Below are 72,089 nucleotides of genomic sequence, written 5' to 3'. Positions count from 1 at the left end.
AGCAGAAGGGGGAGCATTGAACTGTTATTGTTTGAAAAGCGTGTAAGCGGCCTTCACAACGGCACAGCCACATCCACGAAACGGGCAAGAAAAAATAGAGAAAACCCTCTTGACAGACGGCTTAACAGGCAAAACCGAATTTTGTCTTTTGCCGGCTAGACGTCAGATGCCTTGCCAACGAGAGAGAGCGAAAGCCCACCACAGAATCTCTCTCCTGCGTCTTTCTCACTCTCTCTTTTCTCCTCCGCTTGAAGTCGGTTTGGTGAATGCAAACATCAAAGGACGAAACGCTCCGAATGTACATTGTTGTTCCAGTAACCACATGAAAAAGGAGAGAGGAGTGAGGAGACTGGGATTTTTTCCCTTCCTTATACAGAAATAGGCAGCAACGGAGGATTGGGTTGAAAATGGGGAAAGATTGACTCTTTTATCTCTTCATTTCAAATGGCTTCCTCTTCTTTCTAACCACCTTTCTGATCTTAACGCCTGACCAGCTCTGCTACAAAGCAGAGGCCTCCTGTATGTTGTGTGCTAATCTTCCACAAACAGAGGAGCTGATGTGAGCAGAAAAAGCTTCAACTAGTCATGCTCCTGACTCATTGTCATTAAACAAGCTCTGTGATGGGAGTTAAACTTCGAGGAACTCTTCTAGCTCTCTACGGCTCGACAGGCCGCAGACATTCCACACATGTTGTAAAGAGGTCTCCGCTGCTAACCTGACAAAACGGCCCCAACTTGTGCTTCTACTTAACAGAGGGCTTTAGCAGAGCTCGCCTTATCTTTACACAAGGACCACCCAGGAGTGACAAATCACTTCTCACCTTCAGTCGTTGTGTGTGTACGCGCGTGTGGCCTAGGGTATGTACAAGCTCGTGTGTGTGCGTGCCTAAACAACTGCAAGTGAGTATGAGTGTGTGTCCCTAAGTAGCTGCAAGCTTATGGAGTACGTGTGTGTCTGCATGTGTTTTATTTGTGTCACTGTCTACCTCCCACCATCTGGGACCTGTTTGGAGAGATTCTCTGTAAAACCCACAGTCACGCTGAGGAAGGATTACCACGGTGAAAGCAGCACCTGGAAGAAACTCTGCTCTCCTCTCTTCTCCTTGGCTCCTTCAGATGCTCAAAGAGGTTCTGGGTTCTCTGCTGGAGGCACAGGATTTGTGCCTGACCTACATGGGAGTCCTGGAGCGCTGTATCCTTCCATAAAAGCAACAAGCCAACATCTACCTAGCCATCTTTTTTTCCTCGACCACCAAGATAGATTCAAGTGTGGAATATACTATTGTTGTGGTGTACTGTAAATTTCTTGAACATTGAGTGACTTTTGAGATTGCTAGTGTTGTAATCCTATACAAGGCCCAGTTTTTTCTTGATCACCTGACCTGACCAGGAAAAACACTGGGCCCTACAGATGTAGGATCTTAATTTGAGCCAGTTTGCTACAGCAGGACAATAATCCTGCAGCAACAGGACATTTGAATTATTATGTGGATTCTAATTAATGGACATTTTTTGTAAGGGAAAATCAAGTCTGAAATGTTTGTGGAAATTACAAACTTCAGAAGCCTTTTTCAACCTCAAATGAGCTACACGTTTTAAATGCAACAGGGTGATCAAATTAAGATCCTACATCTGTAGTTATAGGTCATATCTCCGTACCCTGAGCTTTTTCCTGTTCAGGTCATTTAACCAGGAAAAACTCCAGGCCCTAATCATAGAGTATTTCCAACTGTGATTGTCCCAAGAAATCCTGCTCTACTGGATGGAGGAACCATGGTTGGGGAGCTGTGTTCGTATTGCCTGGCCTGGGGTGTTGCCTCTGGGGCTGTGGCCTCTCCATGGTGGGTGGTGGATAGGGTGAACGCAGTGTGGCCTGGCATCCAGCGCTGTGTGCTGTAAGAATGTGCTGAGTTATGCAGAGTTCCTGACCCACCCACACGGCTGGCTTATCGGACATCACCATGCTACGGTTCAAAGGCAGGAGCCGGGACTCTTTCTGATCCATGTCTGAAACATGTCTGTGTGTGTGCATGCATGCATGTGTATCTTTATGTGTCGTCTTTGGACACACTGTCTCCACACTGTCTACACTGTCTCCACACTGTCTCCACTATCATGTACCACTGTCTCCACACTGCCTCCACTATCCTGTACCATTGTCTCCACTATCCTGTACCACTGTCTCCACACTGCCTCCACTATCCTGTACCACTGTCTCCACTATCCTGTACCACTGTCTTCACACTGTCTCCAAAATCCTGTACCACTGTCTCCACACTGTCTCCACTATCACGTACCACTGTCTCCACTATCCTGTACCACTGTCTCCTCACTGTATCCACTATCATGTACCACTGTCTCCACACTGTTTCCACTATCCTGTACCACTGCCTCCACTATCCTGTACCACTGTCTCCACACTGTCTCCACTATCATGTACCACTGTCTCCACACTGTTTCCACTATCCTGTACCACTGCCTCCACTATACTGTACCACTGTCTCCACACTGTATCCACTATCATGTACCACTGTCTCCTCACTGTTTCCACTATCATGTACCACTGTCTCAACACTGTCTCCAAAATCCTGTACCACTGTCTCCTCACTGTTTCCACTATCATGTACCACTGTCTCAACACTGTCTCCAAAATCCTGTACCACTGTCTCCTCACTGTTTCCACTATCATGTACCACTGTCTCAACACTGTCTCCAAAATCCTGTACCATTGTCTCCACGCTGTTTCCACTATCATGTACCACTGTCTCCACACTGTCTCCACTATCCTGTACCACTGTCTCCACACTGTCTCCACTATCCTGTACCACTGTCTCCACACTGTTTCCACTATCATGTACCACTGTCTCCACACTGTTTCCACTATCCTGTACCACTGCCTCCACTATCCTGTACCACTGTCTCCACACTGTCTCCACTATCCTGTACCACTGTCTCCTCACTGTTTCCACTATCATGTACCACTGTCTCAACACTGTCTCCACTATCCTGTACCACTGTCTCCTCACTGTTTCCACTATCATGTACCACTGTCTCCACACTGTCTCCACTATCCTGTACCACTGTCTCCACACTGTCTCCACTATCCTATACCACTGTCTCCTCACTGTTTCCACTATCATGTACCACTGTCTCCACACTGTTTCCACTATCATGTACCACTGTCTCCACACTGTTTCCACTATCCTGTACCACTGCCTCCACTATACTGTACCACTGTCTCCACACTGTCTCCACTATCATTTACCACTGTCTCCGCACTGTCTCCACTATCATGTACCACTGTCTCCACACTGTCTCCACTATAATTTACCAAGGCCCTTGACCCTTCCACCCCTACCCCCCTCCAATACCCCTACCCCTCTGCCATCTTCCTCTCAACTGTTCCCCTCCTCCCCCAGCCCTGCCCTGCTCCTAATGACCTCTGTGGTGCCTGGTGTTGTCAGGGGGGGGGGGGGGGGGGGGGGGGGTGACATCATCTGTTACAACGAGTCCACTGCCTCCTCCAGTTCTACTGTGTACTGCTAGAGTCAATGTCACTGTGTACTGTTAGAGTCAATGGGCCGTGTTGTTCTCTGCTCCCTGACATTGGTATGGCACGCTCCTACTGTCACAATGAAAGAGAGAGGAGCATTGTGTGGCTGAAGTCCTTATAGTCCCAGTTCTTCTGAAGGGAAGCCTGACTGCTGTTACTGTTAGCTCTCTGGATACTGTGTAGGAGGAAGGTGTGTGTTTCAGGCTTATATTAGATAGAATGTACAGAGTTCTAACTTCAAATGTACTGTTTTAATTGCACAATGTCTCTGCATTACAGAACAAATGTGTGTGTGTGTGTATTTTTTGTTTTACTGTCCTTGGGGGACCAGAAGTCCCCCAAGGACTAGTTAAACTAGGACAAGTGGGGACATTTTGCCAGTCCCCACAAGGAAAAAGGCTAGTTTAGGTTTAGGGTTAGAATTAGGGTTAGGGGTTACGTTTAAGGTTAGGGTTAGGGTTAGGGTTAGGGTTAGATTAAGGGTTATGGTTAGGAAAATAGTTTTTGAATGGGAATCAATTGTTTAGTCCCCACATGGATAGTAAGACAAATGTGTGTGTGTGTGTGTGTGTGTGTGTGTGTGTGTGTGTGTGTGTGTGTGTGTGTGTGTGTGTGTGTGTGTGTGTGTGTGTGTGTGTGTGTGTGTGTGTGTGCGTGCGTGCAGGTGACTGCCCTTGTGTGTGGAGGCAGAGAGTTAAAAGTCAGTGTGTTTATGGAATTCAGTCTTTCCTGCGGGCCTATTTTTATGGCGCTACCTTGTTTGTGCTGTCTTAATTAGTACGGGCCATGATTAGATCTTCACAGTAGCTAGAACAACCTCATGTAATTAAGGCTTTACTCGTAGAGCAAAATAACCTTTGAAGATGGTAGACAAAACAGATGAATCCTTGAAAAAGGCAGTTACACTTAAATCTATGTAATCTAGGTCTATGGCCTCTGCTGTTATTCTTCAGGCTGATTCAGTTGAAGGAGGCATCCTAATCTGTTTGTTTTTGACACATAAAAGACATTAGTAATCAATCCAGCGGGTGAACTGGGCATAGCAGATAGTAAAACAACGTTGTGAAACTTTTGTCCCTGACCTTTGCATTGTCTCTAGTTCACTCATCTCCACTGCAGACAAAAAAAGTGTTGTGGACAGATTTTAACCTTTATTTAACTAGGCAAGTCAGTTAACCCTACTGTTGTGTTGGTTTCATGTTAATTAATTCTGTGTTCCCGGTCCAAAATGACCGCCCCATTATAGCTGATTATAAATCCATAATAATACATATATTATCACCTAATGTTGTGTTAGATCTTTTTATCAACTTAAGTTCTTGTGAACATTACTGTCACGCCCTGACCTTAGAGAGCCCTGACCGTAGAGAGCTTTTTATGTCTCTATTTTGGTTTGGTCAGGATGTGATTTGGGTGGGCATTCTATGTTCCTTTTTCTATGTTTTTGTATTTCTTTGTTTTGGCCGGGTATGGTTCTCAATCAGGGACAGCTGTCTATCATTATCTTTGATTGGGAATCATACTTAGGCAGCCTTTTTTTCCCCTTTTGTGTTTGTGGGAAGTTGACTTTTGTTAGTGGCACTTATACCCTGTAAGCTTCACGGTTGTTCTTTCGTTTCTTGTTTTGTTGGCGACATTTTAAATAAAAAGGAAAATGTACGCTCACCATGCTGCACTTTGGTCTTCTTCCAGCATTTGCCGTGACAGAACTTCCCACCACCAAAGGACCAAGCAGCGTGGCCAGGAGACGGCACACGGGACGGTCGGATGGAACCAGAGCCAGTCGTGGTGAACTTGCAGGGGAGCGAAGGTAGTGAAGCAGAGACAGTGAAGGAGTTGATGGGGAGATTGGAGGAGAGAGCTATGAGAGAGCTGCTGTGTTGGTGCATGAGGCACGACATTCGCCCTACGGAGCGTGTCCTCGGTTTGATGTCACCTGAGTCAGCTCTCCATTCTCGTCCTGAGGTGCGTGCTAGCCGTCTGGTGAAGACTGTGCCAGCCCCACGCACCAGGCCTCCTGTGCGCCTCGCCAGCCCTGCACGTCTTGTGCCAGCTTGGCGCTCCAGACCTCCAGTGCGCCTCCACAGCCCGGTGAGTCCTGCGCCGGCTCTATGCACGGTTTCCCCAGTTCGCCAGGAGAACCCAGTGCGGCCTGTTCCAGCTCCCCGCACGTGCCGGGCTAAAGTGGGCATGCAGACAAGAGGAGCGGTGCAAGTGCTAAGCACCAGAGCTCCAGTACTCCCCCACAGCCCGGTTCGACCTGTGCCCGCGCTCTGGAGGTGCCGGGCTAGAGTGGGCATTCAGCCTGGAAGAGTGGTGCCAAGGCTACGCACCAGATATCCAGTGCTCCCCACAGCCCGGTTCATCCTGTGCCTCCTCCAAGAACCAGGCCTCCTGTACGTCTCACCAGCCTGGTGGGCCCTGTGGCAGCCCCACGCACCAGGCTGTCTATACGTCTCCTCCCATCAGTGAGGATCCACAGTCCGGGGTCCGCAACGAGGGTGCCCAGTCCGGGGCCCGCAGCGAGAGTGCCCAGTCCGGGGCCCGCAGCGAGGGTGCCCAGTCCGGGGCCCGCAGTGAGGGTGCCCAGTCCGGGGCCCGCTACGAGGGTCCCCAGTCCGGGGCCCGCAGCGAGGGTGCCCAGTCCGGGGCCAGCAACGAGGGTGCCCAGTCCGGGGCCCGCAAGAGGGTGCCCAGTCCGGGCCCTGCAACAAGGGTCCCCAGTCCGGGGCCCGCTACGAGGGTCCCCAGTCCGGGGCCCGCAGCGAGGGTCCCCAGTCCGGGGCCCGCAGCGAGGGTGCCCAGTCCGGGGCCCGCAGCGAGGGTGCCCAGTCCGGGGCCAGCAACGAGGGTGCCCAGTCCGGGCCCCGCAACGAGGGTCCCCAGTCCGGGGTCGGTGACGGGGGTCCCCGCACCAGAGGCACCACCAAAGTGGGGTGAGCCAGAGGTGGAGCGGGGTCTACGTCCCACACCAGAGCCGCCACCGCGGATAGATGCCCACCCAGACCCTCCCCTATAGGTTCAGGTTTTGCGGCCGGAGTGCTTTTTATGTTTCTATTTTGGTTTGGTCACGGTGTGATTTGGGTGGGCATTCTATGTTCTATTTTTTATGTTTTTGTATTTCTTTGTTTTGGCCGGGTATGGTTCTCAATCAGGGACAGCTGTCTATCGTTGTCTCTGATTGGGAATCATACTTAGGCAGCCTTTTTCCGTTTGTGGGACGTTGACTTTTGTTATGCCCTGTAAGCTTCACGGTTGTTCTTTCGTTTCTTGTTTTGTTGGCGACATTTGAAATAAAAAGAAAATCTACGCTCACCACGCTGCACTTTGGTCTTCTTCCAGCATCGGCCGTGACAATTACAATTACAATTTATGGCCTGTAGGCCTCATTGACCTGAGCTCATACAACTCGTTTTTGAGTAAAAAAAGCATAATGTATGGATTATTTTGACTATAACAAATACTCATATGAAACATATTGTGCTATTTATCACAGACTACTTTGTGTCAAAGTTTAACAAGGACTCTCTCCTCCTCACCAGTGTCATGATCAAAGATATGATCAAGAGCCTCACATACAGTATATCGTTTGGTCATTGTGCTGCCACAAAATGAATTGTGAGCAAGGCCTCAAAAAAGCCTTATATACCAGAGCTGCAAGAAAAGTTCTATATATTATTGAAACAATGTTGCGATTGTTTGTGAGAATGCCAACAGGTGTGGTTCCCGTGGGGGAAAGATTCTATTGGGGAAAGGTTCCCGTGGGGGTTGCCATGGAAGCCAAGAAGGGGAGTGAGGTGTGTGTGTGTGTGTGCTCAAACACACATGCATGTGGGGGTCTGGGAGAGGAAGTTACTATCCATGTTTCTGAACTCAATTTTATACACTAATTGTAGTCTCACCCATTCATGTCTAATGACAGGTCATTTTTGACCGGGAACACCACAGGTGTACAAAAGTTAAATGAAACACCCAAAATTGAATGAAAATCATCAAAATGTATTTTGTGTGTTCAGATGCCCTGTGTGGACAAAGTCATGGAACCTTATGACAATCAGATTCAATTAACTACATTTTTCAGAGAGAAAACCCAGACGACGCTGGGCCAATTGTGCGCCACCCTATGGGACGCCCAATCACGACCGGATGTGATGCAACCTGGATTCGAACCAGGTACTGCAGTGACGCCTCTTGCACTTAGACTGCTGCGCAACTCAGGAGCCCACATACTTGGAGACAATTCCTCAGGAATTTACCATAGGTGTCGCACACACTTATTGAAGAGAAAATATTTCCCCCTCCCTTGTCAGGAAAGATTCCCACTTACTTTCATTCCATATGGAGAATTGTCCTAATTTCCCTTCCTTTACCTCAAATCGAACACTTTAGAAGTCAAACCCGCCTTTTTTCGTTGCGTTTACCTCATGTGTTTTGAGCTCTTTTGTGCTCTTCTGCGGCGACGCAAACTTTGTGAGCGATGTGACTTCTTCTTGGTGTCTGACGAGGTTTTGTTACGTTCTCTTGTTTCTGAGAGTGAGCACATTCTTCCCTGCGGGTTCATTAGCATACATCAAGCCCCATGTCGTCAAACCGCAAAGTTAATTTGAATCTTCGTTCGGGAACGGTGTCTTTCAACAGGCAGCTGTCAGACACATCAACCACACGACACACGGTAGAGAAGGAGGAGAAGTTAAATCGAAGTACACTCTCAAAGGCTATATTTAGATGACATGTCACTTTTTTTATCAAGAGAAGAAGCTCTTTCGAAGTAGTCAATACGGAGTGCTTTATCAGGAACCAAAAAAACTTTGAACAATTGGAAAAGATGAAGTGATTTTCAGTTTTTTTGCTTGAAAGACAGCAAAGTGAGATTGTTCCCAAGTAGACAGGAGCGTTTAAGGGCCTCGCGTTTTGAGCCGCCCATCAGTCAAGGAGAAACGAGCAGCACCTCCCGTTGGCGTCTGATCGTTAGGTGTCCTCAAAGTGTCTCAAAGTCTCTTTGTTATCGCCGAGCGCGTCGATTAAAGAGACGAATATCATTTATTCATCCTCGCCATTGAGGGAAAGAAAAGGATTCAAGAGTTTGTGTTTCATTTCCGTCAAATTCAGAGGTACCTTGATGAAGTCAGCTTTCTTTGTCAAGCTGTGTGGTGAGACGAGGCTGAGAGCTGTGGCCCATTTGAAAATGTATATTTTGGGGGGAGGGGGCACTTTGAACAGTTTTTGGTAAGATAAGCGGTATTTAAACTTTTTTGTGGAACTTTGAATTGTAGGGCAGCAATACTGAGGAGAAAATACTACTAAAACGCTGCTCCACTGTTTGTAGAGCAGATGAAGCACGCTAATACAGAACAATAGAACAAAAAAATGACCTTGTAAGACTCTTCTATGTAAGTGTGTATAGATGAATGTAAAATGGATTTCAGTGACGTGGACATTGTGGAAGAGTCAGCATACACTGGATGGGTCTGGTTATCCTTTCAGTGTGGGACAAAAACCTATTCATTTAAACCCCCTTTCCATGTGTGAAGTCTGATTCTTTAGTATCCTTGACAGTCTCAGTCCCATATGTTCCGACCGTTTACATTTCAAGATTACAATCCTGTTGTAAGGTTTCTTTTGGTGGTTGAAAAGTTATTTTCAAGCTGGGAAGTTTTGCCGTCTTCACTTTTCAACTGGCAAGATGAATATCGGTGGGACAAAGCAGAGAAGGGAAGGCTTTTGACTAGACTTCTAAGAGCCAGGAGCGAGTCCTGTCTTTCTTTTGCAGTTCCCTATAACTGGCTGCCTCGCCTAGCTGCTGAAGAGACACTATATCAAATGCAAAGTGAGAAGTCAAAGTCTTTCAAGTTACATCAGTAGATCCTTGTGGAAATGCTCCTCTGCTATGCTTAGGTTTTTCAGAACTTTTTTCCATTTAAAAAGAGGAGATTGGTTCATTTTCTCCATGTTTTTGGATGGTTGCTTATGAGCAGTTGAGCAGGAAGTGTTATAATAAGCAGTTATGATCAGTTATAAGCCGAAAGAAAGTAAGTTATAAGCAGGAAGTGTTATAGTTAGCAGTTATGACCAGTTATAAGCAGAAAGAAAGTAAGTTATGAACAGAAAGTGTTATAATAACCAGTTATGACAAGTTATGAACAGGAAGTGTATGTTGTTTTTACTGTACTGCCATTAATGGACAGCACTCTTGGTTTAAAGAGGGATAAAGGCCTCTGTATCGTATTCACTAAAGTATAACCACGGGACATTCACCTTAAAGACTCCTTTGAATTAAGTGCAGAGGCTGTCATCGGATAGCTAGGTGTCAACAGAGAAATGGCAGATGTTGTAATAAGGAGATAACACGATTTAGCAACAAACAAAACAACTTCAAGAGAAAACCATGATTAAGTGGATCTTTCTTGGGTGTTGTCACATTTTTGTTTTAAGTATTTTGGTCAATGATAAGAAGTAAACAGTTCTTGCATAGAGACGCTAACTCGATTTGCCCCTGACACTTTCAAGTATCTCAGATCAGTTTAAAGACCGTCCAACCACATCAAGACTGCATTTATTTTCTCTCAAATGCAGTATGGTTTCTGTTGAGAACTTGCTGTCTGAACATTCTGTGTTAGATATTTTAAGTCTAAACAGTCAGTGTTTTGTGTTCACCAAGGTTGGGTGGCCAGTGGTTAACACTCTCAATAGCACTTTCTAGGGTTAGAAACTGGAAACAGAATGTAACTAGACCTCATTGCAAATAATCACCCTGGGCTCTTTAAATGTTCTTAGCCCGTTTGTTTACACATTGTAAATCGTGAACAGAAATGCTTGGACATTGTGCGGCATGTATATTTCAAGGTTTGAACATTATATGGCATCTGAATTTCTGCCACATGACCGCAGGCTTTTGGTGCTTTTTCCTCTGAAGTCTTACTCAGATTCCTGAGGACAAAAAAAAGAGTGATGTGTTCCGAGGTTTTGCAAAGAATGCATCTCCGACTGTTTCCAAAGGGGAATTTCCTCAGAGCACAATATATCGGCTCAGACATGGGCTTCTACACAAACTGTTGCGTCCACATAACTTCCTGACCCTTTTGAGAAAGTTTAGGAATCAGTTTTGGCACTGTGCAGCAGCCAAGCAGGCACACCGGTTCCCAACACTGGTATTCACCCCGTAATTCTCTCCCTTTGATCTGATAGGTTCTAGTTTTGTAAAGTCTTCCTCTACTCCCTGTTTACCGTCCCATAGACTAAGCCTCTTCAATAAGCGAAGCCCCGGTGATGTCATTATAGGTGACACCACCACCACCGCACCTGAGAGTATACTTGGCCATTACATCATCTCCGGGCTTCACTGAGCGCACCCCTGTGTGTGTGTGTGTGGTGTGTGTGTGTGTGTGTGTGTGTGTGTGTGTGTGTGTGTGTGTGTGTGTGTGTGTGTGTGTGTGTGTGTGTGTGTGTGTGTGTGTGTGTGTGTGTGTGTGTGTGTGTGTGTGTGTGTGTGTGTGTGTGCATGCGTGCGTGCGTGCATGCGTGCATATGTGTCCCTCGGGTCTGCAGTAGCACAGGGGGGGAACAAAAGAATCAAAAGCGTCCCATCACTCCATGCCCCCGGATAGAGTTACATGGTGTGTCGTGCCGAAACACAAGGGCATAGAACAGGAAGGCTATGAGAATCAAAGGACACCGAGGAGGGTAACAAACAAGGGGACTACCTTTGTATCCTCCGACAGGAAGGTAGTGTGTAAGACAGGGGAGATTTGGGACTGGAAATATTCTAACCTAAAAAGAAAAGGGGAAAAAAGGCAAATCCCCCCAAAATCTTGGCATTTCGTCAATGACCTTCTTCCACTCCACATCAACACACACAAAACAAGTGACATCCTCTCTGTCGAGAGGCCAGGGAGATTTATATTGGGGAGAAAAGCAAGTAGGGTGACATTTTGAACCTTGGAGGATGATGGAGGCATTGAAAGGAAATATGATAAGGTATGCCTGTGGAATGTCTTTGAGAGTTGGCGCCTGGATCTGTAACTCATTTTGCATCCCAAACAGCACCCTATTCCCTATATAGTGCACTACTTTTCACCAGGGCCCACAGGGTTCTGGTCAAAAGTAGTGCACAATGTAGTGAATAGGGTGCCATTTGGGACACGGCCCCTCAGGGTTCCTAAATGTAGTTGTTGAACTCTGACTGCACTGGGCTGTGCATCCCTGATAATTAAGTGTTTGGTTGAAGCATTTAAACAAAATACTTTTGCAAACCTCAAAGTATGTCACACGTTATCATGTTTTTGTGACACTGACACACGACTAATTGGATCAAAGAGTGGCTAGTAGAGCCAATTCACAGTAAAAGTCCAGTTCACAGTAAAAACAACTTCTCTTTCCCTGTCTATGTCTTCAATCTTTAGATCATGTCAACATCTAAGAGATTTTAGGCACTCAATACTGACCTTTACATTTTTGGAGTTAGTGAAGATATTTTGTTGCTGTAAACATAGTATAGTAATATCTAAGTAGTACGATATACTCTATGTACATATTGTGTAATACAATTACTAACTTCTGCATTTGGTTGCAGGTGGACTGTATCTAGAGGAGACTTTTGGAGAAGAGACTGCGGACCAACATGCTGCCAGTGGTGAGTACCTGTTTACAAGTGATGCATCAAATCCTCACAAATACAATTGGTTATACTGGCTAAAAAAGGCCAGTGACAAAGTCCCTATAGGACATCAATCCTGACATCACACACACATTTTCAAACACTGGCTCTTGCACTGGATTACATGGACACATGCACACACACGCACTAGAGTCCGAAGCCAGGCCAATCACTTCCCAGAAAGACACAATACAAAGAGAGGGGTGACCTTGCATGACCACACACACACACACACACACACACACACACACACACACACACACACACACACACACACACACACACACACACACACACACACACACACACACACACACACACACACACAGTCTTGTATAACTAACCTTGTGGGGACACACAATTCAGTCCCATGCAAAATCCTATTTTCCCTAACCATTAACCCTAAACCTAACCCATACCCATTCCCTTACCCTAACCTTAACCCTTAACCTAACCCTAGCTCCTAACCCTAACCAGAAACCTAACCCTAGCTCCTAACCCTAACCCTAAAAGTAACACTAGCTCCTAACCATAAGCCTAATTCTAACCCTAACACTAATTCTAACATGCTGACCACACCGCTCATGTCGTGTGTGCTCGCGTTGCAAAATAAATGTACACATACATGTTATTCAATCATTGCACCCACACTGCTCGTGTGCGTCAATGAGTGTCCGAGTAGCCAGGGACTAAAATAGAACTTGGTTCTATTTGTGATGCTTGACACGCTGCAAGTCCTGCCTCTCCCATCTCCTCATTGGTTTTTAGGAGCATATACCCACGTGGGTGATTGAAAGATGAACTGAGGTACACACTCCAGTCCAGTTGGTGGTGGTAATGCTCCTTAAAGTTGGCTGCCAACCGCCATATGAAGTCCAAAGAACAAGAAGAAGCCTGAAGGAGGTGTTACGTCCGTCGTTAGAATGAGGAGACCAAGGTGCAGCGTGGTAGGCGTACATCTTACTTTATTTTAAAATGAACACCAAAACCCAACAAAATGCAAAACAAACGTAAAGTTCTGCAGGCTATACAGCAACTAACAAAATCAAGATCCCACAAACTCAGGTGGAAAACAGGCTGCCTAAGTATGATCCCCAATCAGAGACAACGATAGACAGCTGCCTCTGATTGGGAACCATACCCGGCCAACAAAGAAATAGAACACATAGATTTGCCCACCCAAGTCACACCCTGACCTAACCAAATAGGGAATTAAAAAGGTTCTCTAAGGTCAGGGCGTGACAGGAGGAGAGATTACCCTTTTAATGCGTGGATTAATTGTCGGAGTAGAGGACCTTGTGCATTTCAGGTAAAATAACAACCCAACGTTTATATCCCAGGACAAATTAGCTAGGAACAGCAAGCTAACTAGCTAAATTGGCATACAGTTGAAGTCGGAAGTTTACATACACTTAGGTTGGAGTCATTAAAACTAGTTTTTCAACCACTCCACAAATTTATTGTTAAGTAGGTTAGGACATCTACTTTGTGTATGACACAAGTAATTTTTCCAATAATTGTTTATAGACAAACTCTTTCACTGTATCACAATTCCAGTGGGTCAGAAGTTTACATACACTAAGTTGACTGTGCCTTTAAACAGCTTGGAAAATTCCAGAAAATTATGTCCTTGGGAGCAATTTCCAAACGCCTGAAGGTACCACGTTCATCTGTACAAACAATAGTATGCAAGTATTAACACTATGGGACCACGCAGCCTTCATACCGCTCAGGAAGGAGACGTGTTCCGTCTCCTAGAGATGAACGTACTTTGGTATGAAAATTGCAAATCAATCCCAGAACAACAGCAAAGAACCTTGTGAAGATGCTGGAGGAAACAGATACAAAAGTTGAAGCAACATCTCAAGACATCAGTCAGGAAGTTAAAGCTTGGTCGCAAATGGGTCTTCCAAATGGACAATGACCCAAGCATATTTCCAAAGTTGTGTCAAAATGACTTAAGGACAACACAGTCAAGGTATTGGAGTGGCCATCACAAAGCCCTGACCTCAATCCTATAGAAAATCTGTGGGAAGAACTGAAAAATAGTGCGCGAGCAAGGAGGCCTACAAACCTGACTCAGTTACACCAGCTCTGTCAGGAGGAATGGGCCAAAATTCACCCAACTTATTGTGGGAAGCTTGTGGAAGGCTACCCGAAACATTTGACCCAAGTTAAACAATTTAAAGGCAGTGCTACCAAATACTAATTGAGTGTATGTAAACTTCTGACCCACTGGGAATGTGATGAAATAAATAAAAGCTGAAATACATCATTCTCTCTACTATTATTCTGACATTTCACATTCTAAAATAAAGTGGTGATTCTAACTGACCTAAGACAGGGGATTTTTACTAGGATTACATGTCAGAAATTGTGAAAAACTGAGTTTAAATGTATTTGTCTATGGTGTATGTAAACTTCCGACTTCAACTGTAAATGTTTAATGCTTTTATACCTGTTCCAAAATTAATATAGTTGGTTCAGAGTTCGTTTTGATATTTCAACCTGCGTATCCTGATTGCGTCTGGTGTGGGTGGACAAAATCAACATGCGCTAGATCGCACACGTGGACGCACGAGCATGAGCTCGTGTAAACCCCCTACATAGTATAAAGGGGGTGAAAAAATTACAGTATTGACTTATTTGAACCCAGAGTGAGTATTTTCAACATTATGAGTCAATGAGCTCTAGTGCCTGAATTAAATCGGAGTGTAAAATTATGCAGTCATTGCAGTGTAAGTTCAACTAAATTCAGTGGAATTTTAACACCATTTTGAGTCAAATTAACTCTGAAAATGTGACACTACCTGTATAGTAACTTTAACACTATGTAGACTGGGACCAAATGTTATCTGAAAGTGTTGAATTCAACTCTATAGGAGTTAAATTAACACTTTTGTTTTTACGGTGTAGAAATAGCATATGACCTTGTGGGTACTAACAAAATGTCCCCAGTTGGTCAGATTTATGTTTGTTTACTATTCTTAAGTCCCCACTAGTATAGTTAAACGTCAGCAGTCTTCACGCACACACACACACACGCACACACACACACACACACACACACACACACACACACACACACACACACACACACACACACACACACACACACACACACACACACACACACACACACACACACACACACACACACACACACACACACACTGGCTCCACAACACTACAGCTGCCGTGGGGCGCTAAAGTGAGTTGGCCCAGTGTGATTGAAGGTCCAGCTGGTGGCCACCCTTTTGATCCTCTCCCTTTCATGAGAAAGACAAACAGCACCGCGTCGTCACTCACGCTGGCTGATTGATACATACACACACACACACACACTAATGGACGTCCTTTCTCACTGTAATCACTCAGCTAATGACCCGATTGAACTCTGAATGGAGCCTGACGAGGATGGTGAGAACAGAAGGCGGAGTCAGAGGGAGAGAGGGCCCAGCGAAGGATCAGAAGGGAGAATTTAGGGGGGGACGGGATAGGGGGAGGGAGATCAGGGGGAGTGACCATGAACGTGGTTGCAAAAATGTTAGCCTGGATTTAAAACATAGGATTCCGTTTCACATTTTCTTTTTGTTTCACTGTGTGAAAAAAGTCTTTATCTTGCCATGGTTGCACAGGGTCGAGGTTAGCCTGAGTCTTCGGCCCAAATCAGTGTATCCTCGTGGTCCGTTTCATCAACAAAGTGTTTCTCTTTATCACAACAGAAGAGCAGTTCTACCGACTGGCCAATAGCTCTACCTATAGCTCGTCATGATTTATGAGGTAATCGCCACCCTGGTGTTTGAAATAGAGACTCAAAACTATTGGCTTTTTAAAAGTAATTGTGGGTGTTTTTCCCCTTTAGGCAAACAAGATAGTAAGACTGACAACAATGCTAGTGGAACAAAAGGGAGAGGAATGCTCAGCCGGATCCTAGCTTCCTGGGTATCCGCCTCCCTGGAGGCCATTGTGGGGCCTCTTGTTCCCTTGTGCCTCGTGCATTTCCAATGCATTTGTTTTCGACTGGGTTTTGATGGAAGTCACTTCCCACTGCCAGTGCCCATACTTGATTATTGACCTAAAAATCACAAATGTTCTTATCAGCTTCTCAGCAGATGTTTTTTGTTCTCATTGGAAGTCGGTCTTTATGAAACATTTAGTTTGAAGTGTGAGGATTGTCCCAGTGTAAAAAGTTCACAGACAAGAAGGACAAGAGGGAAGGCCCTTTTAGAGTGGCTGGTGTCATATTCCTTGTGCCACAGGGGTCAAAGGGCTTGAGTTTGTCCAGGATGTTAGAAATAAGGTCTCTAAAAGGGTTATCCCGCTGTCCCCATAGGACAACCCTTTTTGGTTCCAGGTAGAACTCCTTTTGGCTCCAGGTAGAACTCTTTTAGGTTCCATGTAGAACCCTCTGTGGAAAAGGTTCTATATGGAACCCAAACTTGTTCTACCTGGAACCAAAAGGGTTCTACCTGGAACCAAAAAAGGGTTCTTCAAAGGGTTCTCCTATGTGGACAGCCAAAGAGCCCTTTTAGGTTCTAGATAGCACCCTTTTTTAAAAGAGTGTATGTATTTTTTAACCTTATATTACTGTCGTGTAAAATTGTGGTGTGTGTGCGTGCGTGCGTGCGTGTGCTTGCGTGCGTGCGTGTATGCGTGTGTGTGTGTTTATCTGTATGAGTGTGTGCGCGAGCGTGTTTCAGAGAAAGATTCGTAGAAAGAGGGGTTGAGGTCTCTGTTACCCGCCAGTAGCAGTGAGCTGTTAGCCCCATAAACCACAACGTTTGTATGAAATACCAGCGGGAGCAGAAAGGTCAGAGGAGGAAATTAGCAGCTGTCTTTTCCTCTCCTTTCATGTTAGCCGCGGGGCTAATCGCCACCGAGCCATCAGCTCATTTCCACTTGAAAACAAACTCAGCAATGATACCGGGGAGGAGCTGTTTGCTCACATTTAATGGCACCGGATTTGATTCTGAAGGGAGGGGAGGGAACGATCCCCGTGTTCTCACTCTCTCTTTCTGTCTCTCTCCTCGTTCTCTCTCTCTCTCTTTCTGTCTCTCTCCTTGTTCTCTCTCTCTCTCTTTCTGTCTCTCTCTCTCTTTCTGTCTCTCTCCTTGTTCTCTCTCCTCGTTCTTTCTCTCTCTTTCTGTCTCTCTCCTTGTTCTCTCTCTCCTTCTTTCTATCTTTTCCTTTGTTCTCTCTCTATCACCCCATCGCAGGTGCGGGAGGGTAAACATGGGAGCATGCTCCTTTCAAACTGCTCTGTTGACACATCTCAATTCCGTTGGGGACTAACGGTGATTAGTTGTGCTTTGCCTTGGAGGTCTACCAAGTTGAAAGAGGCCACTAGAATGAGTACGGCTTGAGTGTTATTGCAACACGGCCTTTTGAACGCTGTTGACCTCAACATCAGGAAACATAATGGACATTTTTTTCTCTATTTTATTCTCTGTTCCTCTGCCACCACATAGATGGTGTACAATCATTAGACTTCTGTCCCCAAAAAATCCTTATTTGCCAAGAGATATACGGTAGCCACAGTAGAGCATGGATCTAATCATCATGATGTTTATAGTCCTCATCAAAAGCGAAATGTGTTTTTTTCCCCCCCACATTTAATAGCACGATACGAAAGGAATTTGGATGTTTTCCCAGCATGCTTTCCTTTACCCACTCTCTCTCTCTCCGTGGGAATGTTTTCCCTATCTCCTGTCCTACAGCGCAAGAGAAGCACCGCACCATTGCCTTTGTTGATGTTCCTTGCCTATCTGTGCGCACTGTTTTTGAAACTCACCCCCCTATTCACACCTGTGGAAAAGGCTGACACAAAGCAGGGAAGGCAGCAACATCCCACAACACTGGTCACAGAAGCAAAGCAGAGCTCCCATATTCTCTCTTGTCTTGGACTTTTACCTCAGGAAGAAGAGAAACTGACGAGATAATAAATAATTTGCAGCTGGCCCTGGTCGAGGTCAGAGAAGCCTGGCCTGGCCCTCTCTTCTTTATCTGTAGCTCCCACAATTCCACTGGATCCACCGAACGTGTATCTACTGTTTAGAAAACACAATAACCTTGTGGGACAGAATTATTTATATACAATATACAGTATAGCAGATGTTTAAATGGAAATAAACTGTTTTTAAACTAAATTAAACCTAAGGATTAGGGCAATAGGGTAAGTTATGGGTATGATTTAAGTTTGGAGTAAGTTCAAGTTTAGGCTAAGTATATCCTATTGCCAAGTTAAGAACAGAATAGGGCGTATGTGTATAAAAACCGGTCACTGAGATATTTAATAGGTTTACGATTAATACACAGTGGTCTATTTGACTTTGTCGGTGGAGTCACCAACCCAGTGTAGACATTTGATAGCTGTATGATTATTACACATTGGTGTACTTGACTTTAATTACTTTTCTGGGGCATTCGACACTGCGTATAGACACTGTAAATATGATAAACATCTCCTCCTATTCAGTGGTTTGGTTAAGGTTTGATGTGGTTACTTCCCGGTAACTTCCCAGCGCAGGATAGCCAACTGTAAATATTGTACTTCTACAGGTGTTGAGGTGTGAATTTGATTCCATCACCTCATTGTTTTTGCTCCCTCTGTTTTCACTCCTGGACCCAAAACCTGGGTCTAAATACAATTTGAAATCTTTCAAATACATTGTGTGTTTGCTCGTCCGCCTGGAGTGGCAGATGGGTTGGGTTTTCACTTTTGAGAATATTCCATTGGTTACTTTGTACCAGGCAAGCTCAATCAAGCACAGATAAAGTATCTGAAATGATTTCCAATAGTATTTGAACCCAGGTCTGTTGAGAACCAACTAATCTTTTTGTATAGCTCAAAATTTGGTACATTGTCACGGGAGGGCGGTCACGTGTGTTGCGAAGAAGAGGGTAACTAGTTCGAGCCCAGTATGGGGACAGGGACAGTGGAGGAAGCTAAACTGTTAGCAGCACACTGAAGTCCGTTTCACTTGTCACGGCGCCAACCATCATTGGACACTCATTTGATCAATAGGGACAATTTATTTGCCTTATCGCCTCATTGACTTCCTGTCAGGACTTAGCCTCAGAAGCACAAGACGTGGGTAAACATGGTACTTTGTCACTTTAGCAGAGCGGAGAACCCAAATGCTGTTTCTGCTCTTTATGTCCAATCCACTTTAGTTTCCTTTCAAGCGGGTCACTTTTCCGTCTCATTTGTCCGATTGTTATACAAAATTAGTCATTGATTGGTTTGTTTGCGCATAAGTTATTAACCATGTAGCACCTTTCCACGCTACGTGACCAGCAACCTAACAGGTACTGTTCTAGTGCTGAGGCCTGTGGGTAGCAGCATCCATGCAGGGACTGCATGCTTATTAATATAGCAGGGGTCATATTGCTGTAATAGATGGACAGTGGATTTGCAGATACCCTTTTTTTACACAATATGCCCTCTTTAGTATATCAGGATTAAAGGACACACTGTTTTTAGTTCCTGCTCTAAAAGACACCTCTATATTTTCAAAAGGACACATGAATGACACACAGGTGAAACTGCCATGGACAGAGGGAAGAAAGAGAACGAGAGAGATAGAGAGATAAAGAGCTAGAGGAGAGAGGGAGAGGAAAGAGACCGTGAAAGAAACGAATGCCTATGATGACCCCATCCAGACCAGTCTGCCTCCCTTGGCGGTCCCGCTCCGCCACATCAGAGAGTTTTGGGCTATTCAAAGTAGATCAGCATCGGGCCAATAATCTCAGTGATCTTTCCAGGGGCATCTGCTGAATACTGAAAAGGATAGACCTTTTTTCCAGTTCAATTCCATCACCCCCACCAGGAGCGGGAAGGAGGATAAAACGGATGCCATATTGTAGGCACACACAAAGGTTTCTTTGGCCAAACGGATTAGGCTGAACATCAGACATTGTTTCTATACATTATTAAACTTTTAAGCCACTGAAAAACAGGATTAAAACCCCAAAAAAGAGAGTGGGAGAGAAAGCAATTATTTATCTTTGGTGCCAAAACCCACCCACATGTCCTCCCCACGCATGTACCTGCACAAGGACAACAAGTTTTAATACAACCATCATCAGGTTTCTTTCTGTCACGCCAGATATTTTTACTCCTCCAACATGTCGCCCACTCTCAACTTATTTGGAAATGTAAGTTTATTTTCTCAAATTGGCACTTTAAAGAGGATCCTCTTAACAAACCGTAAGGAGGGTATGAATGGCGGGCTGCTCTAAAGTTAAGGGTGTTATGCACCATGTCCAACTTCAAAGACCGTCTTAACTCCACACTCTAATTGTATCCTGCCTGAACGCCATCTGATTCCGCTGACAACTTCTCTCCTTCTCTCTTCTATCTCTTCCCCCTCCCTCCTTCTCTCTTTTCATTTATCTGTCATTATGGATGGAAACTCGTGTCTGTTTTTTTTTCTTCCTTTCACTCTCCCTCACTTTACCCCAAAAGACTGCCACCAAGAGTCCGTATCTCTCTATTCTTCCTCCTTCAGTCTCTCCCTCCTTCTGTTTGTGTCATTATGGATAACCCCCCTCTTCTTTTTATCTCTTTCACTGTCCTTCATCTTTACTTCTTCCTTCCATCTATTCCTCTTTCTCACTTTCCATCTGTTCATCATTATGGATATCTATCTATCTATCTATCTATCTATCTATCTATCTATCTATCTATCTATCTATCTATCTATCTATCTATCTATCTATCTATCTATCTATCTATCTATCTATCTATCTATCTTTCTATTCTATTCTATTCTATTCTATTCAATTCAAGGGGCTTTATTGGCATGGGAAACATGTGTTAACATTGCCAAAGCAAGTGAGGTAGATAGTGTACAAAAGTGAAATAAACAATAAAAATGAACAGTAAACATTACACATACAGAAGTTTCAAAACAATAAAGACATTCCAAATGCCATATTATATATATACAGTGGTGTAACAATGTACAAATGGTTAAAGTACACAAGGGAAAATAAATAAGCATAAATATGGGTTGTATTTACAATGGTGTTTGTTCTTCACTGGTTGCCCTTTTCTTGTGGCAACAGGTCACAAATATTGCTGCTGTGATGGCACACTGTGGAATTTCACCCAGTAGATATGGGAGTTTATCAAAATTGGATTTGTTTTCGAATTCTTTGTCGATCTGTGTAATCTGAGGGAAATATGTCTCTCTAATATGGTCATACATTGGGCAGGAGGTTAGGAAGTGCAGCTCAGTTTCCACCTATCTATCCCTACTTGCTTTTCCTCCATTACAGATAGATAACCCTCTCTTTCTTTTTTTTCTCACTTTCCTTCAATTTTCACCCTCAAAACTCTGTCACAAGTGTCAACTCGGGCACGAGCCTTAACATATTTATTTTCCATAGGTGTTGACATCACCCCTCCCCCCCAAACTCTTTTTCACTCTTGTGGCCCTATATATAAACAGACGTTCACGCTCTTCTACATATGGGCTTTAATTTTCCATTGTCCTCCAGATATTTCTCCTCGGTCAGGCTTGAGATAAAGGGATAATCACTTCAAAGGGAGCCAGCAGAGAGTGTAACCCCCCAGCTGAAGTGGACAATGAGCTAATTGAGAGGGGAACCGATCACAGAGCCTGTTCAAAGGGAAGCCTGGGCCACGCCCCCTTCTGATACACTTCATTTTATTAGTGTTTATGGGGAGGCTTCAGCCAGAGTTATCACTCCTCCAACTGCCACACTCTTTAAACTAGCAATATTGGGTTATTTATAATGATCCCCCCCATCTCTCTCTGTTTTCGTCTGTTCTTTTGGGGCAAGGGTGTATGGGGTGTAGGAATAAGAAGGATGAAATCAATTTATTGTTGTGACTGTTCATGAACATGCAATGTCGGTTAACATGTGGTAAGACGTTTTCACATTTTATTGCAGCTAGAAGGAACATATACAGCTTGACTTTCACCACTTGTGACCTTAGAGTATGCCCGAATAGTAAACAGTGGTGGAAAAAGTGTTCAATTGTCATACTTGATTAAAAGTAAAGATACCTTAATAGAAAATTACTCATGTAAAAGTGAGTCACCCAGTAAAATACTACTTGAGGAAAAGTCTAAAAGTATTTGGTTTTAAATTTACTTAAGTTTCGAAGTAAATGTAATTGCTAAAATATACTTAACTATCAAAAGTACAAGTAAAAGTGTAAATAATTTCTTATTCCTAATATTAAGCCAACCAGACAGCACAATTCTCTTATTTTTATTTATTTATGGATAGCCAGAGGCACACTCCAACACTCAGACATAATTTACAAATAAAGAATGAGTGTTTAGTCTGCCAGATCAGAGGCAGTAGGGATGAGCAGGGATGTTCTCTTGATAAGTGTGTGAATTGAACCATTTTCCTGTGCTGCCAATCATTGAAAATGTAACTAGTACTTTTGGGTGTCAGGGAAAATGTATGGAGTAAAAGTTGTCAAAAATATGAATAGTAAAGTAAAGTACAGACACTCAAAAAAAATACTTAAGTAGTACTTTAAAGTATTTTTACTTAACCTCTTAGTTAAGTACTTTCACCTGTGCTAGTAAACCTCTGTTGGTTGTTAGCTACTGTTTTACATACAGACAGTAAGAGCTCTTTCTGTAGGCCTAAATACTAATTTCCTATTTTGAGTACCAGCTGTACTTACACCGGTGAAGAACTTTCCTTATGTTGTTCAATTCAACTCCTAATTAGAGGCATTATTTCCAGTCTGTGGTGGTGCAGCAGTTGCCTTTAATTTGACTCCGTAGCACGAGGCCTCAATTAGCCCCTGGGTCACCCCGTTTTATTGGGGCTTAATAGCAAGACGGTGGTAGTCTCATCCTGTATTGTGCTTTTAAAGCATTGGGGTCTTCCTGTGAAATGGTTAGGGCCCCTACAAAGGGGTCAGGGTAGGGTCAACATAAAAAAAGGGCCACTGCCCCTTTCACAGCACCCTCCTTGGCTGCCACAGCTAGATAGTAGTGTGGGGCTGTGGGCACTGAGTGGTCAACTGGTGCGGTCACATGGTCCTACAATGCAGTATGTCGAGTCCCATTTCTGTTCAATCATTCCAATATTTTGGTTCACACATACTTAAGTTAATAAATTGATATTTTTGAAACAATGCCCCCACTGAGAAGTATTGAGAGAAGGAACAGACTAAAGAATGATACTCTCAAAATGTGCTTGAGCATCTTGGTTTTTCAGTTCTAGCAAGTTCTGTCTGTAGTGCCAACTACAGTCAGGTCCAACATTATTGGCACCCTTCATGAAGATGAGAAAAAAGATTGTATAAAATAAAGAGTACAAATACTGAGCTACGTTGCATTTCGCTACACCCGCAATAACATCTGCTAAGTATATGTTTGTGACCAACAAAATTTGATTTGATTTGATATTGTATGCAAAAAACAATGGGAAAATCATTTTATTTTATACTAATACAATTACGTAGAGAAATAGATCTGAAAAAGATACAGTGCATTCGGAAAGATTTCAGACCCCTTGACTTTTTCCACATTTTGTTAAGTTACAGCCTTATTCTAAAATTGATAAAATTATTATTTTCCCTCATCAATCTACACACAATACCCCATAATGACAAATCGAAAAACTGCTTTTTAGACATTTTTGCAAATGTATTAAAATTAAAAAACAGAAATACCTTATTTACATAAGTATTCAGACCCTTTGCTATGAGACTCGAAATTGAGCTCAGGTTCATCCTGTTTCCATGGATCATCCTTGAGATGTTTCTACAACTTGATTGAAGTCCACCTGTGGTAAATTCAATTGGACATCATTTGGAAAGGCACACACCTGTCTATATAAGCTCCCACAGTTGACAGGATTGTGTCGAGGCACAGATCTGGGAAAGGGTAAAAAGAAATGTCTGCAGCATTGAAGGTCCCCAAGAACAGTGGCCTCCATCATTCTTAAATGGAAGAAGTTTGGAACCACCAGACTCTTCCTAGAGCTGGTCGCCAAAACAAACTGAGCAGTCAAGGGAGAAGGGCCTTGGTCAGGGAGGTGACCAAGAGCCCGATAGTCACTCTGTCAGAGCTTCAGAGTTCCGCTGTGGAGATGGGAGAACCTTCCAGAAGGACAACCATCTCTGCAGCACTCCACTAATCAGGCCTTTGTAGTAGAGCGGCCAGACGGAAGCCACTCCTCGGTAAAAGGCACATGAAAGCGCGCTTGCAGTTTACCAAAAGGCACCTAAAGGACTCCCAGACCATGAGAAACAAGATTCTCTGGTCTGATGAAACCAAGATTGAACTATTTGGCCTGAATGCCAAGCGTCACATCTGGAGGAAACCTGGCACCGTCCCTACGGTGAAGCATGGTGGTGGCAACATCATGCTATGGGGATGTTTTTCAGCAGCAGGGACTGGGAGACTAGTCAGGATCGAGGGAAAGATGAACGGAGCAAAGTAAAGAGATCCTTCATGAAAACCTGCTCCAGAGCGCTCAGGACCACAGACTGGTGCGAAGGTTCACCTTCCAACAGGACAATGACCCTAAGCACACAGCCAAGACAATGCAGGAGTGGCTTCGGGACAAGTCTCTGAATGTCCTTGAGTAGCCCAGCCAGAGCTGAACCCGATCGAACATCTTTGGAGAGACCTGAAAATAGCTGTGCAGCGATGCTCCCCATCCAACCTGATAGAGCTTGAGAGGATCTGCAGAAAAAATGGGAATAACTCCCCAAATACAGATGTGCCAAGCTTGTAGCATCATACCCAAGAAGACTCAAGGCTGTAATCGCTGCCAAAGGTGCTTCAACAAAGTCCTGAGTAAAGGGTCTGAATACTTATGTAAATGTCATATTTCGGTCATTATGGGGTGTTGTGTGTAGGTTGATGAGGGGGGAAACAAACTATTTAATCCATTTTAGAATAAGGCTGTAACATAACAAAATCTGGAAAAAGTCAAAGGGTCTGAATACTTTCCAAATTCACTGTAGGTTTCAAAATGATTGGCACCCCTGTTCTCAATACTCCAGCACTCTTCCCTTGTGAGGATAACGACATTTAGCCTTTTCTAAAATGTTTTATGAGATTGTAGAACACATTGGGAGGGATCTTAGACCATTACTTGATACATAATCTTTCCAGATCCTTGATATCCTTCGTCTGATCTTATGGACTGCCCTCTTCAATTAAAACCACAGGTTTTCAACGGGGTTCAAATCCAGAGACTGAGATGGCCATTGCAAAACGTTGATATTGTGGTCAATTAACCATTTCTTTGTGGGTTTTGTGTGATGTGCTAAATGTCCTGGTACTTGCTAAAGTTCATGATGCTGTTGAACTTAGCAAGAGCACCAAGACCAGTGGAAGCAAAATAGTCCCATAACATCAAAGATCCACCACCATATTTTACAGTAGGCATGAGGTACAGTATCAGCATTTGCTTCCGTGTTTCTAAGCCAGACCCACTGGTATGTGTGGCATCATACCTACTGTAAAATATGGTGGTGGATATTTGATGATATGGGTCTATTTGGCTTCCACTGATCCTGGGGTCCTTGTTAAGGTCAACGGCATCATAAACTTTACAAAATATCTTTATCTGTGCAATTGTATAAGTACAAAATAATATAATTTCCCCAGAAAATGTACAGTAGCATACAATTTAGCTCAGTATTGGAATTATTTATTTTATAGTCTTTTTTGCTCATCTTTTATATGTAAATGCAGTAGAAACACAGTCGATCATCAAATTCATTACATGCAACTTGGGACAATTTCTCCATATCAGCAGAAAATTCCACCGCAATCTTTATTCAGAGAGGCGTAGTTGTCCATTTGGTCTCTCAGAAGTGACATGTAGGGTATATCATTTAATTTGACTGAAGTTAAGCATCTTATCCTACAAGTCAAGTATCCCACTTAAAGAATATAGTCCTATTCAGAAAAACCCTCTCTATCTCAATCCTCCTTTCATTACTGCCGTTGGAGAAGCCACTGGCCGATAACAATGCAGGCTTACATATTTCAAATATCACATTGACTTAAATTTAGATTCACAGATCACTGAGTTGGTGCTTTTAACTTCACAGTGTCTGCCAATGACCTAATTTTGCGTTCCATCACCCAGACAATACTGTAGGCACTTCCCATTTAGAAGTATTGGAAACCATTGTGTGTTTTGGGCCTGGATTGTTTTACAGAGCTCTCTCCCGCATAAACAACGGCAGTAAATGACCTCCTATAACATTCATCCAGACCAAGCAATGTGGCTATTGTTGTTGGGTTCGAGGAAATATGATAGGCAAAACACTTTCTGGTCATTTCTGGACAATATTTCTGTAATTTGATTCATTTAAGGAACCCATTTAGAGGACCCTGATTGGCTCAAGAGCACCCCTAGAGGCTAAAGTTCCATACAGCTTCTTTAACACAGTGGCTGTACTGACTTTGCTACTAAACCTGCACAGATACTAAACCTGCACAGAGCTGAAGGTTTAGTATCAACGGTGGAAAATAGTATGGAGGGCAGACTGTAGCCCAAGAGGCAAGCGCTTCAATTCAAAATGTCCACATGTGAAATTAAATTCTGCTGCAGAGGACAAATTGCTAAGGAAATGCTTGGACATTATATCCTGACTCAACATAGAAAAAGTGACCCTCATCTACAGTGCTTTAACCTCAAGCATCTGTGTGGGGTATGGAACTAAATACATTTTAGAAGGTCTATACATTCCTCTGTATAGGAGTGACTGGACTAAGTTGAGAAGCGATTGTGATAGGAGAAGTAGGGGTTATAGATATTTACATTGGAGCCTGACATGGCCAGCTGTCACCATGTATGCAAATTAGGTGTACTGTTCAGAACCTATAGAATGCATGATTGCACAGACTAATGAGCGTCAATGGACGAGTTATATTTTAGTAATAGTATGTTCGTTCTCCTCTCCTGCGTCATGATTCAAGTGTTGTGTGGCTGAATTATCTTATATAATTATATTCTTTCCTTTAAAGTTGATTTTCAACATCAAAGGGACAATATAGTCTTTGAAGTACCATGGGATAGGATCACTGTCTAACCCTTCTTTTAAGATGCCTTCACATTGACATTAGTGAAAGTCATCCGAATTAAAAGCCCAGGAAACATGTCTTGTCTATCTTCCATAGCCAATTTCAGCTAATGTCATAGTAGGCTATGGATTCACCGTGTGTGGGAATTTACATGTATGTTATGCTGGTTCCTGAATAGGTAGGCTAATACAAAAAATTGGTTTAATAATTTGTCAGTATCATCACAGTGTCTCAATGAAAATGTTGAAATATATTGCTAGATAACTACCTCGTGATTATTTGATATATTATGATTATTGTTTGATATAATATGATATATTATATTCCTTTGGCATTTTAATGGCAAATTTTAAAAAATGCATTTGTTTATGAGAAATCCAAGTGAAATGCAGGCAACTTTGTTTACATAAACGGTTTACAGGAATTTACACGGATTTTGCATTATTGTCTACCATGCAGAAACCAGGAGGTTAAAATACCAAATATTTAGGAAAGTAGGCATGTCTCTTTAAAGTGTATGTAGCAACAGAAGGATTGCATGGATAATGCTATTGGGGCGGCAGATCACTTACTTCAGACGTTCCAAAGCCTCGGGGAGTTGGCTCGAGATTGCCAGTCTTTGATAAGGTCCTTACAACCTAGTAAAAAACTTTGTCGTTCCAGAAAACCTACTGACAGCTTTCTAAATACCACCGACTATTGTTCAAGAGTGTGTTTTGGGGTCTATATATTGACTCAAGCGTATGGCGATGTCATTCAGTGAATTTGCTTCTATGTTTTTTTTGTTATCGGAAAGATGTTTAGATGTTTTTATGTATCTTCCGGGACCAGGCCGGCGGTTCTTTACTTTGATGTCCACTGTTAAACCCTCAGCCGGTTCGTTTTGAAATAGCCTAGAGGAGATCTGCTGCTTTCTATGACTGCTTGAAACAGTACCTGGGGAAGGGGAAACGAGCTTTCATTTCAGGGTTACATTTTATATTCATCTTTTTTCTGAGATAAACATCAGAGCGGAGTAGACTAACACCAGCAATCTGGTTGCGTTATTGTAATACTTTTTGGGGTTGTTACTTTGTTTCTGTGTGAACCATTTCTGAGCATACGGGAAAGGACTCGTGTGCATCGATGGTAAGTTGCAAGAATGCTGTTCTGCAACCTTAACCAAGGCCCCCTCTCTTGGTCGCTTTGATGTGTTGCTGCAATGCTTTGAAGTTGAGAAATGTAGGCTACACTTGTTGTTTTGTGGGCGAGAAAAGACCGTAGAATGGTTAAGTAAGGCAACTCTGAGATCGAGGATCAATGTTTTCGTGATTGTGAAGGCTGTAGAAGAGACTAATATTGGTTGATGTAGTTTACCGTAGTCTGAAAGAAGGGGAAAAGTGGGATGTATTCGGCAAGGTCCCCCCTCTCCCGCCTCCTCGAAATGTCGACACCCCCTCTGATCTACATAGAAGCAGTGCCTGAGTACTTTGGGGTCAGTTGTTGAATGGGACAGGGTACATTAGACTATTCCTATTGCATCAAGGACACATGTGGCTAAGTAAATCTAGTCCACTGTCGGATTACCATCACTTCCATCGAACTTTTTGTTGGATATATACCACTAAAGAGGACGGAGCATAAGCAAATGGGAATAGCTTTTTCTTCACTTTTTGCTGGACTCGGGTTTCGTTTTACAATGGTATGTGATGTAGCCTTGCCCATGTTATATACACTTCGCGAGCTGTTTTCTTTACGTAAAGCATGATGTTAATTTACGAGTAGTTGGGACACATTGATTGTTTATGCAAATCCTGTAAACAGACTAAGCGCTAGTAGAAATGTTACAATGTAACGTTGTTTTTATTGCGCAAAATAGTTTAGTGGCGCGTGGGTTTATGGCAAATTTGGCACAATATTGACAGTTTTACTTGTGACATTATTGAAGATGACGTAAAGTACTTCATAAAAAACTAGGATATCTCTTGTCTAGTCGCCTAGTAATATAGTATTGTGCATGGCTATCATATCGCGTTGTTCAGACACGTTGCCTAGTGCTCGCTGCCGTAATTATGTGTTGTAGCCTACATGTGAGCTGAAATGTAGTAGTCTAACTGCAAATTATTTCAGGAATTATAGGCTACTGTTGATCGTGATCATTGTACGGGGCTCTTATCCTCATCATTATAGGAACCTTAGGCCATTGTGGCGCATAGGATGTGTTTTCACTGTCTTGGATGGCTGGCTGTGTGATGTGCAACACTGGATGTATGAGGACAAGTGGTTCATGGGAACGCAATCCGTATGCATAATGCAGGTAACAGTATCGGAAGCACATTTAGACTGATAATTCATTTGAAATGAAAGCGGTTTCAGGTGATCTTTTTGATATGCGTAAAATATATTTTTGGTGCGTACTTGGTGAGGAATGTTGGCGATGTGAAACGATTGTTCTTGTCAACGGTCGTTTGATGTGACAAATCGATGCAGACTGTAAATATAGGTTGCTAAACCCCCATTTAGATTATAAATAGATTGATGAGACTAAACCTTTCATTTTTCTTTCTTTGCAAACCGGCGGGGATCTGAAAGGGACTGTTTACTTCATGTCTCCCTTTGAAGTTAGCTGGATCTGGCTTTGATTAGATCAACACTTTCTGTTTCAGAGTGAAAAGGAGCAGAGAAGCTCCCCCGCGGATTTAAGAGAGTGAGGAGGATTACAGTGGAGCTCATAGCAGGCACAACGGCACACACGGCAACCGGAGCTGGAGCCATGAGCAGAGCGCTTACAGACCATATCAGCAGTAGCTTCCGAGAAGATGCTCCCCGTCCCCCGGTGCCGGGGGAGGAGGGAGAGGCGTCATGCCATACTCCCAGCAAACATGCCAAAATGAGAGCCCAAAATAAGGCTAAAACTATCACCGTCGCGTCTCCCGGCTCCACGCCGAGGAGGAACGAGGATGGACTCGGGGAACCTGAGGGTAGCGCGTCGCCGGATTCACCCCTCGCCCGGTGGACCAAGTCGTTGCATTTTCTCCTTGGTGACCAAGACGGTGCTCACCTGTTCAGGACCTTTCTGGAGCGGGAGAAATGCGTGGACACGTTGGACTTTTGGTTCGCCTGCAACGGGTTTAGGCAAATGGACCTCAATGATACCAAAACGCTACGAGTTGCCAAAGCTATTTTCAAGCGGTACATTGAAAACAACAGCATTGTTGCCAAGCAGTTGAAACCTGCCACTAAAACCTACATAAGGGATAGTATTAAGAAGCAACAGATAGACTCTGCGATGTTTGACCAAGCACAAACGGAAATTCAGTCAACCATGGAGGAGAATGCGTACCAGATGTTCTTAACTTCCGACATATACCTTGAATATGTGCACACGGGGTGCGAGAACACGGCTTATGCCAACCATAGCGGTCTCGGGAGCCTCAAGTTGATGTGCGGATTTCTGCCACCTCTCATTGAGGAAGAGGAGTGGAGTTGTGACTTGAAGGCGAACACGTTAGCCTCTGTGGTTGGACTATCTGCTAATGCGCTACGGGCCACTGCTTCCATTCGGACTGCGGCGGAAGTGCTGGAGAATGGGTACAGGTAAGAGAATGCCTTAATTGAATTGATTATGTTTACTGTCTATCGAGTCATTTAATTGATCTTTTTTATTATGACTGTTTATCAATATGCTAATGTAGAATAGAGATCCTAAGGTTACTTAAGTGTATATTATTGGTGAATTAATTAGTTATTGGGCATGTTGTCTGGTAGATAATAGCATATAACTTGCATATAATTCAGTTATTAACGTGCTGTAAAGAGCAGATATGCATTTGAACTAGTTATTGCCCAGCTATGGTAATACAACGTATTTCCCTCAAATTCCATTATGAGATAAAAGATGCTCGATGGACAGAAAAAAATATCAAAGTTTGAAAAATGTCTGTTTGTCCTCTCTGCCCTGCAGTTAGTCAGGGGAGGGACATCAACGGACCTGGTCTTTCCTGTAAAGTAAATGGTGTATTGCAGTCAGCCCTTTGTTGGCGTGCTCAAGTTTCCTGTGCTTTGTAATCGCTCCTCCAGTAGTTAGAGGCATGAATTCAGACACTAAGCCTGCCTGGCTGGCTGTTGCAGCTAGTACATGAAACGAGTGATTCCGTTGTGAAGTTCTGCAATATTTCTACATTTCTCAGCCTATTATTAAGTAGTCCTATTATTACAGACTACAATGTAACACAGGCACACACACAGAGAGAAAGAGAGAGAGAGAGAGTGAGTGAGTGAGTAATGCCCAGAAGAGATATTGGCCTCTTGGTCCCGAGATCAAAGACAGTGTTTCTGGAAAGCATTTTGGGTTTGTTTCTTTTAAGATCTCTCGTCCCACACATTGTCCAACAGCTGCAAACTCTTCACGTCAGGAGCACTGTGAAAGTGTGGCTTCCATGCATCAAAGAGAGCCATTCCAAAGTTTGTCCGCCGAACTGTTCCCCTAGTTTGTCCGTACAATAAAAACAACATCTGGATATAATTATATCAGATTGGTTAGAGAGTGTCCTGTTCCTTTCCGTGTCCATAGGAGAGAGAAGAAAAAAAGTGATTTGAAAAAGGGGGAACTTTTCAAGGAAACACATTTGTCCTCTTGAACGAACCAGTAAAATGCTGTGGATGAAAGAGACTGTGAAATGCTTGTCGCGAAGAGGAGAAAAGTGTATGATAGTTTCGTGACAAGTTTTAAATGACTCGTATTTCCTCTAATTCATATTGAACTTTCATGCTAAAATAGTGTGCCAGGTCATTTGACCAGAGTTTTGCAGTGGGTTATGGGTTGACTGTCAGGGATATTAGTTCCTATGGCATGATATCTCTACACGCCGTAGCTAGCTATCAGGCTTGGGGACAGTGTTGCTGTGGCAGATATGATGTTCAGAAGGGGCCATGTTGAGTTGGGAACTGAAGGGGGACTCGGGGGTTGTTGACACGAGGGCACCTCCTCAGCTTCCTGGTGTGATCCGCACATTCTTGTGTTTCACTGAAGAAAAGGGATAGCCCCCACCCTTCCTTCTCCTCTCTTCCCCACCTTTTCCCTCTCATCTCTTCTTTCCCCTGCCCCTCACCAACTGTTTAGGTCAACACATTTCCATCTGAAACATGTGGAACTCATTTCGCTACTGCACTCAGATGACATTTTATCCCTTCAGAAGCGTAGCCACTCTCCTCCGAAACAACGTGAAAAAAAACCCATAGCCGGCGCAATGTCAAACCCCCGTTCTCCCTTTTCGCTTGTGATGTTTTTTCCTCGTCCTTTCTACCCACTGCTTTTATCTCGCCTTTTAGAGAAATCCCTCTGACAGAGCCTAAGCATGTGCTTTGGAGGGAGACCGAAACGGGGGAATCGTGAAAGAAAGAAAAAAGAGGGGGGGGGGGGGGAACCGAGAGCCCAGCTGCGCTAAATACCTGACTCTTTGCGCAAACCTCCAAAGGTCAGGTTTGAGCTGGGGCCTACGGCTTTAGTCATCCTCCCGGCAGTAGGCATTCTCATAAAGAAAGAGGCCCTCCTTCCCCCTTCCCTCTCTCTCTCTCTCTTTCTTTTGCGCTCTCTCTCCCCCTCAAGCTCAAGTTCTCCCCTCCTTCCTCCCGGGTCCACCCCCTTCACTAGTGGAACAGGAATGCAACACAGCAGGAGAGAGTAGAAAGAGAGGGGGGGAGAGAGAGAGACTTTAGAAGGATGGGAGGGGGGCTCGGTTGTAGGAGAAGAAGGAGGGGGTGTACAGAGGGGCCTGGATTTAAGGAGAGAAGACATGAGAGGGAGGGAGGGAGGGGGGGGAAACATTCTAAGAAAAGAGTACACTGCTTCAGAGAGTGGAAAAGTGCGGGAGTAGGGGCCTTGCCCAAACAAAAGGGTAGAGAGATAGCAGGAGAGCGAGGGGAAGTGGCTCTGTTGTCCATTCACATACAGCTGAGCTGCTCACTTCACTCACCCCCCCCAACCTCCCTGCCTGCATGATGGGGGAGGGGACATGAAAGGGAGAGAGAACATTTTAAAAAAAGAAAGAGAAAAACAGCTCCTCAGAGACAGGTTGTCACATTCCTGAGGCCCCAAAGTCTTGCGAAAGTGACTCTAATTATTCAAATCTGTTGGAACTCGGACTCCAAACACTTCAAAACAAACTTCAAACTTTCCCTTTAGCTCCAAAGCAAAGACTCTTGCTAAAACACAAGTAAACACACAAACTCCATTTACATAGCTAATAGAGGTTCACCAATGTAAGTCTCTGCATGGCACTGAGGTTTTTACTTGGGTTTCCGTAAAGAGATGGTGGAATATGTCGTGTGAAAGGGACCATATCAAGGACGGTTGCTGTTGTGTTTTGAGCAGGTCACACAGACGCGGAGACGCAGCCAGTCCCTACTTTGTCAACTCGGGCTATGTGTTCGCCCCCGCCACCAGTGCCAACGACAGCGAGATCTCCAGCGACGCCATGACGGACGACTCCATGTCCATGACCGACAGTAGTGTGTAAGTGTCCTCTCAGCATTCCCTTCAGGGTTTTCTCTGGAGTTTCTCACCATTTGACCCTGGTTGGGGGTCAACTCCATGTCCATTCTGAAAAATCATTTCACATTCAAAAGCTGGCTCCAGGCCTGCCTTTCTGAAGCATGCCTGAACGTCTATATATTCTGATTATTTAGCCATTCATTGAATACCTTTCATGGGTACGTATATGCGGGAAACAATTGGACTAAATGTCAAGTTGATCTGGGAAGCTGGTGCTTGTGTTGTGAAATGGAATGGGATGTTTAGGTTTGAATGATCCTTTCAGATTGAGTTCAGGTATTTCTATTAATGTATAAAGTGTCTCTAGGCCTCGGGGGAAGGGGGGGGGGTCTGTGAAAGTCATTATGTGGAAAAAATCTTTTGATGTCTATTCTGTTACAGGCGGAACTTCTTGATGGGGGGGGGGGGGGGGGGGGGGGGGGGGGGGGGGGGTGTTGTGGAGTGCTGCCTCGGTTTTCCTCAAAGTAGAAATGTATCCCACCCACCGTTCTGCCACAACAGCCTTGTTTTTTTGAAAAGAAGGGAAAGAGAGAGCGAGAGAGAGAGTGAGGGGAAATAGCCATTTGGACCTTAAGACAAACTCATTGAAACATTCTGGCAGCAAATGAAAGGGAGCTTACTCACATGGTGGCTCGGCTTCCTGCTCTGCTACTGGCCCTCTCTCCCTCTCTGCTGCTGCTGCGATCATGTGTCAGCGAGGCTTTCATGGAAGTTACTCATTCCTGAACCCCAGGATAGGGTCAGGAGGGACTCCCACTGCCCAGATTAGCACACCCCCAAAATCAACCCCCGTCCCCCCACCCTCTCTCCCCAACCTTCCTCCCTCACCCCTCCAACCCCAACGGCCCCCCTATTTCCCTCTACTCCCCCTCTCTCCTTCCCTCTCTCCTTCCCTCTCTCCTTCCCTCTCCTCCTGCACTCCGAGCCAATAGCAGGGGAACGGTGAGGGTTTGGCGTGCAAGGGAGTGAGAAAATAAAGTGCACGGAGGATAAAAGGCTTAACTGAATCGCTTTCAGCCTATTGTTAGCCGAGGGGAGCTTAGGGGGATAAGAGGGGTGGCTGTCTGCTTTGAAAATTACTTGCACAACTGAATAGGAGATGCCCGTAAAGTAAGGGCCCGTGAAAGAGTGCACGGTCTGTTTTCTTCTTCTTTTCCCATATGCATCGCCACCACAACCATCACAAAGGGCCATCGCGTAGGGCTGGCTCGCTAGGGTTGATTAAAAACGCAACAGGAGAGAGAGAGAGAGAGAGAGATGTGGTGTTTTTGGAAGGAGTTGTGTGTTCGTTTGGTACGTTGTTTTGTTGTGAATTGTACCTTTTTTTTTGTCACAAGTTGGCGAAGTATCAGTTTTGATACTTGTGAGAAGTATGCCGCTCGTCAATGTGCGTTATTAGCAGTGCTATCTAGGCTCCAGCTGGTAATGCCCGTGTAAGTAGAACCCCGAGGCATACAAACCCAGAGTCATTTGACCAAACGATGTATTCATTGGAGAAAATAGATCCCACTTGAATTCAGTCACGTCTTTTTCCTGCAACGGTCTTCAGGTGAATTATTAAAACATCTTACGTTACAAAGTGTAGCGCCTAGCAATGGCCTGCCCTGCACAGAGTTCTTTGAGCCTTTGACAATCTCATGTCCGCCTGCTCACTCTCTCGCTCTCTCACACACACACTCTCTCTCTCTCTCTCTCTCTCTCTCTCTCTCTCTCTCTCTCTCTCTCTCTCTCTCTCTCTCTCTCTCTCTCTCTCTCTCTCTCTCTCTCTCTCTCTCTCTCTCTCTCTCTCTCTCTCTCTCTCTCTCTCTCTCTCTCTCTCTCTCTCTCTCTCTCTCTCTCTCTCTCTCTCTCTCTCTCTCTCTCTCTCTCTCTCTCTCTCTCTCTCTCTACCCCTCACTGATTTGTAATAAAAAACACAGCTTCCTCCTCCTCATTGGGGGGAACAATTTGATTAGTGTGTCCTTTTATAGTTTGTTGTAAGGCACACTGCAAATTTGAATCTCATTTCCTGATAAAGAACAAGAGGAGGGGGGGCCAAATAATTTTTCTCTCTCTTTTTGCTTATATCTTATTTATGGATTTACTTGGACGCTAGGGAATGCCGCTGCGCTAACTTCAAACATTACCTTATCTTACAAACCAGCCTTTTGATGTTGCCGAGATCAGAGGCTTGCTGGCGGAACACTTGCCAAATGAAGATGGCAGCGAGCGCATATGTGCATGAGTGTGAGATTTCAGAGAGGCAGCGGAAAAACTAGCGTTTGGGCTAGGTCAGACACTTCTGAGCAACGCAAAAAGGCCAAGATAATTGGCCAGGCTTAAATGGCAGCGGACTGGAAAAGCACACATTGGAGGGCGAGAGAGAGAAAAATATGTATTTTCTTCCCCCTTGCCACTGCCTAAAGGATGAACTGTCCAGAGACGCTTGTTTTTGTCAGCTACATCATGGCCATTTTTTCTTTATGTCAAACCTGCACATCTTACACCGCTTTTAAAGCAAGATCGCTAGCCCCTCGAGTGGCAGCATTCTAGGCTTCTTCTCTTAGCCAGCTTTCTCAAGGTAGTCCTTGTTACTGAGGCTGGAATTGAAAGCACCTCACTTGGCTGCCATTTTGAAAAATCAGGCCCTTCCAGTGTTGACAAGGACTGATGGGAAGTTATCAGTGGGACACTTTTGAACCCCAGCGCCGGGATTTTTAACATATCTCCCCCCATTGTCCCGGTGTGTTTTTGTTGCCTTGGCTTCAAGGCCCTTCAAGGGCTCCTCTGGTCTTTGATTTGGGCTGTGATGTGCCCACCCGGGGGGGAAGGGGGGTGGTGGCAGTCAGGGTGGTGCTGTGTTGTTCACTTCAGTGATGATCAGCCTCCCCTCAGGGTTCTGGCCACATTGCTAGGCTAATGTCTTTTCACGCCGCTAATACATTGTGGTTATTACTTGGTTCTAAGCAAAGAGAAAGGAAAGAAAAATTGAAATGTTTCTATGGAGATAGCTATGTAGGGGTTAGCGTGCTAGTTTGCTAACTAACCCCTGGCTCTTCAGGGGACATTTTGAGTGACATGTGACTGTGTTATTGACCCTGTTTCCTACCTGTGTCCCTTCTGGCAGAGATGGGATCCCTCCATACAAGCTGGGCACCAAGAAGCAGCTCCAGCGGGAGATGCACCGCAGCGTGAAGATCAACGGCCTGGTCTCGCTACCCCACTTTCCCGTGAGTCCCGCTTCTTGTTTACTTCCTGTTTTTTCCTTCCTGATGTCTTTATACACAGTGTCTTTTATATCTTTAAAACTCCACAAACTTTTCTCAATCCCCGTTTACAACCGGTTCCCTTTCTCCCCGTTGGGAACTGTATGAATGCACAATGTAAAAAAAATAAAAAATAAAAAAATAAAATAAAATAAGAAAATCGTTGATAATAATGATGATGGTGATATTGAGGATGATTATCATTAGAGGTCAGGGGTCACAGAACCCGAGCCTTGTGATGCTCCTTAAATCAGCCAGCTTACTACTCAGCCCTGTGCTTTGATCATGGCGATGAATGGATGGGACCCAGGTTGCCTGGCCTCTTTATTGACAACCTCCAACAGAGCCCTCCCCACTCACACACACTCCCATTTTGTGACAGTAGCCCCCCCTACCCCCAACCCAACCCCCATATGACTCTCACCAACCCCCACTGCCTGTAGTGTCATGTGCAAGCAGGGGCCTCTAAATGCTTGGTACTTCATGGCACAGCTCCCGGGCTTGGAGTGGTTAGATTGGGCACCCGTGTCCGAAAACAAGCAATGCAAATAGTTTTGTCCTCTTCCCTTCACAATGTGTTTGTGTACTGTCTCGGTGCATAGGGAAGGCTTTGTGTGTGTGGGTGTGTTGTGTAGGGAGGGTTGTAGCCAAGTAGAAGGGGCCCTTGTTGTCTGTTTCTCTCTCTCTCTCCTCGCTCCCTCCCTTCCCCACTTGCTCTCCTTTTAATGTCGCCCTCCTGATTTGGAGATGGCTCGGGCTCCCAAGATGCACCAGCCCCAGCCAGCGGCCCCTCTCGCTCCTTTCTTCTGTCTTCCCTTCATCGTCTCTACAAAGAGATGAGAGGAACAACAACAAAAAAAGAGAGTCAAATCAAGAAAGCCAGTGCGCCAAATAATAATACAGAACAGAAGATGAGAGAAGCCGGCACATATAGTTAGAGAAAAATAGGATAATGCGACTACAGTACCTCAGAGCTGCACTGCGTGCAGTCAGGAAATAAATGAACACTTCCCCTTAGATCTCCCCGGTATTTGACTTCTCTATCTTCCTCTCCTTTGCTCCCTCACCTCCCTCACCTCCCTCCCTCACCTCCCTCACCTCCCTCACCTCCCTCCCTCCCTCCCTCCCTCCCTCCCTCCCTCCCTCCCTCCCTCCCTCCCTCACCTCCCTCCCTCACCTCCCTCACCTCCCTCACCTCCCTCCCTCACCTCCCTACCTCTCAACACTTCTCTCAGTCCTCCCCCTCCTTTCTTCTTCCTCTTTTTGTTTTAATATTGTCCCCCTCTCTTTTTTTTCTCTGCCTCCTCCGCCGACTGTCGATATCTGTCTTTTTATTCGGGGAGATTTAAAGCCGCGTGTCCGTCCCACCCCAAGGGTTGGAGTGTTTGATGTTTGACAAGGGCCCCTTTGAAGTGTGCTGACTTCAGAGGCTGCCTCTGCTGATGGCTTGGTCAGAGTACAGCGGGAGCAGGCGGGGGCCCTCCTCCTCGGAGCCAGGCCAACTGCTACCCCCCCCCTCCTCTATCCCGCTACCCCGCCGACGGGCATGCGGTGCCAAGGACAGTGGGCATGGGGAGGGGGTATCGGGCTAGGGGTTAGCCCAGGGGCAAGGGCATCAAATGAGGCCTATAGAGTTAGAGTAGAGGGCACTGGAGGAATCAGGGGGCAAACTAGGGACAACTAACTCACACTCACTCAAACACACATTCAAAAGTGTCCATCCTCCCATCTCGCCCCTACAGAGGACACACAGGCTGCCTAAGGAGATGACACCGGTGGAGCCCTCGGCCTTCGCCGCCCAGCTCATCTCCAGACTGGAGAAACTGAAGAGGGAGCGGGACACCATGAGCTCCCTGGAGGAGAGGCTACAGCAGATCCAGGAGGTAAGAAAACCCCCCCCTTCCCACTACATTGGTACATCCCACCTCACTCCCCAACCCACCTGCATTGAGCAATGAGCTTTGGAACGTTCCATTGCGACCTAGTTTAGGTGACTCCCCGGGCCTGAACCCCATCTTTGCTACCTAGAAAGAGAATGTAGCTAGGAGGAGCCATGTGAGAAGTTAGGGTTGTAGCTAGGAGGAGCCATGTGCGAAGTTAGGGTTGTAGCTAGGAGGAGCCATGTGAGAAGTTAGGGTTGTAGCTAGGAGGAGCCATGTGCGAAGTTAGGGTTGTAGCTAGGAGGAGCCATGTGAGAAGTTAGGGTTGTAGCTAGGAGGAGCCATGTGAGAAGTTAGGGTTGTAGCTAGGAGGAGCCATGTGCGAAGTTAGGGTTGTAGCTAGGAGGAGCCATGTGCGAAGTTAGGGTTGTAGCTAGGAGGAGCCATGTGCGAAGTTAGGGTTGTAGCTAGGAGGAGCCATGTGAGAAGTTAGGGTTGTAGCTAGGAGGAGCCATGTGAGAAGTTAGGGTTGTAGCTAGGAGGAGCCATGTGAGAAGTTAGGGTTGTAGCTAGGAGGAGCCATGTGAGAAGTTAGGGTTGTAGCTAGGAGGAGCCATGTGAGAAGTTAGGGTTGTAGCTAGGAGGAGCCATGTGAGAAGTTAGGGTTGTAGCTAGGAGGAGCCATGTGAGAAGTTAGGGTTGTAGCTAGGAGGAGCCATGTGAGAAGTTAGGGTTGTAGCTAGGAGGAGCCATGTGAGAAGTTAGGGTTGTAGCTAGGAGGAGCCATGTGAGAAGTTAGGGTTGTAGCTAGGAGGAGCCATGTGAGAAGTTAGGGTTGTAGCTAGGAGGAGCCATGTGAGAAGTTAGGGTTGTAGCTAGGAGGAGCCATGTGAGAAGTTAGGGTTGTAGCTAGGAGGAGCCATGTGAGAAGTTAGGGTTGTAGCTAGGAGGAGCCATGTGAGAAGTTAGGGTTGTAGCTAGGAGGAGCCATGTGAGAAGTTAGGGTTGTAGCTAGGAGGAGCCATGTGAGAAGTTAGGGTTGTAGCTAGGAGGAGCCATGTGAGAAGTTAGGGTTGTAGCTAGGAGGAGCCATGTGAGAAGTTAGGGTTGTAGCTAGGAGGAGCCATGTGAGAAGTTAGGGTTGTAGCTAGGAGGAGCCATGTGAGAAGTTAGGGTTGTAGCTAGGAGGAGCCATGTGAGAAGTTAGGGTTGTAGCTAGCTAGCTGACTCTTCCTCCTTGATTCCAAGAGTCTTTGCGTGCGGTCTTGCTTCAGAAAGAATTGAACCGACTAAGGGTCTGCCGTGCAGTTTAGCGACTTCTTCTCCGAAAGTCTCTTCTTTCCGAGGAAGTTTCAAACTTATGTTTCCTGACACACTTGAAGTATCTTCAAATGGTTAGCGCTTAGCGCTCAACTCTCCAGTGGCGTAATGCTGAGTGTGTGTAGTGCCGGTCTCTTTGTGAGCCTGGGCTCGCTGTGCATTATAGATGAAGAATGAAGAAGCTGGGACACAAGTGGAACCAGGGTGAAAGGAACTGAAAGTCAAATCAAGTCACGCCGTAGAATTGGTCTCGGCTTCTTCACAAGGCAATACAGTACATGGTGTTTGTCGCAGCGTTTTGCGTTGCGTTGGTTGGGTTTAGCAAGCTAGCGATGCTTGTAGTTGTAGTATTATGGAATTGAGTAGGTTATATTGTCCCTGTACTTCTATTTTGCGTCCATGTTCTTAAGCATTACGTCTGTGTGTGTGTGTAGGAGGAGGAGAGGGATGAGAGCGACCTCTCCAGCGCCGTCCCCCTCCACCACCCCCTGCTTCACACCTCGTCCGGCGCCGACGAGGACGCCCAGGCCATCCTAGACGAGCACCTATCCCGGGTGCTCAAGACGCCCGGGTGCCAGTCGCCCGGCGTGATCCGCCACTCGCCCCGCTCGGGCTCTCCCGACCGGCCCTCCCCCGCCGTGGTCCCTTTCCTGGGGCCCTCATATCCGGGGGCCTCCAAGGGCCCGTTGGCTGGGAGCAGGCAGTCGACCAAGCACATCCACCACCACTACATCCACCACCACACCGCCACCGGCCCCAAGAGCAAGGAGCAGATCGAGGCCGAGGCGGCGCAGCGCATTCAGTGCCTCTGTCCCCCAGGGGGCGCCGACTACTCCGACTTCACCCCCGGGTCAGTTCACATACAATATCACCTGTACCGGGGTCCGTTCACAATTCACAAGTACACCACATTTACTTTAGAGTTGTGCTGGGGTCAGTTCACATACACTTCACATACAACTACATTTACCTTAGGGCTGTACTTGGGTCAGTGATTTAAAACTGTTCACTTATCTTATGGATATGTCTCAGCATAGCTAGTTCTGATGGTTTTGCTTGAGTTTCATTGAGACTGATGTGACGAGCTGCATCGTTCCTATCGCTAGTGCTTGTTATAGATGTAGCGCTTCGTCATGGAATAGTCCCATGTAACCCCCTCCTCTCTGTCTCCCTCCAGCCGCTGCGGCAGTTTGTCCAAGCGGCCGGGGAAGCCGTGCGAAGGCACACGCCCGAGCCAGGCTAACGGCGGTGACGGGGTCACGTCCCCGCCCCACCTGCCCCTGGACTCCACGGACCGCTCGCAGAACGTCTGGCAGTGGATCCTGGAGAGCGAGAGGCAGGGCAAGAACAAACCTCACGGCGGCACTCAGGGCCTGAAGAAGAGCCACCTCCCGGAACCCTCCACGCCCAAGACCCTTCCCGGCCGAACGCACTCTTCCTGGGGAGGCGTGGGCGGCATGGGGGGTCACCTCCGTGGAGGTCACCATCCGGCCCACCCCTTCATCCAGGACCCGGCCATGCCCCCCCTGCCCCCGCCCAACACTCTGGCCCAGTTAGAAGAAGCCTGCAGGAGGCTAGAGGAGGTCTCCAAGCCCCCCAAACAGAGGTAGGCACACATACACTCATATAGCCCCTCTTTGTCCTAGCTTGTGACGTATAGTCATTTACAATGAGCCAAATGACTCTATCCAAATGAAGTGAGGGGTTTTCTGAAAATGTTTGACTTCAGGCGACTGTTGAAGCCTACACCTGTTTCCCAGTGTTTCCTCCATCTGTGTCGTGAATACTGATGCCGTGTATCTCATTCTATTGCATCTTTTGTCTTTCTATGTGGCTGACAGGCATTCGACGTCCAGCCTTCAAAGAGACAGGAGTCAATCTGTGCCTTTCCCCAGTGGAAACCCACCTCTGTCCAGCCCCGCACTTCAAACAGACGAGTGCGTTCATCTCCCTCCCTCTCTCCCTTTGCTCTCGCTGCCTCTCTTTCTCTCTCTGATTTCCCCTCGATAGGGATAGTGTGAGTCAGCATGTCTCTCCCTTTGAAGTCCTCTTTTCTCCTTCGCTTTTAATCATTTAAGATTAAACACGATGGGCGTAGTCTGACACAGTCCTCTCGCATATACACACACACACACACCAGCGGATACACAGACGTACACATGGAAGTTAACGACCCCTGGTTGTTATTTTGGCCCTCTCTTCGCTACCTCGGCCCTGTGTGTGTTGGTGTGTGTACGTATGTGTGTGTGTGTAGGGCAGCTTGGTTGTGTTTGATGATGGGGCCGTAGCCACCTGACTGCCAGGGTCTTTTTGAGATTTAATTGGCTGACCTTCAGCGGGCCAGCTGTCTAAGGCTAGCAGGCGCCCCGCGTCTGAAGTATAGGACCCCGGAAAGGCCCCTGGAAGTGAACGAGGAAGTGTGTGTGTGTGTGGGATGAAACGCACAGACACACACCTGTAGTTGGGTCAGGTTCACCTTACCTGAGCTAATCCTCACTAAATCCCGCTCATTCACTTCTGCCTAACTTCCCAACCAACAGTTACACACTGCCCATGTTAAGAGTGTTCGTTGCTCTGGATGAGAGTTCTTCGCTACGGTTATGCTTTCTCTGTCTAATGTGTTGCTTGTCTCTCTGTTTCCAGGTGGAAAGAGCCAAAGAAGTCGATTAGTGGCGTGAGCGTGTCTGGCTGTGACCTGGTGGTCACCTACTTCTTCTGTGGTGAGGAGATCCCCTACCGCAGCATGATGAAGACACACAGTCTCACCCTGGGACACTTCAAGGAGCAGCTTAGCAAAAAAGGCAATTACAGGTAAACGCCTAGACTAACACACACACACACACACCTGTAATATACATCTACGGGTAAACACACACACACACACATCTTTCACGCACAACACACCTTTAATGTACAACTCTAGGTGAACACACCCCTTTCAAACACACATTTCATGCACAACACACACTCTCTTTCTGAAGAGCGTGTTTGTGTGTGTGTGTGTGTGTGTGTGTGTGTGTGTGTGTGTGTGTGTGTGTGTGTGTGTGTGTGTGTGTGTGTGTGAGTGAGTGTGTGTATGTGTGTGTTTGTGTAGGAACTAAATGTGTGTGAAAAGCTGGAGTTCTCAGCTTTGTATGTGGAGTAGTGAGAAAGAAGAGTAGAACTCTGGCTGGGGGGGGGGGGGGGGGTCGATCCACTGTACAGGGAGGAAAGGAAAGGGGGGGGGGGGGGGGATTTACTGGAGTGATATTTGGTTCACATCTGCTATTGATTTCCATAGTAAGGCAGTCTTAATAAGGATGGCTTTGAAGTCCAGGCCTTTTATTTTGTGCACAGACTCAACACGCCACTGCGAGGCCCCCGATATTCCTCCTCCTCCCAAGGATTGCGTCAGGCAGAATCACGGGCACCTTTTTCTCCTTTAGATTCAGTTATAATGTTGATTTAACATTTAAAAAAGAGTTTTGCACGAGTTGTCGAAATGACTGGCGTTTTGTTTGGTAGTCGTTGAAAGTGGCTATGACTTCATAAAGTTAAGAATTCGAGAGAGACAATCGTTTCACACAATGTCACCTTCAAGGAACCTACACCTAAAGGGTACACCAGAGTAAAGTAGAGTATTTCATGACCGTCATTATGTATAGGTTGTAGCACACCAAAGAGACAAAGTATTCCCGAGACATCAGTATCTCGATTCTAACCCCCCCCCCCCATCCACATCTGCCTGTCAGTCCGAGATAAACCCAGCCAAGCAACTCATCACACCCCCACTATACCGTAACTCTTCCGCGGGAAAGAAAGGGCGATTTTTGAAGCCGATGGCTCTAATGGCCCAGAATGTGTGGAGTTGGTTCATTTCAACATGGCAGCAGAACAGTACTCGGCCACGCTGCCAGACGATATCGGTGCCAGATGTTGCACGGAGAGAAATGTTTTGCCATATATAACACGATCCAATGGAAACACTCCTTTTCTCTCCCTCCCTATTCTCCATCTTCACTTCTCTCTCTCTCCCCCTTTCTCTCGTTTCCTCCCTTTCTCTCGCTCGCTCTTTGAAAAGAAGCGCAATGCCTTTGAACTATTTGTTGGTGAAGATGGAGCCCGTTCCTTTTAAAGAATAGGGTTGTGATTAAATGGCAGGAGACACAATCATCTATTTAGATTTTTCGTGCCGCGAGGAGGCACTTAACTAAGGCACTTAACCTTATTAGTTTCAGTATCAGTAGTCTCAGTGTTCAGGCTTCCGGAAAGGTTCGAGGCCCTTTGTTTCACGGCAGCCTTCGACCATGTTGAAAATGCATCATGCCAAAAACCATAGCGACACCCAACCATCCAAACCACACCCTCAAAAATCCCAGTCGGGGGTTTTTACGACACACAAACCTTGACCAGAGACCCTAGCAGCTGTACGACGCTTCCTCAACCCTCCCTCGCCATTAACCCGCCGTTTGCCCAACCCTCTCTTAAGTACGACTAAAAACACGAAGAAGTGGAGGGGAAAACATGTGTTTTTTAAAAACGCGCTACACGTGTTGTTTGTATGACTTGTAGGTCGGCGTTGCTCATAAAAACAAAGGGGGGGGGGGGGGACATACATGGGTAAAATGAGGCATTTTCCATTACAAAGCTTATCATTAAATCTCCCCCGCTGGTCATCACTGCCTTTAAGCTAGGGGAGAAGAAATCATTAGGAACTCTAGTCAGTGGACTTCATAGACCTGAGCTGAATCAACCCTGGGATTTTGGGGGGAGGGAGGGAGGGAGTGGTGAGGGGGAGGTGACTCCTTGATCTCCAGGAGACTGTCTGGATTGGTGTCCTCCTCCTCCTCGTGGGGTGTCGGCCTTCGGGCCCGGCCTGCGTCCAATCTATCACACCCACGGAGGGGGTCCGGGAGACCTGCTCCTCTCTTCTCCTCTCTTTCACTCTCCCTATTTTCTCTGCTGGTGATCGGAAAGCTGCCCAGAGTTTCACTGTGTGTGTGTGTGTTTCATTGACTCTCTCTGTCTCTGTGTGTGTCTCCATAGTTGTCTCTAGCAGTGTGTTAGTAGGTGTGTGTGGGGCGTGCAGTGACAGGCAGACTCTCAGGCACCTGAAATGTCAGCCCTAGTGAAAGGAAGGCCCTTCATTTGACAGTGGGGCACAATTAAAAGGCCAGGCTAGACAAGGGGAGCTCAGTGCTAAGGGGGGGGGCCTTAAGACCGGAGAGGAGGGGGGGGGGGGGGGGCTTAAGACAGGTCCTAATTAGCCCTTCAACTTTAATGAGACCTTCCAGGACAGATAGGCATCTGTACAATGGCCAGCAGTCAAGTTCCTTTAGCTCCCTCTCTCTCTTTGGTCTCCGCTGCTGCTGCTAATTCCTTGAAATGATCACTGACAGAGCTCAACCCAACCTGGCAACCCAAACTAGTTGGAGTGGTTGGGGTTGCCGGGTTGGGTTGAGTTCTGTTTGTCAGTGGTGTTGGTGGTGCGCAATGTAGTCAATCTTTGTTCTTTGAAGTGAGAGGGATGGCGCGGAACTGTGTGACTAAGGCAGTTTGGTTACAGGGTTGAGTCATCGTGTGCGTGGAGTTGTATGTGTAGGTGCTGAGAAACTGTTCTCATGGTACAAAATACTATTTTTAGCACTCGCTCGTCCATAGTGTCAAGTTAAAGAGGAAGACGCCATGCTAGTTGTTTTTTACTCTCGAAACACCTTTTCTGACCATGCCCCCCTCTCTCTCTCTCTCTGTCTCGTTTCTCTCCAGGTACTACTTCAAGAAGGCCAGCGACGAGTTTGAGTGCGGGGCCGTGTTCGAGGAGGTATGGGAGGACGGCGCCCTTCTGCCCATGTACGAGGGCAAGGTCCTGGGTAAGGTGGAGAGGATGGACTGATGCCGCCCTTATGCCCACCCTACCTTACCCATCAACCAAATACCCAACCTCCAGGGCACAGACTGTCGCGAGGAACCGGAGTGATTGACTTGATTGGGGGAAAACGCTCCAGACTTTCTTTTCTACTATTAGGCTAAATAAGAGTTAATATATCCAGCACAAGAGGAGTGTGATTGAAGGAACACGAGCCAATGAAGTATGCCGAACCCAGAAGAGGCCCCGCCCCCCCTGACTTTCTAAACCAATCAGCCTTAGAAACACAAGGGAACGACACTACAGACAGAGAGAGAGACGGTAACGTTGTGAGAACGTTGCGTCGCTCCCTGATCACCTGCAATGGACTGGCGACGGCGCCAGACGCCCCGCTAATGCCGCCACCTGCTCTTATAACGTTGTGCAAACGTTGCTACAACCTGAAACGTCTATACGTGTGCATATACATACATGAAAGTATGTGTATATATACACATGTATCATATTCTATCGATGCGTTTTTGTCATGATTTGAAAGTTTGAGTATTTATTGAAAAAATGTCCTCTCCCTCCCTCACCTTCAACTTGTCTTACCCACCACCCACCCACCCACCAAACCAACCCAACCCTGTCCCCCATGTCCAGTTGATGGACAAGCTGCTTCGAGTATTGGGAGAATACTGTGGTGATTTTTTTTTAAATTTACCTTGTAATGTCACAAAGGTCACGACACTAGCCTAGTGCCCCCCCACTTCCCCTAACCCCCCCCCCTTTACCACTGTCCAACCTCACTGTACCAGGGGTCTGCTGAGACTGAACCTTCCACTGTCGTAGTAAACCAACCAACAACCCAGTCTTAATATATGCTGCTGATGTGTGTTCTCTTCCGTTTCTAAGCCAGAGTAAGAGTAGTTGCTTTTCTCTCACTCCAGCACCGAGCTCTCTCCTTTTTAGTTGTTGTGCCTTTGTTTCGTGGACCAGGCACCACACGGGGAAAGACGCGAAAGAAAGACGAGGAAGAGACATGAATTAGGATTAGGTGAACAGAGAGGACCTGGAGAAAGAAAGTGTTTACAGCGAGCACACCAAAATAACCTTGTCTCTGCTTCTATTGAAATGAACCACCTCTCCAGGAAGCGCTGGCTTAATATCGCCCACGTTTCAAAATGGCTTCCGTTCCATATTTATTAGCAACGACAAAACGTTTCAGAAATGTTGCTCCAATAGCTTTTGAATGTCGTGAAAAGAACATCTTAAACTACGGAGCTCCTGTATACATTTGTAATTATGCATTTTTTGAAGTATGGATAAAAGGACACAAACACTATTGCTAGTGTTTTTATGAGTACAGCACCTGTGCCTACATGGATGCCATACCATGTACTACCCTGATTCAGGGTGTTAATAATTATTCCCTTGGTTTTCAGAAGGGTTTTATGTTGAAAATATTTTTTTATGCATTTAATAATATCCCGTAGTCATGTTATTTGTATTTACGCCATGTTTTTGTTTCGTTCTATCTAAACTGTAAATTATACATTATATACAGAGTTTCATTTCAAGATTTACCTGGACCTATAATTATTGTAATTATTAAGAGATGTAGCCTTTTATTAAAGTTTTATATTTTTCAAATGAAAATGAAAGCTTTTGTTGTCTGCTCATTTCTGTTGTTCAGTTGCAAACGAGAATGCTTTGATCACGTGATAATGCCTATGACATTAACGACAAAACTCTCCTCTTTGGAGAAACATTCAAGAAACAAGATGACATTTCTACCTTCTTCTTCAGATCACTCCAATTGAACGCTTCATTCACGTTAGGATTCTGTAGTTCTATGCAGGATTGGAATCTGTATGATCCAAAAAGTTTGTACAAGACAGCTGCAGAATGATAACTGTAAACTGAAGGGGCTCAATACTGACGGAAGTGGGCATTGCGTTACTCATGGCCCATGGGGTAGACAGATGTAGCCCTGTGTCCCAAATGGCGCCCAATTCCTTATATAGTGCACTACTTTTGACTAGAGTCCATAGATTCTACATAGGGAATAGGGTGCCATTTGGGATTCAACAGTAGCCTGGCATTCAAACCGATTTTTCTACGTTTCAGTGAAATGTAGTAACTTCAGTTTGGACGCCAGGCTAATAAGACAGATGTCTGGGTAGAAATAAACTGCCTGAGTCCTAAATGGTATCCTATTCCCTATATAGTGCACTACTTTTGACCGGAGCTCTGGTCAAAAGTAGTGCACTATATGGAGAAAAGGGTGCCATTTTGGACAGATCCCGTGTTCAATTCCTAAGTCCCCCTCTAGTTACAAGGCAACAGTTGCCTGTTGTGAGATCCCCATTGGCTCTTCTTTATTTTCTAATTCTCTCCATTAGAGGAGAGGAATGGCAGATCACCATGGCAGCTGACACCTCACAGGGAGAAACCCCAGGAGAACCCTAAACACTGGGCACAGACTTCAGTTCAACGTATAGTTTTGATTTACGTTTGGTTGAGTTGTCAACTAATGTGAATTCAATGTGAAATCAATATTTTTTTAAATTAAAAGTTGGGTGAAAAAAAAAGATGAAATGCCCTTTGACTTTTTTGCGAATCCAATTTGTTTTCCACGTTGATTCATCACATAGATTTATTGGGTTAAAATTAAGTGGAAAAAAATATAATTCAACCAGTTTTTGCCCAATGGGTAGCTATCCCTTTTGTACTGTGGTCTTTAATCCCTCTTCGCAGACTTGGGTCATGTTCAATAGGGCGCAACCTCTTGCAACGATGAACACAAAGCTGTGCTCTCATTGGTCAAGATCCGTTCGTACCTCCCCGTTGAAAAATATATATAATGTCCTGCTTACTGAACAGGACCCAGGTACACTCTGCAGTCTCCACTGTGGCCTAATGGGAGACATTAATGATCAAAATGGGGCCATTTGGGCTAATTGGTAGCCTAGAGAGCAGAACTGGGAGAACTGCTTGCCCTCCTGCAGTCAACACAAACATTTAATGAAGTTCCCCAGATCCCAACAAGACGGCTCAGCCATATTTGCGTCAATTATCTGGCTTTTATTTGCAGGAAATGATTAAATACCCTACAGAATTAATTCAGTCACCGCAGTCCTGCTACATTAGCGAATCAGAAAGAGGTTGTCCAAGCCAAGGCGCACTGACTCAATTGAGCTGAATTTGAAATCACTTAAAATAGCCTTACTGACATGAAAATAGATTTGTCATTGCCTCAAGCAAATGTGCCTGGTGACACACATTACTGACAAAGTGAGGTTTCTATTCTATTATTTTCTACAGATCTATTATTTTTCTTGAATCCATCTTTAACTGTATAGACACACAGGCACAGGTTGCGTTAAATGGCACCCTATTCCCTATATAGTGCACTACTTCTGACCAGAACTCTATGGGTCCTGGTAAAAAAAGTAGTGCACTATAAAGGAAATAGGGTGCCATTTGGGATGCAGGCAGGCTCTACAGGAAAAACTGTCTATGGTTCTGTTGAACTGCAAGTTTAAAGGGGGCAGATGGAACCCTTCACCCCTCACCCCTGTGCCCTTTCCTCCACCCCTAACCCCCTCCTCTGCTCCTAGCTCTATATTTATAGCCTCTCTGGGCTCTCGCTTTGAAGGGAAACCTAAATTGCTGGCATTTTTCCCCACAAAGGTGTTGATAGACAATGACTGTTGCATTCCCCTCTCCCCACAACAGGCCCCAGACCTTCCCCCATCTCCCATCTCATCTCTCTGGTGAAGTTTAGAGTCCTTGGACAACTCCATACAGGTGCTTTGTAGTAGAAAGGTTCTCATTTATTAAGAATGACGGAGAACTTCCATTGACTTTCATGTTGACACTCTTTGAAAAGTTTCCTCATAGTTTGTGTTCTTTCACCTTCATAATACGAGAGAAATGAATGAGACGGGTTTTTACATTGATTCCGTTGGCAGCGTTCTCTTTCCTCTCTCTCTCTCTCTCTCTCTCTCTCTCTCTCTCTCTCTCTCTCTCTCTCTCGCTCTCTCTCTCTCGCTCTCTCTCTCTCGCTCTCTCTCTCTCGCTCTCTCTCTCTCGCTCTCTCTCTCTCTCTCTCTCTCTCTCTCTCTCTCTCTCTCTCTCTCTCTCTCGCTCTCTCTCGCTCTCTCTCTCTCTCTCTCTCTCTCTCTCTCTCTCTCTCTCTCTCTCTCTCTCTCTCTCTCTCTCTCTCTCTCGCTCTCTCTCTATCTAAACAGTGTGCTAACTGTGCCATTCATTTCTCCTTGTGTTGTGGTAATTGGCATTTAGCATGGTTGAGGCTATTGTAAACATGCCTGTGTGAGACTGTTAAAAGCGGTACCACTCGCTCCACGGGCTACGCTAGCTCGCGAGGCAGACGAGGGGGTACTATTGTACTGGTGAGCCTTTGGGCTTTTTAATCGCCTTCTCATACCGCAACCTACTCCGTTTACATATTTAATTGCCAGGTAAAATCATTTGTCAGCAATCCGTTTAATATTTTGATTGTACAGTAACCATAAAGAGTGAAAGAAGGGAGAGAGGGAGGGATAAAGAGAGAGAGAGAGAGATAGAGAGAGAGAAAGAGAGAGAGAGAGAGAGAGAGAGAGAGAGAGAGAGAGAGAGAGAGAGAGAGAGAGAGAGAGAGTGGGAGCAGCAGGCAGCAAGAGGAGAAAGAGAAGGGTCTGCTGCCAGAATACACATCAAAGGCCTGCCTTGATGTTGATGTTGAATAGGCATTAATGGTTTCTGAAGGCAAGAGATTGCATGGAAAAAAATTAAACCTCCTTCTCTGACAATCCCGCCAGCAATCTGAGAAAATGCATAAACATTGGAACGCTGTGCCAGAGAGAGAAAGAAGGAGAAGGGGAGAAAGAAAGAGAAAATAAATGGGTTGGGAAGTTGAGCGTACATTCTCATTTACAGCAGCGACCTGGGGAAGAGTTACAGGGGAGAGGAGATTGGTGAAATGAGCCAATTGGAAGCTGGCGGTCATGAGAGGACAGGTTGGTCATTTAACCAGGACAACGGGGTTAACAACTCTGGTCTTGCAACACGTCCACCGGGATCTTTAATAACCACAGAGTCAGGACCTCTCGCACTCTCATCCAAAAGACGGCACCCTTTGCAGGGCAGTGTCCCCAATCACTGCCCTAGGGCATCGGGTTCTCCATTGACCAATTACAGCAGCATCTGGTCTCCTATACTAACCAAGCCCAACCCTGCTTAGCTTCAGACGGGAGCCATCATAAAGATGCAGAGTTGTATAGCCACTGACAGAATAGATGTAATAGTTCCACAACGATGTTTATTTCAGGAAAAATGTTAACGCTATGGGTTGTGAGACCTATTTCTAAATGTACACGCATTTCCCATGCTATTTTTAGAGTCACGATCATATCACATTGTTGTGAACAATAGCAACCGCCCGCGGTTATTTTAGGACTTCTTCTCTGTGTGGGAATAGGTTGTCTCCATTTTTATAGGTAACATTTCCTGTATAAAAATGCCAGGGACCTCAAGGAGCGCCGGGATGACATCATATTGAGAAAATGTTTTGCCCATCAGACTTCATTAGGTCAAAGTGTGTGTGTGCTTTGTATTTACATGTGCATATGTGTGTGTGCTAGGTTCTATTGTGCTCATGGTCTTGCAAGGAGCAGAGCTGGTAAACAGCTTTAGAAAGCTCTGTGTCTTCACCTGCCGTAGTGCCCTTGGTCTCAACCTAAACGTAGTCTTGTTTCATTGTATTTGTGGTGGGACTAAGCTTTTGCGTGTGAACGGTCCAGACTGGTGGTTTTAACAGGAGCTTACGTCTGAAACTCAACCAAAACCCTCTTTATCCTCCACCGGCGAGCACAGAGATGTTCCCTCGCTCTCTCTGGTTCTCTCTCTCTCTCTATATATATATATCCTGTCCTTTCTTTCTTTCTCTCTCTCGCACGCTTACTTTCTCTCCTGTTTCCTTTCTTCCTTCTCTTTCTCTCCCTCTGCCATTCCTCTCTCTCTCTCCGCATCTTTCTCTTTATCTCTCACTTGTCTATTCTCTCTCTTTCTCTCCTTCTCGTTCACTCCCCCGTTCTCTTTTTCTCTCTCATGATATGGATATGCCACTATGAAGGGGGAGTGTGTGGGGGGTCTAGGTTCAACATGATCTTGTCTGTGGTGTGTTCTATTGAGTGTCCTTAACAGCACTCCTCTTCCTAAGCTTTAGGAAGTTAAGTAGTAGACCTTAAGGAAGAGGCTCGCCCAGTATCTGAGACACAGTAAACACATCCATATGAGACAGGATATACAGTACAGGGTGGGTCTGCCCAGTCCTAGACCTATTCTACATAGACCAAAATAGAGAGGGATAAAGAATGCTTTCGGCTTTGTAGATTAAAGAGTTGTGTGAGTGCCATGAAGGCGAGCAGAAAGATAGGCTAAACAAGTCCCCCGTGGAGAATTGATAGCATTTAGGGTAACACTGATCACTGGTTTATGGTTAGGTGGTCTCTCCAAACCACACAATGTGACATTGCATTTCAATGTACTCGACCGCAATATCTTTAAAAAGATTAAGTATTATCATGCTCCTCTGATTCTAGTGAACCCTTTTGGACGTTCGTCTTCCCTCTGTTTGCTCTCTTTATTTTGGGGCGCATCAATCTTCTCCCTCCTTCTCTCTCTCTTATTTTACCCCTGTCAGTTCTGAAATGAGCCTTAGGCCCAAAACCACTGTCAACAAGGGGGAGCAATTTGGCTGGCAGAGTTCGTATTCACAGAGGGGTGAACCACAGCCGTATTTAGCAGCGCGCTAGCTCCGTTCCGCTAAACACTACCGGTCGGTGTGTGTCTCTCAGATCTGGGGAGGCAAACGGAGAAGGGACGGGACTCTGCGGTCACCGCAGACACCGCTTAGGACTCCATTGTTTGGAAGACCGGAGTGCCAAACTTCAGAATGTCCCAAATGATCTGATAACACAAGCTTTATGGCCCGCAACGAACCCCCAGCATTCCAGACCGAGCCATCGGAATGCGCTTGTCACCAGAACAGCTTCGCCTGTGGCCTCAATTGATTGGTGTGTGTATTTTAAAACCTACCACCCGTCCATCTTTTCTCAGACAATCCCAGATATCGAGAACGACGTTGCCGAGAATACGACAATCAAATCGCTGTGGTTTTTCCCTTAAATACGATGTTCTGAGCTTTGCCGGCGTTGTCCATACATTGGTATGTTAATGTGTAAAGATAGCACAACCTGGTGTCATGTAAACACCTTGGCCCTCCATCACATTGTGGTCAGGCTGGTACGCCATGGGGATTTGGAGTCAAAGCCATAGCCTTAGAAAGCAAACATATAGTATTTTGTCATGAAGTTACATAAAACCAATAGAGTCAGATGAGACCAATAAAAACAAGTCAAATCTGGATCAGAACCGAAACCAGCATGTACTGTGGTCCTTGAGGACCAGTTGTGAACCCCTGGGCTAGATCAATAGTAGATTAAATAACAAACCTTGATTGAGTAATACGAGGAGCCACACTTTTACGGATTGATGAACGAAGCACAAAGAAACATCATCTACACGTCCACACCTCAATACTACTAGTAACATGGGAAATGCGGATCTCTTTGAAGGCCCGTGACCTTACGTTGACATCATACCATAGCAGAGTGATCGGGCGTGGCTGCAGAGGAGAAGAACACGGCGAACACCCCGGTTCCTTTTGGAAACAACCAGGGACATTCTATGTACGTATGAGCCTTAATCTATGGAGACTTGGAGTAGCGCTGCAGTACTGCGGCTCGCACATACGTACCTCTGGGCCCACAGTCCATTCCCCAGACGGCTGTGGGAGCTGTGGTGAGGCCACTCTAGGTTTGGAGGCCTCCCAGGCACCACAGGGATAAAACAAACCCCTGTCATGTGAGCTGCTCATGTGACCCGCCGGCGCTTCGGGAACTTGCCCTGCAGCTAAGGCAGTATGGCCTTCTTCAGCCAATCGTGTGGGTTAATCCTGCGGTATAGGAAGATGCATGTTCGTCGGCCAGAGACAGAAAAGGGTACAAAACCAGACAAAGACAGCGTATTCTTTTTTAGATAATTTTCTTCAGGACTTCTAGTTCAAGTAGAAGTTTTCGTTGGATGCGCTTTATCTTCAAGATATAATTTCTACACGTAAAAGCAACAGAGCAAAGTGACGGCAACCAACATCAGTTCAACTCGAAAGGACACGAACCCCGAGTGATTTTTATTGATTCTCGCCATCTAGAAATGCTTTGAGTCAAACGAGGCCTGGTGTTTATACACGGCTAAATGAATCCTCTCAAACCACCTGGGTTGTGTATGTGTGAGTCCTCTGCATCTGACTGGTTCTCATCATAGGCACTCTTCTCTCCGCCGAAAGACTACAGGCTCTGCTGCCATTGTTTACACAACCCAGCTGCAAGCCATTTCAGCTAACACCCAAGAAGATAACTACCTCCAAAGCACTAACGATCTGGCTAATGAAGAAGTGATCCAGCTTCTAAAAAGTCCAGAGCCTTTTTCAACGATGGGAAAGCTAGGGGACTTAGTAGGGGTAGACAGTGAACAGATGGATCCACCACACTGTGATTTGGCAGGTAGGAAGGGTGGTAAAGGAGGGTCCCGAAAGACACTGGGGAGAGGGGGGTACAGACACGAAAAGGGGGCCTCTGAGAAAATCTATCCATCTCCATGCTATGGGGAGACTGACCACAGAAGAACAGTAGAACACAGTCATTCTGAAAGGAGGACTGAAGTGGCATTGTCTTCCCTGTTTGTGTTTGTTCGTCCCACACAGCACTCACTGACGGGTGCCGTGTGCCCCCCTGGCGCGACATAGCCGGGCATTGTGAGGAAACTGCATTGGAGTCTCAGAGCCCACAGCTCCTTGTCCTTTACTCTCCTGCCTCTCTGTCGCCAGTCCTTCTTCGCACACATGCAATTAAGTCTGTTTCCCAATGTTGTGATTTCCCCACGTTCTTTGTTCTCTCGTTTTTTGTTGTTTTCCTTTATCCGAGCCCTATTTTCTCTTATTTTTATAGTCTCGCTTTTGCGGGTTTGTTGCTTGGGTGAAGGGTCGAGGCTGTAGGTGGGCGCGTGGGGGGGGGGGGGGAGGGTGGAAACGAAAAAGTACAATTTGCAGGCTTTATGACATACCACATGTGTTTCTGTGTCTTTGTATTTACATGTTTCTCATGGAAAAGAGGCAGATGGTGGAGAATGAGGGGAGGAGGTAGTGGATAAATGGGGGGATGGAGAAGAAAGACAGGCATATGGTTCTTGTTTGGTGGGTTAGGAAAGAGCTGCTCTGTTGGCTCTCTGCGATGAGCAGGGGATTACGTTCTCATAATTATCTTCAAATATGGTTTCTCCCGTTCAGAGATGAGACTTTTCCCTTTAAATAAGGGATGTAAAATGCATAAACAGAAGCGTTGTTTTTTGGAGTTGTGAGAAGTCTCCGAAAAGTCTGAATTTGGATCTTTAGGTCAAAGGAGGCAGCAGATTCTTCCGTTATTTGAATTAAACGTTTTGGTAGCTTAAGAGGTTAATGTTTTGGCTTGTGAATCATGAGAATTCTCAAACTCAGAGGTGGGCAGTCTCCTGCTGTAACAGATTCACCCTGGATGCCCTGGGGCACCTCAACACTTGGCACTGAGTTGGCTATTATAAAGTGTTCATGAGAACGAGCACCAGGTATTATGCTCCCCTCTGCCCCCACATTTCTGAGTTGGGCCGGTCCAGAGCCATAGAGTTCTGGGAACACCCAAAAGCCCTGTAGGGGTGAACATTTAATTCCCTTTCGCACACATCTGGCTTGGAATTCTCTCTGAAAGCTCATACCTTCATGTGGAAAAAGTGGGGGAAGCAATTGTGTTAAAGAATCTCTAAGTTGTGTCACACTACAGGAAGTAAGGGTCATATCAATTAAGTAGATCACTTTGATAGATGGCTCAAACATACATAATACAGACAAAGGAAGAGCATGAATACATTTCTAAATGAATTCACAAATGCATATATCAATGTGTATGTAAAAAAAAATGTGATAATGATGGATAGAAAGATAGATTGCCCGAAAGAGAAGTGCACCCACTTGTCAGTTTAGCGTTGTTAAATGGCATTGGAGGCCTTCCCGGTTTCTGAAGAGAGGGGAGTCCCCGGGGCTCCTGAAATGGGACACTGGAAAACCAAACAGATCATTAATTTATACTGTAAGTTGCTTTGGTGGTTGTTTGTGTCTCCAATGTCACACTCCCATTTCAAATGTCAAGAGAACTAGGCTACATTTGGTTTGTGTCGAAATCCCCACTCGAAGTGGAAAAAGAAGTCACCGGAACCTCTTCTAAAAGAGGGCTGTTACTGATGGAAAAGTTTTGAAGATGGCAATGATGAACTCTTTGAGTCATTTCCTGAATTTCCTGAAAGTGGACCAACTTGAGAATAGAGGAGTGCGGGTTTGAGTTGGCAAGATGAGATCTCTTTGTCAGGTCTCGACGTGGGGGCGTTTCTTGGAAAAAGAGTAAGAACAGGTATAGTGAGGGGGTGTTAAAATAGGGGAGGGGGAGCTCATTTGAGACGAGGAGGGACGCGAGCCAAACAAGTGAAGGGGAAAGATAATCAGTGTGGCTTTCTGCTGGGGTGGAGGCTGATGTAAACAAACCCAGAGCTTATGCAAGCTTTTGATCTCGTGAACCATGAAATCTTCCCAGCAAAAACAGGAAAATTAGGCCTCGCTGAGGGGTGGGGAGGAGGGGCACCCGGGCAAAGGCTCATGGGGAAAAAAAGATATTTAGCCTGAGATGGAGAGTTTCCTTAAGCTATTAATTGAGCTTTTTTTCCCAACATAATTTTCTGCTGCTTAGTGCTTTACCCTGTTTTTCCTCAAGTGTTTAAGCCCAAGGTATTCCAACTGGGTTGGTTTTTAGATTAGAATGTATTATTCCCTGATGCAAAAGTGGCGGACTTGTAATCGAGCCCCTTTGTAGTTTAATTGTCTTTATTCAATGTCAAGTCCTTACTGCTAAAATACCATTAGACTAGGGCATATTGAGAATAACGAGCCGGATGCCAATAACTAGAAGATTAGTTCATTTTCACTATAGAAACGGCTTATGATAATGATAGTTGGGGGAATCTGTTTGTTCTCTGGCGCTGTTCTTTTCATGTGAGAACCCCATTGAGCAAGCTGATTTTCATCAGAGGGCCACATTCCCACTCCCAATTTTGTTGACATTCCAAGGGGGGCTTGAGGGGATGGGGGTGATAAGAGGAATGGGGGGGTGGGGGGGGGCAGCGAGAGGGAGAGAAGAGAAGAAATCGACTGCTTTGCCCGTGAGCTGCACTTTTAATTCTTCCCCCCTCGCGCGGTTCCCTGGTAGGATGTGAGTTCGGTACAGGGGTGAGGTAGCTTCCCTCCTACCCCCCTGCAATGCTCGTGCCCGAGAGCTATCCATTTGAACTTCAATGAGAGGCTGCCTTCTTGTGAGGACTTGAAACGGACGTCTTCGGGAGGCTGATAGAAGTGCCCGGGCATGCCTTCTTTACCTGATGTGATGTGAAGCTTACTTTTGTTTGATGATTTGATACATAGATACAAACTGGTAAACCAGGCTAAAAAAAAATGTGTGAAAGGGAGGGAGGGAAGAGATGGATGAGAAAAAGAAGGAGGGAGAAGAAGGGAAAGTGGACAGAAAGATTGACACTTTCTTCACCACACCTGCTATTGAGTTGTGACCACGATGGAAGGGTGTTTCTCCACATATCCCTCAGATCAGTGGTTCCCAAACTTGTTATAGTCCCGTATCCCTTCAAACATTCAACCTCCAGCTGCGTACCCCCTCTAGCTCCAGGGTCAGCGCACTCTCAAATGTTGTTTTTTTGCCATCATTGTAAGCCTGCCACACACACACTATACAATACATTTATGAAACATAAGAATGAGTGTGAGTTTCTGTCACAACCTGGCTCGTGGGAAGTGACAAAGAGCTCTTATAGGACTAGGGCAGAAATAATAATATAATAATATTCAATAATTGTGAATAACTCACCACAGGTTAATGAGAAGGGTGTGCTTGAAAGGATGTACATAACTCTGCAATGTTGGGTTGTATTGGAGAGAGTCTCAGTCTGAAATCATTTCCCACACACAGTCTGTGCCTGTATTTAGTTTTCATGCTAGTGAGGGCCGAGAATCCACTCTCACATAGGTACGTGGTTGTGTCGGGCATCAGTGTCTTAACAGTGCAATTTGCCAAGGAAAGAAACTCTGATCCAGAAATCTGGCAGTGGCTTCTGATTAAATAAAATTTTCACAGAACCGCTTGTTGCAATTTCGATGAGGCTCTCTTGTTCAGATATCGGTAAGTGGACTGGAGGCAGGGCATGAAAGGATAACGAATCCAGTTGTTTGTGTCGTCCGTTTTGGGAAAGTACCTGCCCACGTAGCTCACTCAGGTGCTTCGCTATATCACATTTGACATTGTCCGTAAGCTTGAGTTAATTTGCACACAAAAAATCATACAATGATGGAAAGATCTGTATGTTGTCCTTGTTAATGCAGATAGAAAAGAGCTCTAACTTCTTAATCATAGCCTATATTTTGTCGCGCACGTTGAATATAGTTGCGGAGAGTTCTTGTAATCCTAGATTCAGATCATTCAGGCTAGAAAAAACATCACCCAGATAGGCCAGTCGTGTGAGAAACTTGTCATGCAAGCGGTCAGACAAGTGAACATGATGGTCAGTAAAGAAAACTTTAAGGTCGTCTCTCAATTTAAAAAATGTGTCAATACTTTGCCCCTTGATAACTAGCGCACTTCTGTATGTTGTAAAAGCGTTACATGGTTGCTGCCCATATCATTGCATAATGCAGAAAATATACAAGAGTTCAGGGGCCTTGCTTTAACAAAGTTAACCATTTTCACTGTAGTGTCCAAAATGTCTTTCAAGCTGTCAGGCATTCCTTTGGCAGCAAGAGCCTCTCGGTGGATGCTGTAGTGTACCCAAGTGGCGTCGGGAGCAACTGCTTGCACGAGCGTTACCACTCCACTATGTCTCTATGTCTCCCTGTCATGGCTTTTGCGCCGTCAGTACAGATACCAACACATCTTGACCACCAAAGTCCATTTGATGTCACAAAGGTGTCCAGTACTTTAAAAATATCCTCTCATGTTGTCCTAGTTTCCAGTGGTTTGCAGAAGAGGATGTCTTCCTTAATTAACCCCCCATAAACGTAACGGACAAATACCAGGAGCTGTGCCAGGCCCGCCACATCTGTAACGCATATAATTCACTGGCTTGTATGCAAAGCAGTAATTGTTTCAAAACATCTCCTGCCATGTCACAGATGCATTGTGAAACAGTGTTGTTTGATGAAGGCATTGTCTGTATAGTTTTTTGGGCCTTTTCCCCTGTCATTGTCCCAGCCATATCCGCGGCAGCAGGAAGAATTAAGTCCTCCATAATAGTATGGGGCTTGCCTGTCCTAGCCACTCGGTAGCTCACCATATAAGACGCTTCTAGCCCCTTTTATTAATGGTATCTGTTGCTTTTATACATGTCTTACTACTCGTCTTTATTCTCGCTCAAAAAATCTCCTGTGGAAAATTGTCATGTTTAGTTTCTAAAGTAACAGTTAATGTAACAGTTAATGTGATTGGATGTTAATTATTTGACTAGGCTACCTGTATTTGACATTGTGTTGTTATTTCGCTGAACATTAGATGGTTGAATTTTATTTTGTCAGTAAAACAAGGCTACTCAGGCGAGAAAAACAACTCACCCAAATGTATATATATAGAAAAAATAAATATACTGTTTGAAAGTGAATCACATTTTTATTTGGTGTACCCCCGACAACATTGCGCATACCCGTAACCCAATTTGGGAATACCTGCCTCAGATCTTGCTGAGAAGTTGAACGAAGGAAGTGGGGAAAAATGTATGTAATAAACCAAAGTCAGGCATGGTTTTGTAACAGGTTTGAACTGCTGAGATTGTTGTTCTTGTCAGTCCCAGGTGTGGCTTGTTGTAATTAAGGGCGTTGCCCAAGGTATAAATGCTTGTCTGTTTCATTAGCCTAGTGGTTAGAGCGTTGGGCCAGTAACTGAAAGGTTGCTAGATTGAATCACCGAGCTGACAAGGTAAAAATCTGTCATTCTGCCCCTGAACAAGGCAGTTAACCCACTGTTCCTAGGCGTCATTGTAAATAAGAATTTGTTCTTAACTGACTTGCCTAGTTAAATAAAAACTCATTCAGGGGATCCTCTTACTAGGTGCTGGTCACCTTGCCTTGGGATGACGGGAGTGGTGATGGTGTTTCTTTTAAACAAAGTTATATTAAGAGTATGAGAAATAGGAATTATTGTACATGTACTGTAGTGTTTTTAGGCGTTGGTGCCCATATTCCACCTAGACCTGCTCTCCTTCTCTCTGGGCACGCCCTCCTTAAGGGTTATTGTCTGTTTTGAGTATATAAACCTAGTTTGTTTGAGAAATCTGATATTGCTATCTGTTGAAGTCTCTTGTAGGACAGTTTTATGGAGCTCCTGGAGCTGATGTATGTCAATGATGTAGACCTACGGAGATTGTGCCTTTTATGCTGAGAATTAAAATAAAGTGTTATTGCATCCTGGCATTGTCTGATTCCCTCCATAATGCAAATAACCTGTTATGTGTTTAGCTTAGTCTTGAGTACCTCACCTTGCGTATAAAAAAAGGTGGTGTAGTACGGCTACAGGAAATTTATATTTATGTGTAAATCCCCCACGTTATATTTAGTGTAGTCGGCAGGATCAGGGACCGTAGCATGGGAAAATGTTAAGTGTTTATTTATTTGGCAAGGGATCGTGTTAGTATATGTTTTGGTGCATGTAGTTTTAGTATGCAGCCCTGGTTGGCCTTGGTTTTGGTGGAGCCTCTGAAGCCTGGTATATACAGCTGTGCGCTGTATGTTTTTGAGTGAGTGGGACGGAGGTGCCCTGAGGCCCTGTTGTGGCCACAATGGCTGTGCCTTCCGCTGCTGCATCGGTGCGTGACCTGGCGGCTGGGTGAATATGTGTGTGAGGTTTGCAATGTCACGTCCATGAGGGAAGTCGGCGGGTATGTGCTGAGAAGAGTGCACATCCCTGGCACCAAGCTTATGGCTGTCTCGGTGATGGTGAATCATGGCTTGTAGAGGAGCTGGGTTCAGTTGCCCTGGTGTTTGTTCGGCTGAGGGGTGGAGGACTTCAAAAGGCAGCACAGCCCAGTCCAGGGTCCTTGCCATGAGTCATGAGAAACGTGTAAAAAGCCCAGTCACTACACCCAAAAGGGGAGGGGCTGCAATGAGCCCTGGTGTCACGACTCCGACCGAAGGTGACTCCCCTTCCCGTTCGGGTGGCGCTCGGCGGTCGTCGTCGCCGGCCTACTAGCTGCCACTGACTCTTTTTCCTCCCCCTCCTTATGTGTTTATTTGTTACACCTGTGTTGAGGTGATTATAATTAGTTGGGCTTTATTAGTCAGCCAGCCCGTACGTTTCTTTGTGCGGGATTGATCAGTTGTACCTTGGTATCGGGAGTAGACGAACGTATTGTTTATTTCGTTCGTAGTGTGTATTTGGACTGTTTTTTTGTCCCCCGTGTATAGGGCATTTGTTTGTACACCCAGTGTTTTCGTGGGGACATTGTTTACCGTGTGTGCATTAAAAGCACTATATTGAACTCTCTGTTGTTCCTGCGCCTGACTTCACACCCCCGACACCCAGAGCGTTACAGAATCCCGCACCAAGAAATGGAGTCAGCAGGAGCAGCGGCCAACCCTCTCCCATCGATGGAGGAACGGGTTCTCCACCATACCACCGTCCTCCATCGGATCGGATCGGCCATGGACCAAATGATGGAGAGAATGGACCGATGGGAGAGGAGTGGGCTCCTCTCTCCACCTTCGGCTCCCCCCCCTCAGGACTCTCCATCCCCCGGCTCCAGCGCGCTCCGTCTTACGCTCCCGAGGGATTATGATGGAGCGGCGGCGGGGTGCCAGGGGTTCTTACTCCAACTGGAACTATACCTGGCCACCGTTAGCCCCACTCCCTCGGGAGCGGAGAGGGTGAGTGTCCTCGTCTCCTGCCTAACGGGTCGTGCTCTGGAGTGGGCAAACGCAGTCTGGAATGGCCCAGACTCAGCGAAGGAGCACTACCCAGAGTTTACCCGCCGTTTTCGTGCCGTGTTTGACCACCCCCCAGAGGGCCGAACGGCGGGTGAAAGACTATTCCATCTCAGGCAGGAGAAGAGGAGCGCACAGGATTACACGCTGGAGTTCCGGACCTTGGCCGCGGGATCAGGGTGGAACGACAGGGCCCTTATTGACCACTACCGGTGTAGTCTCCGGGAGGACGTCCGCAGGGAGCTAGCGTGTCGGGACACCGCTCTTTCCCTTGATGAGCTAATTGACATGTCCATCCGACTGGACAATCTGCTGGCTGCCCGCGGGCGTTCGGAGAGGGTCCTGTGCGTTCCACCACCCAGCACCCCGGCTCCCATCCCGATGGAGTTGGGAGGGGCCGCGCCGAGGGGTATCGGAGGAGGAGGCCCCCCTGCACCAGCTGTGGTCGGAGAGGACACACGGCCGATCGGTGCTGGGGGGGTCCGTCTGGGAGTCGAGATGGCAGGCGGAACACTTCTCGATCACCCCAGGTGAGTCAGCACCAAGCTCACCCAGAACCCCCTGTTGGTCACATGTTTGTCTTGATTTTTTTCCTTAAATTTTTTCCCTCTTCCCAGCGTAGGGCGCTAGTCGATTCAGGTGCAGCTGGGAACTTTATGGATCGCGGACTCGCCCGTAAGTTGGGCGTTCCGCTTGTGCCGATAGATTCTCCCTTTCCCGTGCACTCCCGAGATAGCCGGCCATTAGGGTCAGGGGTGGTCAGGGAGGCCACACTTCCACTGGACATGGTGACGCAGGGGAATCATAGGGAACGTATCAGTCTCTATATTATTGATTCGCCTGCGTTTCCAGTGGTGCTGGGAATTCCCTGGCTGGCCCGGCACAATCCCAGTATTTCGTGGAGACAGGGGGTTCTCCAGGGGTGGTCAGAGGAGTGTTCTGGAAGGTGTCTGGGAGTTTCCATCGGTGCCACGTCGGTGGAGAGTCCAGACCAGGGTTCCACGGTGTGCATTCCCCCCGAGTATGCCGATTTGGCAATCGCTTTCAGTGAAAAGAAAGCGACGAAATTACCACCCCATCGACCAGGAAGGGATTGTGCGATAGATCTCCAGGTAAACGCTGCGCTTCCCAAGAGTCACGTGTACCCCTTGTCCCAAGAGGAGACGTTGGCTATGGAGACATATGTCACGGAGTCTCTGGGACAGGGGTACATTCGGCCCTCCATCTCACCCGTCTCCTCGAGTTTCTTTTTTGTGAAGAAAAAGGAGGGAGGTTTGCGTCCGTGTATTGATTATAGAGGTCTAAATGCCATCACAGTGGGGTTTAGTTACCCACTACCTCTCATCGCTACGGCGGTGGAATCATTTCACGGAGCGCAGTTCTTTACAAAACTGTACCTCAGGAGCGCGTACAGTCTGGTGCGCATTCGGAAAGGAGACGAGTGGAAAACCGCATTTAGTACCACATCGGGCCACTATAAGTACTGCGTCATGCCGTATGGGTTAAAGAATGCTCCAGCCGTTTTCCAATCCTTTGTAGACGAGATTCTCAGGGACCTGCACGTGCAGGGTGTGGTTGTGTATATCGATGACATTCTGATCTACTCAGCTACTCACGCCGCGCATGTATCTCTGGTACGCAAGGTGCTTGGTAGACTGCTGGAGCATGACCTATACGTCAAGGCTGAGAAGTGTGTTCTCCAAACGAGCCGTCTCCTTCCTGGGTTATCGCATTTCCACCTCGGGGGTGGTGGTGGAGAGTGACCGCATTAAGGCCGTGCGTAATTGGCCGACTCCGACCACGGTAAAAGAGGTGCAGCGGTTTTTGTGTTTTGCCAACTACTACCGGAGATTTATCCGGGGTTTTGGCCAGGTAGCGGCTCCCATTACCTCACTGCTAAAGGGGGGCCCGGTGCGGTTGCGGTGGTCAGCAGCGGCGGACGGAGCTTTCAACAGGTTGAAGGCTCTGTTCACGGATGCGCCCGTGTTGGCGCATCCGGACCCCTCTTTAGCATTCATAGTGGAGGTGGACGCGTCCGAGGCTGGGGTGGGTGCCGTGCTATCACAGCGCTCGGGTACGCCACCAAAACTCCGCCCCTGCGCTTTCTTCTCTAGAAAGCTCAGCCCAGCGGAGCGTAACTATGATGTGGTGGACCGGGAGTTGTTAGCGGTGGTCAGGGCTCTGAAGGTGTGGAGACACTGGCTTGAGGGGGCTAAGTACCCCTTTCTCATCTGGACCGACCACCAGAATCTAGAGTATATTCGGGCAGCTAGGAGACTGAACCCACGTCAGGCAAGGTGGGCCATGTTCTTCACCCGGTTCCGGTTTACGTTATCCTATAGACCAGGCTCCCAAAACGTAAAGGCTGACGCACTGTCCCGCCCTTACGACACGGAGGATAGGTCCACCGAACCCACTCCCATCCTCCCCGCCTCGAGGCTGATAGCACCAGTGGTATGGGAGGTGGACTCGGACATCGAGCGGGCGCTACGGGCGGAACCCGCGCCTCCTCAGTGTCCGGCGGGGCGGAAGTACGTGCCGCTTGGTGTTCGGGACCAACTGATTCGGTGGGCTCACGTCCTACCCTCCTCGGGTCACCCAGGGGTGGCGAGGACAGTGGGGAGCCTTCGGGGGAGGTATTGGTGGCCTACCTTAGCTCGGGACGTTAGGGTTTATGTCTCCTCCTGTTCGGTATGCGCCCAGAGTAAGGCTCCTAGGCACCTTCCTAGAGGGAAGTTGCAACCCCTCCCCGTTCCACAACAGCCATGGTCTCATCTGTCCGTAGATTTCCTGACCGATTTTCCCCCGTCTCAGGGGAACACTACGGTTCTGGTGTTTGTGGATCGGTTTTCTAAGTCCTGCCGTCTCCGCCCGTTGCCCGGTATCCCTACAGCCCTACAGACTGCGGAGGCCTTATTCACCCACGTCTTCCGGCACTACGGGGTGCCGGAGGACATAGTTTCTGATCGGGGCCCCCAGTTCACGTCCCGAGTATGGAGGGCGTTCATGGAGCGTCTGGGGGTCTCGGTCAGCCTGACCTCCGGTTATCACCCCGAGAGTAATGGGCAGGTGGAGAGAGTGAACCAGGAGGTGGGTAGGTTTCTGCGGTCGTATTGCCGGGAGTGGGCGAGATACATTCCCTGGGCCGAGATGGCCCAGAACTCACTACGCCACTCCTCTACTAACGTGTCCCCCTTTCAGTGTGTGTTGGGGTACCAGCCGGTCCTGGCACCATGGCATCCGAGCCAGACGAAGGCTCCTGCGGTGGAGGAATGGGTACAGCGCTCTAAGGAGACCTGGAGGGCCGTCCAGGAGTCCCTCCAACAAGCTAGTAGAAGGCAGAAGAGGAGCGCTGACCGCCACCGCAGTGAGGCCCCCGTGTTTGTACCGGGGGAAAGGGTCTGGCTCTCGACCCGAAACCTGCCCCTCCGCTTGCCCTGCCGGAAGCTGGGGCCGCAGTGTGTAGGGCCCTTCAAAGTCCTGAGGAGAATAAACGAGGTGTGATATCGATTACAACTCCCTTCCTATTATCGTATTAACCCCTCGTTTCATGTGTCTCTCCTCAGGCCGGTGGTAGCTGGTCCCCTGCAGGACGGTGAGGTGCCGGAGGTCCCTCCTCCCCCTCTGGACATCGAGGGGTCCCCGGCGTATACAATACGGGCCATTCTGGACTCGAGACGCCAGGTGAGGGGCCTGCAGTACCTCGTGGACTGGGAGGGGTACGGTCCGGAGGAGAGGTGCTGGGTACCGGTGGGGGACATTTTGGATCCATCAATGTTGAGGGATTTCCATCGCCTCCATCCGGATCGCCCTGCGCCTCGTCCTCCGGGTCGACCTCGAGGCCAGTGTCGGCGCGCTGCGGGTGCCGCGCGTCAGAGGGGGGGTACTGTCACGACTCCGACCGAAGGTGACTCCCCTTCCCGTTCGGGTGGCGCTCGGCGGTCGTCGTCACCGGCCTACTAGCTGCCACTGACTCTTTTTCCTCCCCCTCCTTATGTGTTTATTTGTTACACCTGTGTTGAGGTGATTATAATTAGTTGGGCTTTATTAGTCAGCCAGCCCGTACGTTTCTTTGTGCGGGATTGATCAGTTGTACCTTGGTATCGGGAGTAGACGAACGTATTGTTTATTTCGTTCGTAGTGTGTATTTGGACTGTTTTTTTGTCCCCCGTGTATGGGGCATTTGTTTGTACACCCAGTGTTTTCGTGGGGACATTGTTTACCGTGTGTGCATTAAAAGCACTATATTGAACTCTCTGTTGTTCCTGCGCCTGACTTCACACCCCTGACACCCAGAGCGTTACACCTGGCCAGTGCCATGAGTGTACCCGTGTGAATTGTTCTGTGAGCATGTATGTAGTTGACGGGAAGCTCCAGGTAAGTGGCAACTGATTTAATTGCACCAAAAATACTGAACAAAAATACAAACACAATTTCAAAGATTTTACTGAGTTACAGTTCATGTAAGGAAATCAGTCAATTGAAATAAATTCACTAGGCCCTAATCGATGGATTTCACATGATTGGGCAGGGGCGCAGCCATGGGTGGGCCTGGGAGGGCATACAGTAGGTCCACCCACTGGGGAGCCATGTCCAGCCAATCAGAATTAGTTTTTCCTCACAAGGGCTTTATTACAGACAGAAATACTACACGTGGCCGGCCTATGGCTGTGAGGCCGGTTGGATGTACAGACAAATTCTATATAACAACATTGGAGGTGGCTTATGGTAGAGAAATGAACATTCAGATAGCTGGCCACAACTCTGATGGACATTCCTGCAGTCTGCATGCCAACTGCACGCTCCCTCAAAGCTTGAGATATCTGTGGCATTGTGTTGTGTGGCAAAACTGCAGATTTTAGACTGGCTTTTTATTGTCCCCAGCACAAGGTGAACCTGTGTAATGATCATGCTGTTCAATCAGCTTCTTGATATGCCACACCTGTCAGGTGGATGGATTATTTTGGCAAAGGAGAAATGCTCACTAACAGGGATGTAAACACATTTGTCCCAAACATTTGAGACAAATAAGCTTTTTGTGCGAATGGAACATTTCTGGGATATTTTATTTCAGCTCATGAAACAAGGGACCTTGTTGACATGTTGCGTTTATATTTTTGTTCAGTACATTATAATGTATTGTCACATTATTGTATGGAGAAAGAAAACACTGAACACTGATAAATTGATGAATTTTAGAGGTGATTTAAAAACTATGAATGAGACATTTGTGCAGTGTGACTGTATCCAAGTTCCTATGTTGCAGAATGGTGAGCTATGGTGACGGTCCCCTGGTAAAACCTAATGTGGCAGTGTGAGAACCAGTGAAGAAGCCAGGCTTCCCCCCAAAAATGTACAAATAAAAAAAAGATTAAAATATATCTTTCGTCTTTCTGTTTCATCATTATCTTTCAATTCGCAAGATGCTGAATGTATCTCACAGGAGAAAGCATCCAAGCGAACAAAACAGCGCCCCTCTGTCTCTCTACTTGTAGGACATCTACAATGCATTCGGAAAGTACTCAAACCCCTTGACTTTTCCAAATTTTTTGATACATTACAGCCTTATTCTTAAATATATTAAATTGTTGTTTTTCCTCATCAATCTACACACAATACCCCATAATAACAAAGTAAAAACAAGTTTTTATAAATGTTTGCAAATTAAAAACAAAAAAATACTGAAATATAACATTTATGTAACTATTCAGACTTTTTACTCAGTACTTTGTTGAAGCACATGTGGCAGCGATTACAGCCTCTAGTCTTCTTGGGTATGATGCTACAAGCTTAGCACACCTGTATTTGGAGTTTCTCCCCTTCTTCTCTGCAGATCCTCTCAAGCTCTGTCAGGTTGGATGGGGAGCTTCACTGAACAGCTATTTTCAGGTCTCTCCAGAGATGTTCGATCGGGTTCATGTCCGGGCTCTGGCTAGTCCACTCAAGGACATTCAGAGACTTGTCCCGAAGCCACTCCTGCGTTGTCTTGAATGTGTGCTTAGAGTCATTGTCCTGTTGGAAGGTGAACCTTCGCCCCAGTCTGAGGTCCTGAGTGCTCTGGACCAGGTTTTCATCAAGGATCTCTCTGTACTTTGTTTCGTACATCTTTCCCTCGATCCTGACTAGTCTCCCAGTCCCTGCCACTGAAACATCCCGACAGCATGATGCTGCCGCCACCATGCGTCACTGTAGGGATGGTGCCAGGTTTCCTCCAGACGTGACGCTTATGGTTCAGGCAAAACAGTTCCATCTTGGTTTCATCAGACCAGAGAATCTCATGTTCAGATAGTCTTTAGGCGCTCTCGTGTGCATTTTAATGAGGATTGGCTTCCGTCTGGCCACTCTACCATATAGGCCTGATTGGTGGAGTGCTGCAGAGAAGGTTGTTCTTCTGGAAGGTTCTCCCATCTCCACAGAGGAACTCTGGAGTTCTGTCAGTGACCATCGGGTTCTTGGTCACCTCCCTGACCAAGGCCCTTCTCCCCCGATTGCTCAGTTTGGCCGGGCGGTCAGCTCTAGGAAGAGTCTCCATGGTTCCAAACTTCTTCCATTTAAGAATGATGGAGGCCACTGTGTTTTTGGGGACCTTCAATGCTTCATAAATGTTTTGGTACCCTTCCCCAGATCTGTACCTCGACACAATCCTGTCTCGGAGCTCTACGGACAATTCCTTCGACCTCATGGCTTGGTTTTTGCTCTGACATGCACTGTCAACTGTGGGACCTTATATAGACAGGTGTGGGTCTTAACAAATCTTGTCCAATCAATTGAATTTACCACAGGTCGACTCCAATCAAGATGTAGAAACATCTCAAGGATGATCACTTGAAACAGGATGCACCTGAGCTCAATTTCGAGTTTCATAGCAAAGGCTCTGAATACTTATGTAAATGGGGATATTTCTGTTTTTAAATTGTTATAAATGTGCAAAAAAAGTCTACAAACCTGTTTTCACTTTGTCAGTATGGGGTATTATGTGTAGATTGATGAGGGTAAAAAATGATTTAATCAATTTTAGAATAAGGCTGTAACGTAGAGAAATGAACATTCAGATAGCTGGCCACAACTGTGTTGTGGAAAAGGTCAAGGGGTCTGAATACGTTCCGAAGGCACCGTATCTGATGCTGTCTGGTCTAAATGAGTTTGACATTGGTGCCGCTCATAATGGAAGGGGAAGCCAGCAAGCAATTGGCCTACCTTGACAGAAAAAGTTTAAAAAAAAAATTAACAGTGTTGAGCTAAATTGAGCAAGCTCAACTCTGAATGGTCCTGACACACCAAAGAAAAGTGTGAAGAGAAACCAGCTTGTATTTTGGAGTCACTCCTATCAAATCACATTTAGAGCATACAGTACATCATTAACACAAACAACTTCAATTGTTACATCCCATTGTGTTGTCCTCCGGTGGCTAGCTAGCTAAAATTGCCCCTTTCCTAAATTAGCCATGGATGGAGCTAAGGATTTGGACTTGTGGTTTTACTTAATTCTCTGCACTGCCCAATGATTATAATGGTGATTCTGATCCAACCATTAATTCATACGTTGTTGTGCCCCTGGCCGGAGAGTATGGAAGCTCAATATGTAGCTAGATGTAACGTTAACGATGTAATGTTAACTAGCTAACGTTGCCCATGAATGGAAGTTAGGCTAGCGAGCAAGCATTTTATCCAAGTAGCATAGGACAAAAAAAGTGTGTACTGTTTCGTCAACATGAAAGAGAGAAGGATGGCATTGGCATTTCTCTACAAGTAGGTTCAACATGTTTTTCTACTTGCACAAATGCGCATGCACACACACTCACACAGACAAAAACACAGACAAAAACACACACACTCACACTGACAAAAACAAGAACCATGGACAGCCACATCACATTTAGCTTACGTTGATTGGACTAAATTGTTTTTGGTATCCTTTATTTGTCACTGTATTAGACTATGCAGAGGTGATTTGAAGTTGAAATGGTACTGGAATAGTGGAGGCTGTGGTAACTCTCTGGTTCTAAATAAATAGTTTAATGGTCTGAAAACACTAACTTGCTTGACATGCTGTAGGTTATGTAATTGTCTGTTACATGCTATATGTTTTCTGAACTTCACTGGACAGGGGTTGCTATCCGGTTTTGTGATGAAACACAGGTGTGGTTGAATTTATTCCACCACTGTCTCCTTGTTGTCTCAGCAAATATATAACGGTCGCAAGGCATATGAATTAACAGGTTATAGAGCAAACAACGCAATGATCACAACATATAGGCTGTAATTTGGCTTTGTTTTTTGGGGAGGGGGATTGGCTTCCACAGTTTTTTTTATTTTTATTTTATTTTTATTTTATTTATTTATTTTTTTCTCCTCCCACGCACCGCTACTGTGTGCATTGCGTGTTTAGTCTTACTTATTTTTCCAAGACCTTTTGCCTTTTTAAAAATTGTGTGCCATTGCATGGTTTGTGCGCAGTGGTTTAATTTATTTCCTGTCAAGTGTGAGGACACATTGAAATTAGGGGGGAAAGTAACTGGGTAGAACCGTCAACTTACTTTGAACGCATGTATGTGATTGTTAATGAGGGTGTGGCCTTTTTATAAAATACTTCCTGTTTGTAACACTTAAGTATGACAAATATGAATTATTGTAAATGTGTTGTTTTTAGGGATTAGTGCCCGTATTCCACCTAGACCTGCTCTCCTTCTCCCTGGGCACGCCCTCCATGAGTGTTGCAAAACATTATTGTCTGTTTGAGTATGTATGAGTAAACCTAATGATGTTTGTAAGAAAGCTGATACTGCTATCTGTTGAAGTCTGTCTTGTAGGACAGTAGGATGGCAGGCCTGGAACTGAAGATGATGTAGGCCTGGAACTGAAGATGAGGTAGGCCTGGAACTGAAGATGAGGTAGGCCTGGAACTGAAGATGAGGTAGGCCTGGAACTGAAGATGAGGTAGGCCTGGAACTGAAGATGAGGTAGGCCTGGAACTGAAAATAAATTGTTCTTGCCTCCTGATATTGTTGTCTGATTCCCATGCTCCACTCCTTGACGCAAAGAACCCGTTATGTTTAGCTTAGTCCCTTTAGGACCTCACCTCGCGTATTTGATTTGATTAGGATTTCCCATAGCCGACGCCAATGGCGACAGCTAGTCTTAGTGGGTCCGACACATATTGAAAAAGACATTACAGACAAAATACTTTACAATTTACATACATGTAAAAACCTTAACATGTAGTGTGCATGTGTTTGCATCTATCAGTTACACATGTATGTCAGTACATGCACACAAAGTAGGTCACATGGGGAGAGGCGTTGAGTTGCTTTATTTGTTTAAAAAAAATCTGTTTTGCTGTTCACTTGCGTTGTTCTTTTGTTGTTACTATGAGATGGAAGGGAGCTCCATGCAATCATGGCTCTGTATAATACTGTACGTTCCCTTGAATTTGTTCTGGACCTGGGGATTGTGAAAAGACCCCTGGTGGCATGTGGGGTAAGTGTGTCAGTGCTGTGTATGACTATGCAAACAATTTGGAATTTCCAATGCATTAATGTTTCATATTAAAATAAGTGATGCAGTCTTTCCTCAACTTAGCCAAGAAAGACTGGCGTGCATATTGTTGATATTAGCCCTCTGATTACAATGAAGAGCAAAACCTGCCGCTCTGTTCTGGGCCAACTGCAGCTTAACTAGGTCCTTTGCAGCACTTGACCATATGACTGGACAATAATCAAGATAAGATAAAACTAGAGCCTGCAGGACTTGCTTTGTGGAGTGTGGTGTCAGAAAAGCAGAGCATCTCTTTATCACGGACAGACATCTTTACAACCATTGAATCAATATGTGTTGACCATGACAGTCTAC

At 46.0% G+C, this 72,089-nt stretch overlaps 1 protein-coding gene across 1 annotated transcript; it reads left to right on the top strand.

Annotated features, from left to right (window-relative positions):
* Positions 1–28,580: 28,580 nt before the first annotated feature.
* Positions 28,581–47,710, top strand: LOC120032961 (axin-2-like). Its single transcript, XM_038979237.1, has 10 exons — positions 28,581–28,943; positions 29,908–30,838; positions 33,615–33,755; positions 36,901–37,003; positions 38,782–38,922; positions 40,674–41,089; positions 41,417–41,845; positions 42,081–42,176; positions 42,883–43,050; positions 45,985–47,710. Exons 2-10 carry the CDS (start codon positions 30,015–30,017, stop codon positions 46,109–46,111), a joined length of 2,445 nt encoding a protein of 814 aa, XP_038835165.1. The 5' UTR covers positions 28,581–28,943; positions 29,908–30,014; the 3' UTR covers positions 46,112–47,710.
* The last annotated feature ends 24,379 nt before the right edge of the window (positions 47,711–72,089 follow it).

This window comes from Salvelinus namaycush, chromosome 39 (assembly GCF_016432855.1).
Source record: "Salvelinus namaycush isolate Seneca chromosome 39, SaNama_1.0, whole genome shotgun sequence".
NCBI classification, from domain to species: domain Eukaryota; kingdom Metazoa; phylum Chordata; class Actinopteri; order Salmoniformes; family Salmonidae; genus Salvelinus; species Salvelinus namaycush.
The sequence above is the reverse complement of the archived record's forward strand: the minus strand, read 5'-3'. Positions and strand labels throughout refer to the sequence as shown.

Coding starts and splice junctions, on each gene's coding strand:
- LOC120032961 (XM_038979237.1), top strand. CDS start 30,015: ATGAGCAGAGCGCTTACAGACCATATCAGCAGTAGCTTCCGAGAAGAT. Junction 38,923..40,673: donor GGCTACAGCAGATCCAGGAG/GTAAGAAAACCC, acceptor GTGTGTGTGTAG/GAGGAGGAGAGGGATGAGAG. Junction 41,090..41,416: donor TACTCCGACTTCACCCCCGG/GTCAGTTCACAT, acceptor GTCTCCCTCCAG/CCGCTGCGGCAGTTTGTCCA.